Below are 57127 nucleotides of genomic sequence, written 5' to 3' on the forward strand. Positions count from 1 at the left end.
CCTCAGAGTGTGTGATCAGTCCCCAAGAAGCTGAAAGACTGCGTGTGTTTGACCCTGTCACATTCGGAAAAGGGAGGCGCCGCCATGGAAAGCATCACCACCGGAGCAGAGGAAGCCAGGCAGAAGTGGCAACTTCTGTTTGATGAGGGCTGCAAGCAATGTATGGATTCTGGTATGAATGAGCACTACAGTCACTCCATTGGTATTTGGTCGATATATATCCGCGCTGGGTCAGTTCTTCGGTGTATAGAGAGAGCGGAGAAGCAATAGATTTATTGAAGGTGGATGGAGTTTTACAGGGTGTTTTGGGGGGGGGGGGGTGGTTTGTGTATAGTTTGTACAACTTTTAGAATGTCTCCTTCCCAGGTTTCCATTCATGCTTTTCTTTTGGCTTTACGAATTGAGATTTTCTCTGTACTTTTGACTCACCCTCATGGGTTCAATAAATATTTGAGTATATGGAAGTTTCTGTAATATGTAGTAGGCATGGATTTTCTATTTGTTGTGTACATTTCTACGGTAAACCAGTGTATGGGATGCGCCAGAGTTTGTATGGCTAGATTGTGGCCGTTACAATTCAGCCGTCCACTGCACCGGTGCATTGCTTGTAGGATTTTCATTTTTTTAAATTAATTTAATTTTTAACTTTTTATTAATGTCAAAAAATTTGGGCCAATGTCGTTTTATCTTCAAAAGTCATAGCTGACCAATAAATGGTTGGATGGTAGTTTGTCAATGGTGAATTGGAATCCAAGGTCAGTAGGATGTGACAAGAGATGTAAAATGGGTTCAGTATGTTGTTCTTTACCTTCATGGTGAAATGTGAATGCTGCAGGTTGGATTCTTCAAGGCTTCAAAGCTGGGTCCGTGACTTGGAAGGGGGAGAGGTAAAAGTAAAACCAAGTAAACATGAGGAAACAAAACCTGCTAGCCTACACATGGTGGCCCTGGCAGAAATTGACCCAAAAAAACTGACTTTATAGAGAAAATTAGTATGAGTGTGTCATTTGCAAGTTAATTTTACAAGAAAATGCAGAATCTCTTATGTTTTAATCTCATTCGACTCCACCTTTTACTTATTCAGTGACACACCCCGATCTGGAATGTCTACCTGGATTTCAAATCGAGCTATGCTGACCAATACCAGGAGGGTGACAGAGCCATAAGTGTAATGATGTGGAAAATGTGAATAAATTAAAACCTAAAAGTGCCTAAATATAAGAGTTCGCTTGTGAGCGATAATGAACATATTTCACACGTGATGTCAAAACATAAGTAAAGTACAGTAAAGTAAGATGAGAATTATATCCTCGGAGATAACCGCCTACGCACTCGTCGGGTCACGTACTCCGAAGATATGTGTGTAGTAACTTTGGGTCAAACCCAAACAATAAATAAATAAATTAACGTAAACGGCCTAATTGTCCACTTGCTTAACAAATCCAACAAATAAGTTATCAATATTACGGTCAACGAAAATCAGCAATCTCGCCTCAAGGGTCAATTTACTCTTTTAAAATTAATAAAAGCGTAAAATTAAAGACGAGTTGTCACATTCAATGCTAAAACTACCTTAGTCAGACAACTCTATTGAAAGTTTTCCATCATTCATGAACCACTTTTGTTCTTTCCTTTTTAATTTTTTTTTTCTTGAGGTGAAAAATAATTTGAATTTCTAATGGAATTTATTTTCCTGGAAATCCTTTGGACCACTAGAGATGAGAAATGAGCGGTAGAAAATTGGTTTGGCATGAGGCTCATTGGGTAAGTGGTAAGGTAACCCACCCTTGCTGACATAAAAAAATGAGGTTTTGCAGCTTTGCGGTCCTCTTATCCACTTGATTTCTGTTGGTCTTTAACGGAAGGGAAGATGAAAAGGGTAAAAAACATGATGGCATGCTTAAACAGGGTGAACGAGTACAATTGCCAAGCAAACGGTTACAAATATATAACTAAATAGTTCAACTATGAAACAGACGTCCGTTTTGTTTTTTACAAATGAGCAAGTACTGATGTGTCATCGATATTGTTGATCAGTGTCGCAAACAAAACATATCTACACGGTATATGTATTTTGTTGATTATTGGTACTGGTGAATATGGTGGCCAAATGGAGGCTGAAATATCTCTGCGAGTTTTCTCGGCCCCAAGATGATGAATTGTCTTTGCAAAGCCACTAGCTGATTTTTTTTTTTTTTTTTTAAATAGTTCAATTGAACAGACTTATCACAGAGAAAAGAAATTACAGTAAGTATAAGCTTCATGCAAATTCAGTTTTCTTTTTGCGATGGTAAATTCCGACCTGTAATCCTCTTTTATGTCCCTTAATTATTTATTAATTTCTTCACAACAAGTTACTACTTTAACATCTGCAGAAAAATATAAGTTAGATAAATAAAATGGTCAAGATTCTAGTGTAACAAAAACAAAAACATTCAGAACCGACCACTTTGGGTGAGTTTGGTGCATGTTTTTGCCAAACTAAATAAATATTAAGGTCGTAATTAGAAAACAAATACGAGGTTAGAACCTTATTGTCGCGAATCGCTTTGACATCTGCTGAACGATAAAATCCATCTGGCACAGCTAATCTTGTCCGCAGCATTATTCACTAACCCTAATACAATAACCATAAAATTAAGGAATCTTATACCAAACTTTATTTTATAATATTGGTTTAATTATATATATATATATATATATATATATATATATATGGTTATATCCTCAACCAAAAGCAGTAAATTTACAGTTTTATATTGGTGGTTGCTAGCTTTTCTTAGATTTGGTAGGTCAAAATGTCTTAATGCAGATTTTTTAACCATAGTAGGAGAGGTAATAAAAAGATTAGGCGAGCGTAACTGCACACCACGTAGAGCAACTATAGTTGTCTACCCTCCATTTGCAAAGCTAGCCCTTGATTTTATTTTTTTGGTCAAACATGAACTTCATTGATAGAAGAAAATGTTACAAATGTTAAACGAGATAAACATAAAAATAAGCTGCAATTAGGTCGAAATGACAAAAAGGTCCAAGCAAAACATATTATGACGAAATTAGACTAGTCCGTTGATAGAAAGCTAGCCAGACATGAAACAAAACCTTGTAAAACGAATACAAGAAATAACATAACAACATATAAGAAAATATAACATAATTACCAACAAACTATGTATAAGAATTAGGTTGTTGTGACAAACCTGGGTGCAGCCAAATAGCTAACGTAGTGTGCCTCGTTTCTACACCCAAGTTCATTCAAGTCTCCCGCTTGGTAGTTTAAATTAAATTAGAAAATCACTCGAATAAAAAAACAAAAAAAATTAGGTTGTGACGGTGCTAGGGTTGGTTTTCTAATAAATGGGATTAGGCTGGCTCTAAGTTTTTAAATTTTAAAGTTACTTTCAACATTTACAAGAAGCAGATCTGCTGTTTTTATAGCTTTGTGGACTTTATTGGATGTATTTGGCATAAACCATTCTGCTTGCTTTTGCCTATGTAGTTTGCATAGAGGGTTGTTGCCTTTGCCTTTACATAATCTTACGGCCTGTTTGGTTTCGCATATTATAACAAAAATGGATAAATCTTTGGCTTCAAGAGATCCTAGGACCCGTTTGGTTCGCAAATTAAACTAAACGCTATTGTAAAAATGATAATTAGGCCTAATAACTTCTTGCACAACATGTTAACTTGACACGAAACGACATGGTATAAAAATAACAAATTTCGGATCAACCCGTTAATGAGTCAGGTCATTATCAGGTCTTTGCTAAATACGCGTTAACAAATCAGATCGTTATTGAGTCAACCATTAAAAACCTGTTAAGATAACGGGTATGACACGCAAACGACACAAACACACCCGTTTGCAAAGTCTAGACATTAGAGACAATTTTTTGCACAACCCATTCATCCGACACAACATGACTCGTTAACGAATCGTATGATTATCGGGCCAGCATTTAAGAATCCATGAAGATAATGGATTTGACATAACACGATAATGAATATGACACGAACACGACAAACACGACATGTTTGTCAGGTCTAATGATACTACACGAAACTACTACTGAAAAAGACTCATTTGAATTATTTTTTGGTCCCAAATATGACGGGAGAAACAAGCAACTCACTAACAATCGGGAGACGAAGCTATATGAGCAAGATCCATGTTCAAGAAACTGAGAATTATAATAATACATGTGGCTTTCAATTTTTGTTGTCTATTATTGGAAAGCGAGTACACGGGATGAGTTTGACGATAAGGATATTTATATTTATCACCGTGTCACATAACATTGTGCAGAATCTGCAGATCAGTCAAGCCTCTCGTTCTCAGATTCAGACTCTTTTTTCTCTATCGACTTTATAAAGTTACGCACAATTGTCTTCCCTTCGGAAGTTATGATACTTTCAGGATGGAACTGAACCCCCTGCAAATTTCAAATACATTTGGTTAGAAAGAAGGCATAGAAGTCAGATTCAACAATTTAAGATCTAATGAGATTAAAATTAGTTTGTTTGAGGCGAAACAACTGCAATCCAACGCTACATCGTGGCAGATTTTCTGTTTCGTGGATGTATCGCATGGCAATGCATGTCAAGGAAATGAAGAACATCAGCTAACTGAATCGACGCAACTTCATCAACTTTTATGCTACATGATTAACAATTTTATATCATGCAACAACCGAACAAAGAATACTTCTTCCAGCATGGTATTTTTAGCGTGCGATAACTTCTGTGTCTATGCTACTTCAAACATTCCTCGACCCTTTTTCATATACCCCATGACTGATCTACTAATTGGCCAAATCATCTATTGCCCACAAAAAAAAAAAGCAACCATAATCTCCACAGGGCTCTCTCCAACAGTACCTACTACCTATCTACTCCATGCCTCAAGTTCAATAAGTGCCAAAAATTACTTTTAAAGCTACGAATTTTCAAGGCAAAGCATTGTCATTAAATCTCTCCGTAACCTAATAAAGGAATCCTAGGATCAGAAATGAATCACGGAAACTGCCTGTCAAAATCTTATGACTCTTCTTTATATGGTACACAACCTGTCCAGGAAAGTGCATTTTCTGTATCCAAAGCAACTTATGATTTATATTACCTAAACAGCACAACATTCTCCCACTGCATAATAGTTTTGAAAAAAAGAAAAGTCCAAGGAAACCGTTTCTTACTTGAAGATGCCTGTATTTCTTGTGACGAGCAGCCATTATCAGTCCATCCTCTGTCCATGCTGTAATCTCAAGTTCTTCACCAGGAAAGCTGTCCTTATCGATTACAAGACTGTGATATCTGCCAGCAGTGAAAGGGCTGAAAAGACAAATAGAAAGTTTAGTTGTTATTTGAGATCCCATTAACGCACAGGATGGTTGAAAGTTTAAAAAGTAACCTCAGCAAGGTTTTCTCATACTAGTTTATTATTTTCATTACGTTGCAAACAATAGCAGAAACCTCAAACAATAAATGAAACATTTCCTTTGGCAACTAATCCAACCCCTAATATGCTACTGTCAACCACATGCCAGCCCCGAAATGTTACTTTCCAATAATATCTGGCCAAAGTAGTAGGATTTATAGTAAGGTTTACATATACAATCAAGAAATTTCAAATACAACTTAGCATTTGCTACTAAGCTTACACAACATTGCCGTTCTAGAAATGACTGATAATAAAATGCAATTGGTCAACATTAAAGCCTGCTTAGACAAAAGCCACAAGGAACTATAGTTAACAAACAATCAAGAAAGGTACAAATAGCAGTTTACAACAAGGTAGTGCAATCATTCATAACGTTAAAAAGGAAAACAAATGTAAAATGTGAATAATGTTTGGAAACGGTTAAATAATAAATAGGATTTTTAATATTTGCTGACGGCCAGGGTAAAATTTAAACTAGGAAGACAAAAACAGAAATAGGGATCACAAAAGGACAGAGAAATTCGTACTTTGACAATCCCGAAAACAAGCTATCTTCCTCCTTCTCATCATAATATACAGGAGAGCTCTTCCCATGCATGACGCCAAAAGGAGAACGAACAATTTTCCCTGCAAGACCATGTGGATTATGATAAAACACCACAATAAATAAGGGTACAATGAAAAGATACCATCTAATAGTCAATTGCATAAACCAAATACAAAGATTTAAAAAGACTTTATCATATGTAAGAAGACTTACCACCAAATGCCTCCCCGATGCACTGCAAACCCATACATACGCCAAATAAAGGTACAATGGGCCCTAGCTCCAACACAGTTTGCAATGATATTCCAGAATCTTGGGGAGCGCCTACAAAAAGGAAATACTATGTGTCAAGATCTAAAAATTGGCACTTGCTTCCTTTCCCAAACATCTACCTATAGATGAAACATCACCAAAAGGTCCAGAACTAACCTGGCCCCGGAGAGATTAACACTCCTCTGGGATTTTTCCTGTAAGAATGGAAAGAAGAACCAGTTAGTTAAGTCAGATTCCTTGCAGACAATATATGTTTATATCATAATTGCTTCGCCACCCAATACATTGCACTTGCGGATCAGAAAACAATGATTAAATAGGTTAAGTACAGCTACTTACCTTTTCAGTTCATCAACACTTAGTTCATCGTTCCGATAGACTTCAAAGAGACATCCTAACTCTCCCATATACTTCGCATCAAAAGAAAGGTGTTAGTACAATGTCTTCTTGATTTGCAAGAACCATCAATAAATAAAAGGACAGATAGACTAATCGCGCCGAACTGTTTCAGGAACTCCCACCTGACCCTGGAAGAGGGCTTCTAAAAAATCCAGAGTACTTAAAGCACATGAATTCAAATCAAACGCATGTTTCGGGGAGCATTCCATGAATCGTCATACAAAATCTCGTTGCACTCTACTAAAAAAAGAAAATCAAGGTGTCTCATTTTCATATCTTCTCTCTAGTGCAGCAGTCACAAAGCTAAAAGAGTAACAATGCATGGTTTTTGTAACAGTTATATTGAAGTTTTGGCTCTAGAAGCTCAAACCTCCTCTGTTCGAAAAGGGCAGTCTCCATGAATACAGAAGAGAAAACAAAAATTCTGTGCAAACTAACTAGCAAAGTGGAAGAAAAAAAGGGGGAAATTTAAATTCATCGTTGTTCATGAAAAGAAGAAACTTCGAAGAGAAAATTAATCAAATTGGTAACCTGGCAGAGATTGTAGGTAAAGCTATCATAATTGTCAATGACAATGATGGTATTGTTGGTCCTCTTTTCGGCAACAGGGGGCTTCGAATTCGTTTCAGCGACGGCCATTGAAGCTTTCGCGGCGAACCCATTTCCCAATTTCACACCAAATCGCAGTCCTGCACCCAAAAATCACATCTTTGTGTCAATTTCAGATAGCTGACACGAGAGTGAGAGAGAAAGCGGGTGTGTGTTTGAGAGAGGTACGTGAAAGGGAGGTGGAGGGCACGGCAATGGAGGCAGGACGAGGGTTTTGCAGGGTTTTTGAAGAGAAAGCGGGTTTTGACTGTATGATCGAGGACTGAGAGGTCACTGTGGCCGCCATTGATAGAGAGAGGGAGAGAGAGAGAGGGATGCCTCGCCGGTAATTTTTTTAGCCTTTTTATATTTAGAAAAAACTACTAGGGATCTGCCTGTCTGATGTCCAAAATATTTTTACCATACTATTAGCGTATGATAAGGAAAATGGGATTTTCTTGATTAATGATAATTATGATATTGCTTTCTTTGATTTTATTTTTCCTTTACTTTATAAATTTGTCATTGTTTTTTTTTTTTTTTTTTTAACGATATTATTTACGTTAAAGAAAAGGGATAAGTTTAGCCTCATAATGGGCTAGTAATATATGGTTGAAATTTGTCTTTGACGATAATCGAACATAAACCTTTCGTGAAAAGGAATATCACTAGACCGTAGTACTAAGTGACATAAATTTTTCATTGTTATTTTTTTTATCAAACGATATTATCTACCTTAAGGAAGATGAGTAGGCTATAATGAGCTAGCAATAATATGGTTCAAATTCGTCTTTGACGAAAATCGAACCTAAACCTCTCACTTACAAGTGGAAAGGAATTTCATTAGACCGTAATATTAATTGACAATTTTCCGTTATTATTATGTTTCTGATTTTTTATTTTTGCCTTCTATGATGATACCCATAATGTTGCGTTTTTTAATTTCTTAGTTTTCTATAACAAGATTCGAGTCCAATATTCATATGACCATACTACAATTTTGTATTTAGTTATTTTTCTTTCGACAATGATTATAATTGCAATTTTATTCGATTCAACTTCTGTTGATACAAAGATGAGTTGTCAAAACTTAAAGGAGTTAGAATGGAGTGTTGATCAAATAAAACATGAATAATCTTTTAAAAAGATGAGCAAGTTAGCCATTGCGAACAACTGAACTTACCATCTCCCTTTAACCCTTTAAGCAAGATGGAGCAAAAATAAGAAAAGACCTTGTACCCCATAAGACAACCCACACCAATATACATATTAAAATAGCATAATTAACTGATAAGCGTGACAAATTTAAAAGATCTCGTACATATATAATGTAAAATAGAGTGATATTAATCATATTTTTTTTATCTCTCACACACTCTTGTTAATTTTTATCTATTAATTTTCTTTAATTCATTTTATCATATGATTGTAAATTGAAAGAGTGTAACAAATAAAATTGATGTGTGCAAGTATCACCTTACGAAATATATTCCCATGTATGACATCTTTGTTGCGTATATCATGCATGTAGTGTACAATAAAATGAAAACGACATTGTTGATCATGATGCAAACGAAAGACAACACTCGCCGATCGTACCAACAACCAAAAAGTTAAAAGCTATGTATTACAAGATTGTGGATGATAACAACTTGACAACGATCGATAAGTCACATGTATTGTCGATTTTGCTACTTTCAAAATTGTAACACTAGTAATTTGGCATGGTCGTTAAAAAAAGTATATAGAAAGATAACAACCCCATGAGACGTAGAACCAACGTAACAACTTGACAAGGAAAAGACTGCACCACCTAATGATTTTGTAATTGTTAACAAAGAAGCACTATTATGGTCACCTCTAACAAATGTTGAGTTTACTTCTCATAGTTCTTTGTCATGTATAACAACAATCAAACGAAAAAAGAAAAAACAACATTAATTTTGAGCAATAGCCGTCGCTTAAAGATCTAAATTTGCTTCGTAAGTTATAGCCATCACAAAAACTCACCTCGACAAAGCAAGAGAGAAACTGTAATCATAAAAACTCTTCTTGCCACAATGAAAAAGCGACCACAACCAAAGGAAAAAAACACATAAGAAAATAAAGAAGGAGACTACCGCTGGCCTCAAGGCCAAAGGCAAAGAGAGGCTTGTAGTTCAAAGTAGTTTGTATAAAAAAAATTAAAAATTAAACGAGGGATTTGATAAGCAACGCAGAATACCAGAATTGCAGGTACCAAAAATAGGAACTTCAAAAATTAGTTTAAGAACAAATAGTTGCTGCAAAAGTGACGAAACTGAAATCTGTGGGGACTGAATTGACCTAAAAAAAGAGAGAAAATTTGGACTCTGTGGGTTTGTAAGCAGGTGATTAATCAAGCCACAAGATTAATTAACCATAATCCCCACTCCTCAGTTTCATAAAACCCTAATACAATGACCAAACTACCCTTACATTCAAGAATATGCTCTCCCCTCTTCTCTTGGTCCCTTCCACACTGACGAGAGGGAGGGAGGGTATTTCTCAGCCACCATTTAGGACCAAATGCGTGCTCAATAAGCCAGTCGTCGCCTTCCCCCTCAGGCCCTCACTTCACACGCCCACAGACTAACATTTTTCGCCAAACCCTAGATCTTCTTCTTCTTCTTCTTCTTTTTCCAAGTTCCAACCCCACTTCCCCAATCTGTACGCCACTGAGAGACTCACTCGTCAGCCCCCAAATGAATATACACGCATAGACGACCACACCCCCTTTGATTCTGCTTTCAATTCCCACAAAACCCATTTCCCAGATCTGACTAGTGCATCACCAAGCGCCGTTTTTTCACCTCAATTCGCTTGAACCCAGCTGTTTCGTTGGATCGGTGCGTTATTTGAACTATTTAAGGGGAACCCATCTCAGGTTTTGCATTGTTATTGAGAAATTTTCAGGGTTTAGTATTCTAAATGTGGTAAAATTTAAGAAAGTTGTGGTCCTTAAGCTGATTCCTGCTAGATTAAGGGTTTAATTTGGTGGGATCTGCTTGAATTTTGTGGGATTTGGGATAGAGCCATAGGTTTGATTTATTGGATCTGGAAGGTACTGAGGCATGCTTTGAGAGTGATAGTATCATAGTAGTGAGTTTGGTGAAGTGGGTTCTGATGACAATGCCGTCAGGGAATGTGGTTTTATCGGACAAAATGCAGTTTCCTAGTGGTGGTGGTGCTGCGGCCGTTGGAGGCGGCGAGATCCCCCAGCTCCCCCGTCAGTGGTTCCCGGATGAGCGTGATGGGTTCATCTCGTGGTTGCGCGGAGAATTCGCGGCAGCTAATGCGATTATAGACTCCCTTTGCCACCATTTACGTGCAGTTGGTGAGCCAGGCGAGTACGACGTCGTTATCAGCTGTATTCAGCAGAGGAGGTGCAATTGGACTCCTGTGCTTCATATGCAGCAGTACTTTTCGGTTGCGGAGGTGATATATGCACTGCAACATGTTGCCTGGAGGAGGCAGCAGAGGCAATATGATCCTGTAAAAGTGGGGGCCAAGGAGTATAAGAGATCCGGTTCGGGGTTTAACAAGGGCCAACATAGGGCTGAGCAGTTCAAGGAAGGACATAAATTTAGTACAGAGGTTCATAGTTATGATGGGAATTCTTCGGGGCTTGTTGCTTCGGAGAAAGTTGAGCGGGGAAGCGATGTAGCTGAGGAACTCAAGCCCGGTGGAGAGGTTGGGAAGTTGGATGGTAACGGTTTAGCAGCTGCTGGAGAGAAAACAGGTAACTCTTGGGATTAAGATTGGTGATTTCATGCTCATTTGAACAAATATAATAAATACTGGTTTGATGGTAATCAAATCCAAACTTCAAAGCTGAATGAAAAGGTCCAATCTTTTGAAGAAAATCAAGCATGTCTTGAATATGTTAGGGATTTTTCTAAGTTGGTGTTCACAAAAGGTTAAGAAATTATCTTGTAGTAATTTTGAAATTCATAGGTTGTGACATGAAAAGGAATGTGTTTCACCAGGTGACCTGAAAACTAGGAAATCACTAAAGCGTAAATGTGCTGTATGAAAAGTTGTAAAAAAGTAGTAGCCCGGCTCTGAACTATATGCATTGCATACGCATGCAAAATTCATTTTAATATGCCTGTGTACTATCTGCACTGTACAGATTCGGATAATCTTCAGTTGTTCAAACTAAGAAAGATGCTTGGAAGTAATACCTATTGTAATACTTAGTTATGATTGATGTTACAAATGCTCTTACAGAACCTCAAGAAGATAGTAGATTAAGGAGTTCAGAGAATTCACAACTGACCATATATGGCAATTCAGAACCTGAAGTTGCGGTAGGAGATGGATGCACCTCAAGCTCCAAAGGTAACACAATTTTGTAGTTTATCTTTCTTTCATTCCTTTGGGGGTTTGAGTCTTTGCGTGTGTGTGGGGTGGGGGGGGGGGGGGGGGGGTGTTACATACATCAACTCTGTCTATCATAACATGGATTCAAAATGTGGTTTTATTTGATTCTATTTCTTCTACTATTGTGTTTAAACTTGGGATTCTTTGATCTTTTCCAGAGAATGAATCACTTTCTATCCAAATTCAGAATGCGAAGCAGAACCTTTCTGTTGTTCCTAAAACTTTTGTTGGCAACGAGTTATTAGATGGAAAGACGGTAGTTACCTCATTTGATACTGTTTTTTTAACTTGAAGTATGTTATGGATTTTCTAACGTTTATTTTTCAGGTTAACGTGGTCGATGGACTGAAATTGTATGAAGGATTGCTTGGTGACACAGAAGTCTCCAAACTTGTTGCTTTGGCTAATGATTTAAGGGTTGCAGGGAAAAGAGGACAATTTCAAGGCGAGTTTAGTAATCCCTTGTGTTTAGAAATAAGCAGAAGATATGAAAAACTTGTGGTTGATTCCAGTACTAAACATAAATCCGCCATGTGGTTGTCATAAAATTTGATATTTAAACACTGTTTGAGCTGATCAAATCATCACCACCATCCTTACCCATGTGCTAAGCGTATTTAATCTGCCACATATATTCTTGCCCTTTTATTACGCTGTTAATATAAATTCAAAATATTTAATCTATTTGTCCCATGTTAGTTTTGGTCAACATCTTTGTCATGTACCTTCCAATTAAACTAGTCTGAGGTTATAGGTGTATCTAGTGGTTTTTGTATTATATTTTCAAACTACCTAAAACCTACTCCACCTGTTACTTCTTAGGGCTGCTTGAATAATTTGTTTTTGAAAACTTTGCTTTAAGAAGTGATCATTAAAAAAAAAAAAATTGTGTCACTGTTTAGCTCAAAGCAAAGGGTTCAATAAGCTATCGAATAAATAATTGCCTGAACTTAAATTGTTTTTTAAATCTTTGTTGAGTATTTCTCTTTCCCTTGTAAACATTTTTTGTTCCCTTTTCTTTTTACGAGGGAGGGTTTGGGTGGCTTAGTTTTACCATTTTGATTGTTGTTTTGTTATCCAAGTTTTATCTGGTGGATATGGGGATTAATGTCTATATTTTTCATGGAAGTAGCTCACATAGTTTAATACTTGTTCCTTTATTATGATCATTGTTCTTATATTTTCCTTAGATCCTTGCTATCCTAACCTGCAAGATTATTGGTTGTTTTACCCCTGAAACCTGTTGAGGAAAGTTTTCACAATGCTAGTACAAGTAAGTGTTAGCGATGCCATTATCACTTGTGTTTGGTATTACTGTTTGTACGCTATGGTCTATGTTATCTGTGTGGACACCATGCCAGGGAAATACTTTTGTGTTAATTACTAATCAAATTTTGGTAAGTTTGTGTTTCATTAACCCTTAGTAGAGTATTATTTTAAGTAAACTAGAAAGAACACCCAAACAACTTTAAGTTTTAAAGAAAAACACTTCAAGAGCACAATTGGAGAAAACGCCCTCATCTATCCACTTGTCATGTTCTAACTGATTGTAGTTGTGAAATTCCTTTGGTGTTACGAAGTAAGTTGGGTTTTTCTGTGAAGCGTTGATTTCGAAGTGTTTTGCGGTAAAGTGTGATGTCTGTCAGACAATAATATATAATCTCTTTGTTTATGCAAAGCAGGTCAGACATATGTGGTCTCAAAGAGGCCCATGAGGGGACATGGAAGAGAAATGATTCAATTGGGCCTACCTGTTATTGATGCTCCATCTGAAGATGAAATTTCTTCAGGAACCTCCAAAGGCATGTTGCAATTCACAATGGTCTTTTGATAGAAATTTTGAAATTTTGCTTTATTAATTTTTTTTGCCAATATAAGGAAATGGCTACTCACATTTTATTCAAATGCCATTTGTTGATTTCCTATATCTGTAGATCGGAGAATAGAAGCTATCCCTTCCTTGCTGCAGGATGTTATTGATCGCATAGCTGGGATGAAAGTTACGACTGTGAAGCCAGACTCTTGTATCATTGATTTCTATAATGAGGTTGATATTGGTTTGCTGTTTTTGTTTTTCTTGTTCTAGGTTTCTATAATTGTACAATTTTCTAAGAATCATAATTTTATGAAATTTTGTGGCGATTATTTGTAGGGAGATCATTCACACCCTCACACGTGGCCACCTTGGTTTGGAAGGCCTATTTGCGTCCTGTTCCTGACAGAATGTGACATGACTTTTGGGAGAGTACTAGTATCAGACCATCCTGGGGATTATAGAGGCTCACTCAAGCTCTCTCTTACACCTGGGTAGCCTTTCTGACTGCTCTCATTTGATAATATTTATCTTCTTCAGTGTGACTTTTATTTGGTTTGCTGCCGCTTCTCTGTCATGTACTCTATTGTCGTATTTCTAAATAAAGTATGGTAGGCCGAGTAGTATTGTTTTAAACGTATTGGAATCAAGTTAAGGTTACTTAGTAGTGAAATATTGAATTTTGAGGGCCTAGTAACACTTGTAGCTTTTCCAGAAGTTGGCTGTTTCACATCCATTAGAGATCATTACATTATTTATACTAATAGAACACAATTTTTCTTGTTGCTTTTGCATGCCGGAAGAATATGAGTTGCATAATTCAGGATCATGACATAGTATTCTCACATTCATATGAAATTGTCTTATCCTTTCTCTTTACCTGCATTTGAAATCATGTCATCGTTTCACTTAAAGCCTGCTACTTTCGTTTGAGATTCCTGACATAAGGTCTTTGGTCATAACACTGCAGATCCCTCCTTTTGCTGCAAGGGAAATCCACAGACTTTGCTAAACATGCAATACCTTCGATACGGAAGCAACGCATACTTGTTACCTTCACAAAGTCTCAACCAAAGAAAAATATGATGAGCGATGGTCAACGTTTTCTTGCACCTACTCCAGCTCAGTCATCCTACTGGGGTCAACCATCAGGTAGGTCTCCAAGCCACATTCGGCATCCTGCTGGTCCCAAGCACTATGCAGCAGTTCCAACAACTGGTGTGTTGCCGGCCCCACCAATTCGGTCCCAACTTCCACCTCCAAATGGCATGCAGCCATTGTTTGTGCCACCTCCGGTAGGACCACCAGCAATACCTTTTGCCGGAGCAGTTTCCATCCCACCTGTTTCAGCTGGATGGGCAGCAGCTCCCAGGCATCCTCCACCTCGCATCCCTCCTCCTGGCACTGGAGTTTTCCTCCCTCCCCCAGGTTCGGGTAACTCATCAGCTCCTCAACAGCTGCCTAATACTGCAACTCAAATGAGCCCTTCTGTTGAGATTCCTCCCCAGACAGAGAGAGAGAACGGGTCTGCAAAATCCAACCATAGCACAACTCCTTCAAAAGGAAAATCGGATGGGAAAGCTCAGAGCCATGAGTGCAATGGAAGTCTGGATGGAACTGGCAGTGGAAGAGCAGCCGTTAAGGAAGAAGAAGATCAGCACTCCGACAGCATGACAACAAGCGATCAGGCTGGAGCAGTTTAGGAGGGGGTGGGGGAGAGAGAGAGGTTCTTAAGGAGAAACAGAGTAGAGGCTGCAAACTGCAATGAGAGTTGGAAGCAAATGTAAAGAGCGGCGAGAGTGAAGATCTAAAATCATAGTAGCAAGAGGAACAGGCGGAAGAAGTTATCGATTCTCTTTGGGAGGATGGATTGAGATCCCTTGTCCTCTTTTTGTTTTTTGGTTAATCTTATTCCATCAACTCTTACATTAGTATGTGCAAAGCAAAGCACATTATGAATCCATCTTTTGCTCTTCTTCCTTCGTATCTTTCCTCAAATTTTGATGCTTCTCTCTCCATCTGATGTCATTGCTCCACATATCCGGTCATGTCATGCAATGCAGCAGTTTGAAATAATTCACATCACAATTTCCTTGCTTGTGCCTTTGTCATCAAGTTGATAGTATTTGGGTACCTTTACGGTGGTGTTTTATTGTCAATTTAGTGTCAGCCAACACATTTCAACCCTTAGCTGGAAGGCTAATCGGGTCGGGGCGTGTCAGTTTGGCATCAGAGCCAGTTTGTTTACAGAAATTACTGCTACAAACATTGTAGCCACATGAACTTCTGACTCCGGTTGCAACTGGCTTCCTCTTTTAACCCATGCGTTTCGGGAACCCCGAAACCCTACGTTTAATTATTCAGTTAATTTTCGTAGAAGATGACGCACCTGTAATACATCTAATCGGTTTCAAGAGTATATTAGTCTTTTCAGGTAATTTTTTTTCTTAATTATTATTTTTAATCGTAGGGAAAATCTAAACTGGTTCAGTAGGATTCGAGTGGTAAATTGTAACAAGGGTAAAAGTAAGGTGGCAGTTAAAAACTATTTCCCAGTCACCTATTCGCCTGAGTCAATTTGTTGCGTCGTCTGTTTTACACCCAGCACCGGAGAGCCGAAAATGAGTGAGCCAGAAGCAGCAGAAGAAGGCAGTTGCCGCCGCCTCATCCTCCACGAATTCCTTTCCCTCCAAGAATGCAAGGAGCTGGCTCACCCATTTCGGCTGGCTACAGACCCAATGTTTTCTCGACCACTGTCGCGCACCTCGTCGCCACCAAAATTAATCGGAACATATTTGTCAGGATGTTGTGATATACACAGCTGACAGCCACAACATCCTTTTTTCCTTGGTGGGTCTGATTTGCTGTCTGATATCATTTGGCAGACAACTGATGGCGAAAGACACGCTGGCATTATGGTTCAGTCGTGATGCTACTTATGACGAGGATAATTAACTTGTATCTTTCTCTCTCAGAGTCTGCTGCATGATAATGTTCATAAATTACGTCTACCTTTGCCAGCATCTAGTAATATGTACTGGTTTTCACCTGACCAAACTTCTTCTGATCACCAGTTGGGTTTTGGTATATGCCAGGCAAGACTGCATTTTCTTGGATATGATCTACTTGTCCGTCAATACAAGAGCCACTGTTACAACATTGCCGAGTTAACGATGGAGCCACTGCGATTAGCAAGGGGAGATGAGTTGTTTGACCACGAGTTTCATCAACATACTGCATGCACTTCGGGTATTCATACCAATGCTGACTGTCATTTTCTGTTGGTATAAGGCGTAGCTAAGTTGGCCAAGACAGTGTACCTCCCTCTTTGCCCCAACATTTGAATTCTCCACACCGTAGTTTAGACCAGATTAAACTAGATTACTAGAGAATTTATATTGCAATTACTGAAATTTTTGTGTAACAGATGTTCACGACGCCGTATACACGAGCAAGTTTTATTTTCCAATAACTAAACTAGCAGAGTTACTATTTTAAGAGTAGGTGAATGTTCTGTGAGTGGCTGAGTCGATCTCTTTGGAAATGCTCCATTTGTGTAAGACATTGCCAGAAACATCATAGTATGCAACATCAGCACTGGCCTTGGTCATGTGAAACGACATGAAACCTTGTCCGTCGTAATACAACTTCAACTCCTCTGGACTCCACGACTTTATATCACCTCTCCATGCCTTGGACCCACCTCCACTTGTAAAGAACTGAATTTGACTGCATAATTAACAACCAGTTAAACCAAATTGATTTGTGTTTACGTATGTAATACCAAGTTAATATCAAGTTTTTGTGTGTACAAATTTACCTATCAGAATCACTGATGTGCTCTAAGCAATGGTCATGTCCATTCACGTAAAAATCGATATTATTTGACTGGAGAAAAGTGGGAGTGAAAATAAAAAATTAGAAACAAACAAGCGATATTAAAAAGAAGAAGTCAAACGTAAGACCTTGAGAGATAAGGGTCAATGCATTGTTTAGGAACATCTAGGTTACCTTAAGGATTGGGAGAAGATGGGTTACAAGTTCTTCGGTGACACCATGATGTCCTGCACTTAAAATAGTATGGTGACCGACCACAATTTTCCATTTTGCTGTGGAAATTTTCAGTGCCGAATCCTCATCCTTCAAGAGATTTGAAAGGTATTCCGCCCGAGGAGTCACACCTCTCCAATCATAAGTATGCTCCTTTGGATTTGTAAAGTAATCATCCACAAATGGGGTTGTGTCCACAAAGTAAAATTCTACGATTTCTGGAGTATCGACAAAATAGCAAAACATATTAGTTGCACATAATAAAATCGGTAAAAGGCTTATTAGTGACTAATTAATGAGTGCGAATAAATACTACCTGCATCTAAAATGAATGATCTTAAGCAAAGCCATCTACTGTCAATTGCTCTGAGAACAGGACTCAATTGTGCTTCGACATCACCCCGATAGTCATGGTTGCCCAACACTGCATGAAACAAATTAACCACTTAATTGTACCATTAAGGATACTATTACGTGTGGTATAATTAACTGATTAAGTAAGTAATTTACCATTGTACCATTGCTTCTTTAAGCTGGGAGCAGTATAAATATTGGAAAACGATTCGTTAAATGCTGGATCATCGACGCCTGTCAAACCATCTTCGTAGAAATTATCACCAGTGGAGATGACAAAGTCTATGTCTGATTTCTCTCCAATTAACCCCATCTACAATCCGCAAGTAATTTCAGCATAAAGTCAGTAATAATTAAATAGGGATTAAAGTTAATAAAATCTGCTTAAGTTAAACCACATGCATTGCCGAATGAACATCTCTAATAGTCAAAAACAACCAGTCTTGATCTTTCTTGAGCTGAAAGTCACAGGTACGTACCAAATAAGTAAGGATACTGATCCGCAAGTAATTTCAACGTAAAGTCAGTAATAATTAATTAGGGATTAAAGTTAATAAAATCTGCTTAAGTTAAACCACATGCATTGCCGAATGAACATCTCTAATAGTCAAAACAACCAGTCTTGATCTTTCTTGAGCTGAAAGTCACAGGTACGCACCAAATAAGTAAGGATACTGTGAGTGATTGGAATGGTCGCCAAATTGAAAGAAAACTGCTAGACTAAAGAGACAGAAAACGACCCATTTGGAATATGCATGGAGTATCAAATTCTGGCCTTAGCTTGTACTAGAGGATATGCTTGGAAATATACCCTCCCAAACACGGCTTATGTAAAGAGTGATGTTATTCTGACACATAAAACTGAAATATGTGCTCTTGTTCACTGAGACTAATTTATGATTTTGTATATGAGTAAAACCCTAGCAAAGGACTAAACCCCACTCAAACAATAAGAGTAAATTATAGCAATGGTTCCTCAATTTTAATCAAATTGAAGCAATGGTCCATCAACTAAAAATCCATTACCATTGGTCCCTCAACTCATTAAAATGTGTAGTTATGGTCATTTTCGTCAACTTCGTCAGAATTTTGTCAAAATGAGTTATACTGAAATGACCATTGCTACAATTGTGTTAAAGTTGAGAGACCAATGATAATGGATTTTTAATTGAGAGACCATAGCTACACGTTTTGATGAGTTGATGGACCAATATTAATGAATTTTTAGTTGAGAGACCATTGTTCCAATTGAGTTAAAGTTAAAAGGCTATTACTACAGTTTACTCCAAACAATAATACCGATCACCATCCTAGACTTTTAAAATCGATTGAGGAAAGAAGTTCACTTAACTAACTTCAATGTCAATTATTCAACATGAATAATTAACTAAGAGCAAATTGAAGAGGATAATTCAATATTTTTTTTTCTTCAGAAAAGTAGATTGATACCCAACTAGATAAATAATGGGATTATGATTCTCTTCCCTCCTATTTCTATCCCCTTCCATCCTTTCCTCTCACATTCTCTATTTTGTCTTTTTCTTTCTGTAAAAAATTAATATAAGATGTTAACGTAACTTAATCGGAGGAGAGGGAAGAGGAGGGAAAAAGAGAAGGGAGAGAATCCTATTCCTAAATAATGCTTGTAAAAATTATCTGTTGTGATTGATACTGATATGGGATATGCTTGGAATTGTACCTTCAAATTCAAAGAACTTGGCCGCACATTAATTTGTGGTACCTTTTCATTTATTTATATCCACAATTTATATATTAAAAGTAATGCAATGTAGATTAAATACGCAAATTAAAAGATATGTTACTAATAAGAAATGAACACGTGAATTAAAATTTAAGTAATAATCTAAATATCAATTTGTATGTCATTTAATTTATAAAACTTAATCTCTTTAGCATTATCCATATTTTAGTTGCCCGCCTAAAAATTAAGTGTCTGTAAGGCCCAAATACCGTTTATATTCTTCCTTTATTTGCGTAAATTTTCAGTTTCATGAAATTTCAGTATTGCTTAATTTTGTCAAAAGATGGTGAAATTTTTTGAAAGAAGCGTAGTAATATAATTAGGCATGTAAATGAGGTAAGTGTATCAGCTTAAATCAATGAAATTAACGACATCATATGCATGCAAAAGCATGCAAACATTTAAATGTAAACTACAGAGAGATGATAACAATGAAAAATTCAAATGAAATGATACATATGTAGAACGTACCTGGAGAGCAACTTGAGATTGGTTGTATTGTCCCCGTCTTCCCCAATCTCCGACAACCAGGAAGCTGAGAGAGCCATCTGGTTTTGGTGCCTGCTTAAAACGTTGAAGCTCAGCTGCGCAAGCAACCAAACAAAGTGACAGGAGGCATCCCCTGAAGTGAAGGGAGGAAATCATGGCTTTATGATTATTAGAAGTATTAGACAAAGAAGCCACGAGAGTTTGAGTTTTCCGTCGAAAATTGTGAGAGAATTGAGTCAAGTGGCTTTGAGGAAGAGCTATATATATATACTACCTGAAGTTCCCAATAGTACCAGCTTTTCTAAAAGAACCCTCATTTATTCCTTTTTATTTAATTTTTATAGAAAAATCACATCAGATCTTGTAGAATTTATCTTATAATTTCTTTTTGAGTGATACTCGTGAAACCAAATATTTATACTAATGTACTAATAATGTGTAAAACCAACATACAATGAGATCAACTAATTAATTGACGTAATATGTGTGCATCACTTGTCACATTAGATGATATGTCAATGTAGTATGAAATGCAATATTCATAACATTTTTCTTTGTTTTTTATAATCTCAAAGCTCGTAATTTGGTAGAGAGATAGCTGTTAAAAAAATGCCTATACAAAAGAAATATGTGCATTTATCATTTCCATAAAATGATAAATGCAATACTCATAACTCTCTTTTCAAACCCCCTTGTCTCAATCTCTCTCCACGTCATTCTAACTCACCTAATCTTCCACAAAGAAAAAAGTTTATCAAAAACCCTATAAATGAACGGCTTATACTTAACGTACGTATACACTTTGGTACATCACCATTAACATCAAATCTTCCTTTTATTAATTTTCAACCATTCGCTTCAATTACTCATATTTTCATTTATGTTCGAATTGTTTTTATTTTTTATTGTTAGAAAATTCAACGGTAAGAAGAGAATTTTATTGACATCGAAAAAAAAATAGTATATCTAGTCCAAAAAGACATAGATTTAACCTCTCATAATACAAAACAAAAAAAAGATAAAAAAATATATGAAAAAGAAAAGGAACATAAATTACAAATTAAAGGAGAGTGAACTTTTCCCCAAATTTGAATTGCATTCCCATATCCCATAATTCAAACATCTGCTAGGTTTTCATGGACTAGGCCGGAATTTACTTCGTCCTGCAAAATGATGGGCTACTTTCCGAAAAGGAACAAGCGATCAGTTTTCTTCCTAGCTATTAATAGTTTAATTATGTTTAAGCAGATCAGCTGGGAAGATTAAGCAAAATAATTTCCATTAATCACATAGGCACTTATAAAATATTGCCTCTTGTTACTTGCATTACAATATATAAAATATTGCCTCTTGTTACTTGCATTACAATATACACACACACACACACACACACACACACACATACTAGACTAAGAACCTTAAACAGATTGCATATACTTCTGCATGTCCACCTCTCTACATGAAAGAGTAGTGCTGCTTTGATGTCCCCCATTTGTGCAAGACATTGCCAAAAACATCATAGAATGCAATATCCAATTCGGTTTGAGTGATTTGCACTGACATGAAACCCTGCCCATCGTAGTACAACTTCATTTCGCTTGGACTGTACGGGCTAACTACACCCCTCCATGCCTTTGAACCACCACCACTTGTTAGAAATTGTAGTGGGCTGCACAGAAATGCTTCAAATTAGATCCCATGCATAAAAGTAGTTATATACTAATAGAACAATAATTTTATTTAGACACATAAAATCGATTCATTTGTTAAATTCATGCGTATTAAAGAGTTACAAAATGCTAGTACCTGTTGGGACTGCTTATGTGTTCTAAGCAATGGTCGTGGCCATTGACGTAAAGATCGACATTGTTTTCCTGAAAATTTATAGACATTTGAGCAAAAAGAGAACAAAAAAGAAAAACAAGGGAAAAAGGCGAGCGTTTTGTTTTTCCTTCCTAGTTTTAGCATGAGTCTCTACCAGAAGAATTGGGAGAAGCTGTGTTACAAGCTCCTTAGTTTCACCATGATATCCAGCGGTTCTAATCGCGTGGTGACCAACCACAATCTTCCACTTTGCATTAGAATCTTTTAATGCTGAATCCACATCCTTTCACAAAGCAAAAATTAAACTTCTTAATTACAGATATGATCTCTAATTTATAGAGACAACCGCAGGCATAGAGCTAATTTTTTGGGTTTCTAAACATTGTTTGGAGATATTTTAAAGTTAATTTATTTAGTCGTAAGTCTTAATTATGTTTGATGAGAAAACAAATTACCTTGAGAATATTTGATAGGTAATAATTTCGGGGTAATATGCCACTCCAGTCATAGACAGAGCCCTTCGGATTAGTGAAGTATTTATCAACAAAGGGAGTTGTATCCACAAAGAAGATTTCCACAATTTCTGCCAAAATAGACAAATAACATTGAGATAAATAACCAAAAAAAAAAATCCTTATTAAAAAACTAAATCTCCTGTTTAGATTATAATTAATTATTGATAATAATTATGTAGTATGGCCTTAGCCTTACCGGCATCAACTATGAAGGATCTCAAGCAAAGCCATTTGCTATCCGATTTCCTAAGGACAGGACTCAACTGTGCCTCAACATCACATCTATAATCATGGTTACCCAGAACTGCAATACAATAATTAAAAAAAAACATGAATTAATTTTTTTAATTTAAAGAAAATTCCTTATTGTTTTATAAGTGAATATATAATTAGGGTTTAGGAATACATACCACTGTACCACTGCTTTTGCAAGCTTGGTGCTGTGTAGATTTTGCTAAATGAGTCTTCAAATTGTGGATCATCGATGCCCGTCAATCCATTTTCGTAAAAATTATCGCCGGTGGATATTACAAAGTCAATATCCAACTTCTCTCCAATTATTCCCATCTAGAAATTAAGTGTATAAAAGTAGGTTAGTAAAGTTAAATCATTCCTGACAGACACTTTTTTTGTATAAGGAAAACTAATGAAAATGGCTTGAAAACTTTGAGTTTTAATGATAAGAACAAAATAAAGGGTTAAGTGAATACTACCATGATTGACTTTTTAGTGTAAAAATATGATTTTTCGTTAAAGTGAACAGTACCGTGAGTTTTTCGTTAAAACTCCCTTTTATATATCCATCTTCTAAATCGAATAAAGAAAAAAAAAATTAACAGACAAAAATAAACAAAAATATATAGAAAAGTAAAAAAAAAATAAAAGAAACTCATGAACGCATTATTTATTGGCAATAAGTAGGACTATATATATATAAGGAATTGTTATTGGTACTCCAAAATTCTTATTTTGCATTCCAAACTTTCTATATTTAGAAAGAAAAATAAACTTGTGAGAAGTGTAGAATGAGATTTTTTGAATAACAGTTCCCTATATATACTAGCATATGGGCACACACACAAAGTGTGTGAAATTTTTTTTTTTTTTTGTTTTTGAAATAGAAGGAGATAGGAAGAGAGTGATAGAGAATGTGGGAGTGAGATTTTTTTTTTTTTTTAATTAGAGATATGTTAAAATTACATGTATGTGAGACTTTGAAAAAAAAAAGCAAAATTTGGTTGTGTGAAATTACATTTCTGCCCCGTATTTCTTATTCATGTTCTGCTTTAATTAGATGGTTAAACTAATAATTTCATATAATTTTGGTTGAGAATGAGTGCTTTATTAACTAATTAGTAGAGATGTATATAATTAAATGATTATAAAGCATTATTTTATCGGCAAAAAGGGGGCCATTCTCCTTTTGTGCATGCAGTGCAAGCAAAACATTGGGATGAGAATAATACAGGACCAAAAGAGTTATGGCCAATATATCCGCAATTTAGCTGTCCATGCTAGCAAAAGTGGAATGGGGTTGTATGCTACAATAATATAAATACATTTAAGTAGCACCCAATATATTGTTGTGTTCAATCCAATCCAATATCTTTCATACTTTGAAGTAGACAAATCATGGTGTTCGGTCTCAGAATATTGGATATCCTTCTCATTGCCACTGAAGTAGTGATAATATTCTCCTCCAGATCAAACCAATATATATTTATAGCTTTAAATATAATTCGTATAAGTTAGAAAAATAATCCATGTAAGTGAAATATAGCCATAGTTTTCGTTTACAAATTACAAAAACTGCCATTGAAAGAAAATGAAGTTCGGTAGACAACATCCCAAGGATTCAGCTGCCGTTTTAATATTTTTGTTTGAATCATTGCTTTCTCACGTTTTGATCTCTCTTCAGTTGTGTTTTTAGCATGCTACTGCCCTACCTTTGTACAACTATCAACACAAGACTATATGTTTGATAGAGTAATGCTAAGGAGATCAACTATTTAAACCAAATTGTCAACAATCACATCATATGATTTATAAAATCTGATCTACATACCTAGCATTACCCTATCAAATATATAGTCTCAAGTTCATAGTTCAAATAGGTATGAAAATTTCGCTCAGAGTTTTTCTAAACCCTAATCTGACTCATCACTTTAAAAAGAAAAAGTTTGATTGGAAAGCTAGTCAAATGGTTAAATTTGAAAATATACAATTTTGAATTGTAACACGTTCTAAGAATTGGGCTAAAATCAACTTTTCTATATAATTAATTAATTGAACATCAATTCAAAATCTGGATATAATTCAAGAGTCTAAATAATTTAATTTACTAAGACAAGGTATTTCATTTCTCATTTAAAAGTGTACAACGTTACATATTATGCTAGAAAGGAGTAGATAGCTTGCCACCAGTTGTAAGAAGAAAGAATTAGAGCATCCATCTCAAAACCAATTAATTGTTATCTGTAAAGATGCCCAAAATCACTTAGACACCAAAAGGATTCTATGGGACGATATATATATATATATATATATATATATATATATATGGAATCGTTATTAGCACTCCAAAAATCTCATTTTACACTTCAAACTTTCTATAATTAGAAAGAAAAAATACACTTACGAGGAGTATAAAATGAGATTTTTGGAGTGCTAATAACAATTCCTTATATATATATATATATATTGTAAGAGTATGAGTTTAAGAACATTACTATGTTATTATGATACATCTCACTAGAATTAGAGCACACCTAACTTATCTAACTCACCTTTATTCACTTCATTCATGACAAATGGTGAAGAGGCTTTAACATTACGTAATAATTTGGAAAAGCTTAAATTTTCCGATATCGGATATATATTGAGATTGAGAAATTTTGTTGGAAACAAGCAACTATTTAAGCTACGAGTCTACGACACTCATTGAACTTCTGACACCTGTATATACTTTCCTTACACTAGGTATTGTTTACATGATGGATACTAGAAACAGGTCAAAGATTAAGATTAAGAAAACACAATAATCAAACTGTATGTACATCGACGTAGAAATCAAGTATTATAAGGAAGTAATGTACCTGATTAGCAACTTGAGATTGGTTGTAGGCTCCTCTTCTTCCCCAATCCCCCAGAACCAAAAAGCTGATAGACCCATCGGCTTTCGATGCGTGCGGGAATCGTTGTAGCTCCGCTGCAGAAGATGTAAAAGATGACAAGGTGCATAGAATTATTAGACCAGAGAACAGAATACTTGACCTCATCATGGTCATGTTTTCCATATCTAGCATCTAGGTGGGAGCAGAAGTAAGAGTAGAGGAATGGTGAGCAAAGCAAAGCAAGGCAAGCTATCTATTTATATGGTTGACGAGTTGGGTTAACGTTGCATACTAATTAATTAACATATAAATAGATATATTACACAGAAAGTTATCGATGACGATGTGTGTGGTTTAAGCAGTACTGCACAATAGGGTGGCTTAAAATGAATAATAGATAAAAAGGGAATATAGAACCAAAAAGAGTAATGGACAGCATGAGGTCCGCGAGGCCACACATGACTTGTACGATTTATTATACACAAACGGACAAGAAACCTCCACTTATGTACATCGCACTAAGGGATCCACTAGTAAAGGCGTGACACTCACCCACATCATGTAATTATGGTTTATTTTTAGCTCTACGCTTCCTGAAATTTGATTTTAATTCTATTTTCCTTTCTAAAATTTAAAAGTTGTTACATTACTTTTTGAAGCTTAAAATTTGTTTTACATTATCTTCTTTATGTTATTTCTATTAAAAAAGCAAACAAATATGTCGATGTAGATTAAAATGTACATTTCTAGAATAAGTTTTTTTTATAGCTACGTTTCATGAAACTCGATTTCGATCACACTTCCCCCTTAAAACTCAAAAGTCATCATTTTACTTCCTAAAACACAATAGTCGCTCCACTTTGGCTTGTTTTTGTGTATTCCGTTAAGTAACTCTCCGAACCCTCTCTCTCTCTTTAATCATTGTCGTTACATTCATCCCTTCTTTATCCATCTCCATCTACCTTATCATTAGTTCCATTAATTTCTTGATTTCTTATATTCTTAATCGGAAAAATAACATAAATAATCCCTGGGTATTTTTTTAGAACAATTCCTGGACATAGAGTAGAGGTGTCAAACGGGCCATGATGAGGTATTTGGATTTCGTTTAGGAAGAGGGAGATGAGGAGAGACGGAAGATCATGAAGAGATGGGGGTGTGGCATCATCATAGTTGGAAGTAACATAAACAAGGCAATGTGGAGCGAATTTTGGGTTTCAAGAAGTAAAGTGGTGACTTTTGAGTTTCAAGGGGGTAAAGTATGATCAAAATCGAGTTTCAAGTAGCTTAGCTACAAATAAGCCTAAACTTAACGGTTATTTAACGAAATACACACAATTAAACTAAAGTGGAGCGAATATTGAGTTTTGGAGAGTAAGGTGGCGACTTTTGAGTTTCAAGAAGTAAAGTGACGACTTTTGAATTTCAAGGGGCAAAGAGTATCAAAACAGAGTTCTAAGGAGTGTAACTAAAAATAAGCTTATAATTATTTGCCACTATTATGGGCAACTGGCTAATGCAGTTTCAAACATACTGTAAATTAAGCAGGCTACTAATTTGGTCATAATATATCAATTATAATCCATAGTTCAGTTATCTATGATGAATACAATCTAGACTAAACCAAGTTCTAAATTCAAATTAGTCTACTTGAAGCTAATTGTTAAATTTTTAAGTTATATTCTCTTTTGGGAGTTCCAACGCCATCTTTTGGAGGGATTCCTCAACGCATTCCTGCACGATATGTGGGAGAATGGGTGACTATAGCTTCAGTTGGATTTTTAAGTTTTATTAAGTCAGATTCCTTTTTGAAGGGTCATCGGCTTCGTCAAAAAAAAAAAAAAAAGGGGGGGCCAAAAACACCTACAATTAAAGTGAAATATAACTTAAGTACTCCAATAAGTGTTTCGTAAACAAATAAAAGAAAGGATAAAAAAGAATTAACAAAGCTTTGGATAATCGACCCCGGAATGTAACTGCCCCAAGTTCAACCAACGCGTCCTCCTCATACGGTTTGTATTTCCTTTTATATGACTACTTAGCTTTCTTGTAGATCAAGGAATCTCTTTCTTTTGTAGCTCTAGGCTATCTTATGGTGTTTAAATTAAGGGTCAGTTACTAGTATGGAATTATATATATTAGAAATGACCCAGAAAGTTTCAAGGAAACGTGATATACTCATATACATGCAGAGAAGTTTATAAGATGCACAAGGCGTATGCATGCAAAATGAATGACGCAGACGTCCACACTATATATATGGAACATGAATTTTTGTTTTCTGAACTGCATCCACAACCACAAATCTGCCTTTTATCTGTCAAAATTAACAAAATGTATATTCTAGTGTATGCACTGCAACGGCTGAAAGCAAAAACAAACAGGAGAACGAAAAATCTTTTATCCCTAACACCGAATGATGTACAATGTCAATCACAACAATATGTAATTCTATTGTTTGAATAAAAATAATAATAATGTTGGCACGAGAAGAAGTAGGTTCACGCCGTAAAATTTAGGTCTCATAATTGATTAAAAAGGCTAGTCTGTTTACGTATTTTGTGAATAATTTGAGATTGAAAACAGCTATATGCCGATATGGGTCTCAACTTGTGGAAAAATCCCCACCAAACGATATCTCTTCACTTTTCTTATCTTTGCAACCTAATTTATATCAACCAAAAGGCATTTAATATATAAAGTGGCACATCACAGCCTAGCTAGTTCTTACCGTCTCAGAGGGGACCTACATGTCATGTTCCCATATCTAATTATTTTTGTACAAGTTTTGTGGATGTATGGGGAAATTTTGGATGATTAGATGAAAATGAAGGCCACGTTATTGATATATGATGAATGAATCAACTTATTATTAGGTCATTTGTGATCATACGGTTTCTGAATACGTGTTACAGGTTTAATTAATCTTGATTAAACATAGAGGAATCAAAACCAATAGAAATTGCTCGATCGATGAAGCTGCAGTATTTGCATGTGCAGAGGATCCTCATCATAAATCATTCCACTGCAAGCATGTGCATGCCTATCCAAATTAATCCGAGAACAGCCACATGCATGTTCCATATCCAAAGGTCCCCGACAGATCCTGTGACCATATCCACTTACCAAATGAACGATCGATCCAATGATCATTCTATCTTTTATTTTTTTTATATTATGAAGAATTAATGTGCACAAGCATCGAATCCACATTATGACTATGAATATTATGAGGATATATGTGCTGTTTTCTGGTTATCTAATTGAATCAAGGACAACTTGGAAATCATGTGGAATATCAGAAGAAGAAAAATTGGAATTCCCTTACAAATAATGCAGAGAATCAATCGTGTACACATGCGGTCAAAAAATTAATAATGACATGTACATGTATAGAGTATCGCCAACTTCTAAATTAATTGTTTTACAAACTGAGCTAGTTATCTCGTAATTTCCTTCATAGATTGGTAGGAATCTGTAATGAGGAAGGAAATGGTTGATAATCGTCTAGGTTTAAATTTGGGAACGTTACATATGATGACTTTGCCCATACAAGCGATGGACATGAGAAGAGACAATTGTAATTTGTTTGAGACAATATTTTTTCATAAGTTCCCAATTTCTTCTCTCCGGCCTTATACAGCGCTTCCGCATCCTTCCGTACCATCCCTTCCGGACCTTCGTACCGCAGTACCTTAAGGCCCCGTGTGTTAGGCCTCCTTACTGGGGACTGGCTTAGCTGGGACAGCTATCCCATGTTTGGCGTAAGACGGGACTAACATAAATGACACTAAGTCCGACTTACTAAAAAAATAACTTAATAAATGGTCAAACAATATTTTTTAGAATTAATTAGGTGTTAGATATCGAAATAACTACAAAATAATAATTTAATAATAAATAAAATGAACATTTTTATCGTTCGGCGCTGCACCAAAGGCTTCATAATTTTTATCTAGTTTAGTCTAAGCCAAGCTAATCTAACTTAGTCTCTGAAACTAGTCTAATCCGATATAGTCCGATGCAATAAACACATCCTAATATATACTACCAGCAACTGTATCGTGACTATCAAAAATTTCTTTTCGATGGCAGCGCGCTGCAATGCGTTCCTCTGTGCTAGAATGCTAGAATGTTGATTACTGCTGCCGCGTCGCACCCAAATCCTTTAAACAAAATTAAATGAAACAACATTAATTAAAAAACTGATCATGTTTCTGGCTATGTTGAAATGACACTTGATCGAAAGCCAACTATGGTTAGCCCAGTGGTGAGGTTGGGCGTAGAATGATGGGTATGACGTAGGAGTAGATTAGATCCACAGTTCGAAACCCTCCCATTTAACGAAAAAGAAAATGAAGCTCGATCGATCCATCACATAAACCGGTTCAATAATAAGGATTGATTAGTTATCATCAATTTAGCAATCAAAACAAGTACTATGCACAAATTAATTTCAAGAATACTTACGTGCGCATAAATATGCATGCATGCATAGAAAAGAAAAGGGGGAAAAACAGAAGGGTTGAAAAAAAATAAGGGAATTGTGATCACACCTTTGAAGGCACGGTATGGAGAGCATCATCACGGGCCGCAGGTGGCATCGGTGGTATAATCACAGATGCCGTTCTTCCTTTTCTTTTCTCTCTTTATTCTGTTTCTGATCGTAACACACACACATACACATACATACATATAATGTAAGATAGATCAAATTTATAAACCATATGATGTGGTTGTTTATAATTGAATTTTTAATTAAATGTACATTAACGTGCTTATTTATTATTGGAACCATGTCATTTGATTTACAAATTTAGTTTAAAAGTTTGATTTCTCTAACATTAATTACATACATACACATATATATTAAGGGTTAAGCTTTTATTATTATTATTTTTTTTACTAAGGGTTAAGCTAATCGAATGCAAAAGAAGAGAGATCAGTTGAGTATTAAAGATACGTACACAGCTCACCATCACCACCTCCTCCTTAGTTCATAGTTTTTCAGCTTAATTTATTCACAACTCCTTTTTTGTAGGTTATTAAGTTGAATCTCAAAAAGAAACTCGTATGTTTTGAGCCAAAAAAGAAAAAAGAAAAAAAGGGAAACTTGTCCATCTGTAATTCATACAACTACCCTAAACCTTTCTCTTCAAGTCCACTTACTGAATGCACTCATTGACTTTTTCCTTTTATACATACCATAGATCATATATTCAATTTTTTTGTCTCCCTCTCCCTTCGATTTGGACTTGATATGGGAAGTTTTGAAGTGATTTTAGATCACCAATGAGTTTCTGACAATATATAACTTTTAGATTTTAAGTTATTTTTCAAGAAGTATTTCATTTTTATTAAAAAGTGCTTACAATAGATGCACTTCTGCTAAAATTGCTTGTGAGGAGAAGTATATTTTTAACATTATTCCCTTAAAAAAATCAAACGGGCCTGATATGTATACATTTTAGTGTGAATTAGCCCACGCATTGACCCCACTGTGGCCTTATATCAAAGAACCGAGAAAATAAACGGGCCTGATATGTATACATTTTAGGGTTATCGTTTCTTTTTCTTCTGAAAAAGAAAATGAGAAAAGATGGATAGACATTCATAAAGAAAAGAGAATAAGGTCAAATCTACAGTAATTAATATTTAATAATTTGGAGTTCTAGTTGGGTTTGTGTCAACAGTACAAGTGTCACATATGTCATGATATCTCATATATTCCACAAAGAATCACAAATCACTGTAGTCCCTGTTATGATCCACGAACAATTTAATTTTCTGGGCACAAATATTTATATTCCTTCCTTTAGGTTGACGTACCGTGTGAGAAGGAAAGTAATACAAACATGAAGCAATCAGCGTTGAGTATCGTTGAAATAAACAACGTATCTTTATACAGTAAAAAGATTAGAATACAGCTAAAATAAAAAGAAAACGTGTATGCATGAAAAACTTGATATCCAATTTCGTGGACGTCTTTTTTTGTTAGCTATGAATAAATTTACCACAATTAATTATTGGTTAAAATCAAGTAAACATAGTCAATCAAGTAACGTCGAAAACTAAAGAGATAAAAATCAAGTCGGCCTCAAATCTAAATAAGTACTTAGCATCGACCAATAATGTTTAGTTTGCGGCAATTTTTTTTAACTTTTTTTTTATTTGCAAGGTTTCCTCCCCCCGGGGCAAGTTGCAGGCTCATGTTTGTTAAATTAATTGCATCTTAGTCTTGATTAATCTTGATATAATATATATATATATGCCGTACATCTATTCTCTACCCAATAATTATTAATATATTATTCATCCCATTAACTATCTCAATTATGTGATCCATTCAAATGCGCAAAGTATTGGATAGACGGCAAATTCAGAGCCAACTAACTGTTTGATATGTGCATATTCGAATCCTTTATAAGGTTCATAAGATAACATGTTTTAGGCCACTTTATATTTCGAAAAATCCCTTAGGTCTATTAGGGCCTAGGTTAGCCAATTAACGTTTTATTTCTCAGACAATCTAATGCATTACCGTATATAAAATATAATAGCTGCATCGTTTACTACTGTTCGATGGAATCATTTTTTTATCAAAATAAAAATACATCATTTTTTCATGTTAAATTATTCTACATATGTATAATAGTTAAACTTGCCTACTAATTTACCTATACAAATAACGGTACTATAATGTAATATTTTCATATTTTTGAGTAATTTACCTGTTATATTCTCATACTTTTGGTAATTTATCTATAACATATGACACACTCCGACCTGGAATGTCCACCTGGACTCTGAATCGAGCTGTGCTGGCGGACATCAGAAATGTGACAAAGCCATAAAGTGCAGTTATTACGAATGGTGTGTTTGGCCAACACCAGGAAGGTGACGAAGCCATAAATGTTTAGAATATAATAAAATCGTAAAATTAGGGACAGATTCTCACAACATAATAGTCGGTACATTAATGTACAAAAAACCCCAAGTGTAATTGGTTTTTGTGTATCTACAAATTGGCCTGACGTGGAATGAAAATATTTACCTACTCCTTATTATGTATGTAAGTGGGGATATTGTTTTTCCAATATTCAAATAGGTAAACTAAAATACAAATTAATTTACCTATATTTTGATTTCTCTAACTTAGATACCTTTTCCATACAACGTTATTACAATATATTTAATGGAAAAAATATGAATGAAAAACAAAGTAATATAAAATATTACATATTTACCTATATTTATCAAAGAAAATAATAAATAAAAAAGTTTATAATAGATAAATAGAGGTTGAAGACCAAGAGTAACGGATAAAAAAAAAGGAGAAATTAGGTTTTCATCCTTCCTTTTGCTACTCCATTGATTAAAATCCTATTCCGTTTCAATTTTTGATCAAGGTCCTTGGGTATTAATAACATCATTAATTATTTCAATTAAAATATTTTTTATTTCTAAATATATTCATTTAATGTTAAAAATGTTACAATTAGTATATTTATATTTATGACTAAATTTTTTATCATATATTTTTAGTTTAGTTTTTACCCATTTGTAATTTGAAACCCTTTTTTAATTTGTACCAATTTTCTTTTCAGTTTAATTTGTAACCATATATTAATTTTTTTTTGTGCCCATATTTTTTAAAGTTTTATTTGTATTTGTACCCATATATATTTTTTAATTTATTTGTACCCATTTTATATTTTGCCAAATGTACCCATGCTAATTATATGTATCCATTCATGTAATTTTTTCAAATTTTTAATCTTAAAACGTACTCATTCTTAAATATACCAATTTGTTATATGTAAAATGTACCCTTTTTTATATAAAATCTATTCAATCTTTTTCTAATCCATTTTTAAACTTATATGGGTACATTCTTTTTTCTTTGATTTTAAAATGTATCCATGTCAAGTTTAATCGAAGAAATTTACTAATGTTATTAAGCCTAATATCTTTTTTTTTTTTTTTTGTGATTTTTAAAAATGTACCCATGTTTTGATACAATAATTTTTTGGTTAATTTTGATGACTATACCCATGTTTATACACACACACACACACACACAACAGTATATTTATATTTTAATATTTTAATCCCACAAATTATGGTTTTTTATTTAAAATATCATTTACATAAACAACTAAAATTTTTAATTTTTAATTTAAAAAATATAGTAACGTACATAGAAATAAATTTTCACATTAATTTCAGGGGCTTAGATCAAAAATTGAAAACCAACAAGGTTTCAATCAAAGAATATTCATAGTTAGGGACCGCATCCAAAGTCTCCCTAAAAAAAATGTAGTCTTCCTTTTTATGCGTTGATGAATAGCATGAATACCTTCTTCTTTTTTTCCCAAAATCATTAATTCGCCTTTTAAATTTTGCATAGTTTGAAAAATAATTCATGATATTAATACACATAATATCCATATAATGAATTATAGATACCAAATAAGTAATTAGGGGTATTTTAGACATCTAAAAATGAAAAATATGGAAAGTCAAACCGTGACATCCCACATCGCCCAAGGGAGTGATCCTTATATGTATATTCTCATCTCTACCTAGCACGAGGCCTTTTGGGAGCTCACTGGCTTCGGGTTCTATGGGAACTCCGAAGTTAAGCGAGTAGCGCACAAGAGCATTCCCAGGATGGGTGACCCATCAAGAAATTCTCGTGTGAGTTCCCAGAAACAAAACCGTGAGGGTGTGCTGGGGGCCTAAATTGGACAATATTATGCTACGGTGGAGTTGGGACCGAGATGTGACACAAACAAAATTAATGAATTTGCTTATATGTAACCTAGTAAATAGGTTTTATTCAGACAAAAAAAATATGTGGGATTTTGTGTAAAGAAACGCGTCATTGCAATGATATGTAATTGTTACGTGCATGTAATTTGCTGATTTCAAGCTGATGAGATGAAGCTAAGCCTGCATCACTTAATGTTAACTAGGATCGGGCCGATCGGACGTGACTAGCTTGTTGTGCCCCAATTTGCCCAAATATCGCACCAAATATATATGTCCTAAATAACAACTATGAGCACATATGCTAATAATTAATATGTATCATTAGGAGATCATATTAATTAATACAAAATCGCGGAGGTACAAGAACACAAACACAAACATTCAGAAAAAACACAGCGTAAAATATTGTGTTTTTTTCAATATGACAAAAAGATGACATTTTTATTGGAAACATTGGGCTCACCATCCATCCAAATAAGAAAATTGGATTGGTGGTTTGCTTCTTGTGGCTGTCATTAGTGCCTATCAAATCCCAAAAATACGTATGGTGTGTAAATTATAAACTCATTAATATTGGTTGATTACGATAGTATACAAATTTTTTATTTGATTGGAGTTGTTAAAATTGCTGTTTTTGCCGGATAATTTAAAATTGGAATCTTGTGAACAAGTTGCAGTGTGATTGGAAAGTGTAGTATACACTTCGAAAAAAAAATACTTGAAAATTTGGAAGGCTTTCAATGTTAGGTTAAGATACTGGTCGATGGTCACGTACCATTAATTTTAAATCCATTTAATTTCTTTATACACCAACTTGTGAATTTCTGCCGGCGGCTCTGGAAAAACTCGAACTACAATTCTACAAACGACTTGCATATTGCATGCTCTGAGGCCATCCCTGATATGATATTCCAGCCAGCCGAATACATCAGACCATACCTTTAGTTAAATCAGCTTTTTGGAAACATGTTTGTGCTATCAATGAAGAGTCAACAGTACTGAGTGCCCCTTTTTTTGGATGTGTCTTCTCAGTGTCTATATGTGAAATATATACATACATATATATATATATATTTTTTTTTTTTCTAGTTGGATACAATAAAAAGTATGTATCTGACTTCTTGCAAATTAAATTATATATAGGGAGACTTTGGATGTGGTCTTTAGTTATGAATATTCTTTGATTGAAACCTTGTTGGTTTTTAATTTTTGATCGAGGTTCCTGAAATCAATGTGATAATTTATTTCTATATACGATACGTTACTATATTTTTTAAATTAAAAATTAGAAATTTTAGTTGTTTATATAAATGAGATTTTAAATAAAAAACCATAATTTGTGGGATTAAAAATATTAAAATATAAATATACTATTGTGTGTTTATATACACACACACACACACACACACACACATGAGTACATTCATCAAAATTAACCAAAAAAATTATTGTATCAAAACATGGGTACATTCTTCAAAATCACAAAAAAAAAAAAAGATATTAGGCTTAATAACATTAGTAAATTTCTTCGATTAAACTTGACATGGATACTTTTTAAAATCAAAGAAAACATAATGTGCCCATATAAGTTTAAAAATGGATTAAAAAAAATTGAATAGATTATATATATATATATATATATATATATATAAAGGTACATTCTACGTATAACAAAATAAAAAGTTTTACATGAATAGGTACATATAATTAGCATGGGTACATTTAGCAAAAATAAAAAGTACAAATAAAATATATATATATATATGGGTACAAATACAAATAAACTTTAAAAAATATGGGCACAAAAAGTAATTAATATATGGGTACAAATTAAAACTGATAAGAAAATTGGTACAAATTAAAAAAGAATTACAAATTAAAAATGGGTACAAACTAAAACTAAAACTAAAACTAAAAATATATGATAAAAAATTTAGTCATAAATATAAATATACTAATTATAATATTTTAACATTAAATGAATATATTTAGAAATAAAAAAATATTTTAATATTGAAATAATTAATGATGTTATTAATACCCAAGACCTTGATCAAAAATTGAAAAGGAATAGGATTTTAATCAATGGAATAGCAAAAAAAAAAGGATGGGAACCTAATTTCTCCTTATATATATCTTCAAAAATTATAATTCAATCCAATTAGTTTTTACCCGCAGCAAACAAAACAAAAGCTGGCTTGCTCCCCAAGGCTACTAGATAGCAGCCAAACTGTTAACAAAACAAAGGACTAGAAAAGAAGAAAAACTAATTACAAACTCTGATTCCAATTTTATTGACTACAATCAAGAATAAGACCACAATATGGTCAAGACGACTACATAACAAAAGCACTACATCGTATAACGATTTAACTTTAATATTAAGTTACAAGGTGTGTTTATAAAGACTTCATTCTGAAACTAATAAGAAAGCAATCTAACCCTAATAGAAAATAGAAAAAGAGACATACTCCTTATATCTCTAGAAAAATGAAAACAAATTAAAACAATATTTGACAAAAAAAAAAAAAACCAATATCACCCTAATATCAAACCAATATCACACAAAATGGCATCTAGTTTATTAAAAATTATATTAAATAAAAAGAAAATAACTAGACCGCTATACCTTTGGTGCGTTGCGGGTTTGTGATTGGGAATTGAACAGACGGGCTGAAGGAGAGAGAGCCGGAGCAGATCGAGGCTGAAGGAGGGGGCTGCGAGGGACTGCAATTGGCCGTTTTAACCAGATGATCGGGATGAGAAACCAATCTAGAGCCTAGAGAGTGATGACTGCAAGGTAATTTCAGAGTTGGAGTAGGAGGTGGCATCCACGACGTAAGGACATTTTGATCACCAGTAAGCGGTTGACACGTTAGAAAAAAAAATTAGGTTTTTTTTTTTTTAACTGATGCTCATCTGTTTTCCATAATGGTTGATGACGGAGCACGCCCACTTGCATGCACCCCTTGCTTAAACAATTCTGTGAAAGCATATCATATCCTTCAAGTTATGCCTTAAGGCAACAGAAAAAATTCATGCCTGTAGAGACCCGTGCTTTCTCTTTACTCTCTCTCTCTCTCTCTCTCTCTCTCTCTCTCTATATATATATATATATATATATACAAGCAATGCAGCCACTTCTTTTTAACGGTTGCTGCATTTTCTATCCTTGAAACCATCCACGTCGCTTTAGTTAAGAGCAACTCCTCCAAACCACCCCAACTTGCAGTGGTCTCGCGGCATGCATGATTATCTCTCTGCATTTCTTTAATTTTTATTTGTTTTGGCATCCTCTATCCGACCTTTCTCCTTCCCTCTCTAGCATCAAATACTTCAACTCTTCGCCTCTTTCTCTCTGTCCATGGCTAGTAAGCAAGGAGAAGTGAGCACCTTCTTCTCTACCTTTTAGGCATCCCGTTGATATTTTTCCTCCTCCATATATATATGTATGTATATGTACACACACACACACACACACACACACACACACACACATATATATGCATATATACATGCATAAAAATGCTTATAACAATATTAATATATTATGTTTCCCTTAATCAGGTGATGTGGCCTAGATTAGTGGCAAACAAGATTCTGAGAAAGCATTTGGGAAGCAACAATTTTGTAGCAGATTTTCCAAGCAACGAGGTCTCGGAGGAATTAATACTGGAAACACCAAGTGTTGATCAACCGTCTTCAAACCTTACCTCTACCGTCTTCAATCATCACAAGGACACTAAAACACACAAGTACAAGTATGTATTTATATACCAACTCGATCCCGATATTGTTTTCCCTGGTCCACCATGATCAGTACTCCAATTAGTACGTATCTTTTTTTAATAAAATCTATTTTTATGCATCTCATACGTATGGTTTTGTTTTCTCTTCATCTAGGGTTTTTGTTAGTACATGGAATGTTGGTGGGGTGGAACCACAAGAAGATATGAATATGGAGGATTGGATTGACACATCCTCTGACATCTATGTTCTTGGGTACGTACATAATTCCATACTAAATTAGAAAAAAAAAATTAAAAAAAAAAGTTGTAATTACTCACGATGCATACGTTAATTTTCATGTTGTTCAGGTTTCAAGAAATCGTTCCTCTGAAAGCCTCCAATGTTCTAGGATCTGAGAATAGTAAGATCTGCATGATATGGAATTCCTTGATCAGAGAAGCTTTAAACAAGAAAAGACACAACAATATTAATAATCCACCGGACTTCCACTGTATTGTAAGTAAGCAAATGGTGGGGATACTAATATCAGTTTGGATTCGAAGTAATCTTCGTCCATTTATTCGGAATCCAAGTGTCTCCTGTGTTGGCTGTGGGATCATGGGATGCCTAGGAAATAAGGTACGTGGACTTAACATTATTACATACTTTATGCTTTGAAAAAATTTACAATACACAGAGACAACTGCTGAATTGAATTTAAAGACTCTTAAGTGGCAGAATATTGATAATTTGTAATATTGTAGCCTCATGATCGATATTCCAGAGCCTGAGATTATACATGATCTAAATAATAATAATGATCAAAGGAACATTACTTTTTTTATCTTAATTAAAATTATGGTATGCATGCAGGGTTCGGTTTCTGTTAGATTTCGATTACATGAAACAAGCTTTTGCTTCGTGTGCACTCATCTAGCTTCAGGGGGTAGAGAAGGAGATAAGAAACTGAGGAATTCTAACATATCCGATATATTTTCCAGAACAAGTTTTCCCAGAGGCCCTTTGCTTGATTTGCCACAAAGGATCTTAGATCATGAGTATGTTAACTAAACTTTGAAACCGCCCAAACCAATTCGTTATTGCATTAGTTTATCATACATAATATATAATTAATCTCATTAATCAATCAATCTATTTTTCACTATATATGTACGTAGCATGAAAATAACACAATTCTACAACTACAATTAATATATATTTAATTAAGGCTTAAGCACCATTATTGTTTATTTTTCTTCTTTTAATTGTCGTGACAAATAACTAATTAATAGAGCCGACAAACCTGTAGTGTTGTTGATCTTTATTACTACTTGTCTTGTTCTATATAATATTTTTTACAATTAAGTAGCTGTTAACCAAATTTTATATGGCCATGTTGGACTAATTATGTTAACCACATGAAAAGCTTGACTTCTCTATACCAGTAAACAGTAAATGGTCTATTGGTCATATGATCATGTCATTCAAACTATGGGGTTTTTAAAACATTGACTTCATATATGTATATATGAGAGTTAAAGGGAATTCTTTTAAAAGTGAGATTCTTCAAGAATTTTCTGTCACCTCACATTTTAACGTTAATTACCGTGTCGACATTGTAAAACATTGTGCCAAAAAAATATGACGTGGCAGAAAGTCCATGAAGAAACCCACTTTTGAGAGTCTCCTAATTAGCATTTGTCATATATATATATATATATAGTCAAAAGTTAATATCATATAAAGGCTAGCTAATTAATTACAGATATACATAATATGTTTTGAAGTACTATTGTAAATTAAATACCTCAACAGCGGCGACTAATTGCTTGGTTCAAAAATATTGCAGTCGAGTAGTTTTCCTCGGAGACTTGAATTATAGAATTTCCCTTCCGGAAGCAACAACGCGTTCGTTAGTGGATATAAGAGCATGGAATATCTTACTAAAACATGATCAGGTAGACCACTTAATCGTTAGTACTGTACCCTTTATATAAATATTTATTTTAAAAACTTGAATTTAATTTCTTTCACTCAAAATTTGACATCAAATTTCATTGGGATTAGCTGATGGTGCAGCTCAAAGAGGGACAAGTACTCGAAGGTTGGAATGAAGGAGCTGTTGAATTTGCTCCCACTTACAAATATTGTCCAAATTCTGATGTATATTATGGATGTCCTCCGGGAAAGAAAGGTGAAAAGAGGCGTGCTCCTGCCTGGTAAGTTTCGCTTAACTATTACATGTAATATGCAACATGTATACCGACACGTGATGTTATCATAACAAGTGATATAAAATTAATTGTCTTTAATTATTGGTTTTTTTAGGTGTGATCGGATAATTTGGCACGGAGAAGGGTTGAAGCAACATGTATACAGTAGAGGTGAATCAAAATTGTCTGATCACAGACCTGTGAATGCAATATTTACAGCCGAAGTTGGGGTTTTAAGAACATTGAGAGGATATCATAGTTTTTTTCTATCAGACAAGTTAGACAGAGTATCAAGCAAGTTTCAAGTATCCTCCACCCATAATTTTGTATGGAAAGGGAGATCAACAAGCTTGAAACTTTGAGCATAAAAATGTTAGTTTACTTAAGAAGCTTGTAATAATTATAATAAATATATAGTTGTGCTTACATAACTCGGCTGATGAATGTACAGTAAAAGTTGGTGTGAAGAAGCACGCTTTCTAATTGGATCGAATATTATAAAATTGAAGGTTTTTGTTTTGGTCCAATCATTATATATAATAGAAATTTAATTACATATATACATATACATACATGTATGTGTGTGTGTGTGTTATGCTCCCAACCGGGGACCAGGGTCTTGTGTGCTAACCATCATGCACCCATATACATCTCGTGGCAGATATTTTAATCGAACTTACTAATGATTAGTGCAGCTTAAGAATTGAGCAATTTTTTTCGTTGTATTTGAAATATAGTCATGTAACGTTGTTCTAAAATCGAGACGTATAAAGTTATTGTCCACTCTCATTATAACACGTGAATAATACATTGCATGAATTGTGTTTCAGATATCTATAAAAATGTCTCTTACAAATTAAATGCTGATAAATGCTAAGGAGACTCTTAAAAGTGGGACTATCCATGAACTTTATGCTACCAAAGGCGGAGCCATGAAGGGATTAAGATTGATGGTCCCAAGCCCATCATGACATTTTTCTCACGCATAAATGTTTAGTGTTATGTTTATAATTTTCAAGGTTTTTCCGTAGGTTCGGAGCCCTAATCAGATGTTTTTATTTTAATTTTTTTATCGGGTTTAATTTGAGGTTGGTAGCTCCTATGGAGTTCAGACAACCTATTGTTGAGCCTTGATGTGAACTTTGGTCTGGAGATTAGTGGAGGGAGAGAGGAAGAAAGTTAGAGAGGCTTCACGTTTAGGTTTAAGGAAGAGGATATATGATGAGAATGATATCATACCAGACCCAAATGAGGATAGTTGGTTGCTCACCATACATCAAAGTAATTTTTGTAAGATTAAGAAAGTGTTTTGGATTGAGACTTTTGAGTCCCTCTTAAGCTAAAATCCTGACTCCTTCACTATTCGCGACCTCATATTTTTTGTGACACATCTCGGCCCGGGCCCCCACCACATCCCGGACTCAACTCCACCATAGCACAATATTGTCCGCTTTGGGCCCGACCACGCCTTCATGATTTTGTTTCTAGGAACTCACGAGAGAATTTCCCAGTGGGTCACCCATCATGGAATTGCTCTCGCGCGCTAGTCGCTTAACTTTTGAGTTCCGATGAACTCCGAAGCCAGTGAGCTCCCAAAAGGTCTCGTGCCAGGTAGAGATGGGAATATACATATAAGGCTTACAGGATCCACTCCCCTGGGCGATGTGGGATGTTACATTTTACACAATATTTTATAATGTTAGCACGAAAATTGTCATTAAATTGTAAGGTGGCAGAGAGTCTCACTTTGAGAGAATCACTTAACGTTTCTCTAAAATGAATGCACTGAAAGATGATCATTTGTCGGGAAATTCAATTTTATTATTGAAAAAGATAAAATGAAAGGAGTGATGGAAATGGAACACATGATGATATATATGATTGGGAAGTTTGGAAATATGCCTAGCTTGTAGTGAAAACAGCATATCTTTGAGCATGGCTAAGTGGAAGATCCATCATCCATATCTGATCTTCATTTTTAATAAATAAGAATATATACCAGATACCAAAGATATGATCGATAAGAAAAACTACAACTTGTTCAAAGAAAATACTATTACAGGTTGCTTGTCCTTGTGGCCTACACCCACTCCTCACGTGAGAATCAATTTGGAACACAAATAATGCAGTTCATTTGAAGGAGATAAATTTGAAACAAGGAAGAATTAGTATTCGGTTCCTAGTTACCAATGTTCATTGACTGAAATTTTATTAGTTTTCAGATTTTGATCCAAGTCCCTAGCATTAATATAATAATGAATTTACATATTAGTTATATAATTTTTTTAAATAAAAATTAATAATTGATTTAGAATTTTAATATGGGGAAACTTGATATAGGTCTAATTTTTTGAGTCAATAGTAGGAATAGTCCAATTTATTAAAATAAGTCCAATTCCTTAAATCTTATTGTTTTATTATCAATAATTATCTCTTAAATGATAAGATTTATTATAAAAATCAAATTTCTTCCTAATTATCTCTTTGATTATTTATTTATTTTGTTCCTTCTTGTTCTTTATCCTGTTTTAAACCCCATTTATAGATTTTAGTTTTTATTTTTATAATCAACCTATATCATAGGTTAATTATATCTATCTACCTATATGACATATTCTTTTTTATAATCAAGTACGATTCATGTGTCTTGCTTGTAGATATATTATGTTTTTTCTACCTTTTTGTTAAGTTTCATATCTTACTTATAGGTATGATATACATTCATATATTTGTTACTTGAGTTAGGGTAGAATGATTTGTAGATAGATTTATGTCAATATATATATATATTTTTTGTTATAAGATATTAATTATATTTTTTGGGGTTGAAAATTCATAATATTAGAAGATTTTAATTGATTTTTAATATTTTAGAACATATAAAATGAGCATTAAAAAAATAAATACATATAATTAGGTAATTGGACTCACTCCTGAAAACCATCTATGTTTTTCGACTTGGATTTAAAAGCCCCTTTTAATATTCACACCTTTATTAAACTATTAACTAATTTTCAATTCAAAACATTTCCAAAATAAATAAAAAAATTAGAATAAGTTTGTATCCATTAGCTTTTTTAAAAAATGTTTTCAATTTTTTAATCTTATATGTACCCATTCATATAATTTTTTCAAATTTTTAATCTTAAAATGTACATTTTTTTATATATAAAATGTAACATCCCACATCGCCCCAGAAGAGTGGATCATATAAGCCGTATATGTATATTCTCATCTCTACCTAGCACGAGACATTTTAGGAGCTCACTGGCTTCGGGTTCCATCGGAACTCCGAAGTTAAGCAAGTTCGCACGGGAGCAATCCTATAATGGATGACCCACTAGGAAGTTCCCGTGTGAGATCCCAGAAACAAAACCGTGAGGGCGTGGTCGGGGCCCAAAGCGGACAATATCATGCTATGGTGGAGTCGAGCCTGGGATGTGGTGGGGGCCTGAGCCGGGATGTGACATAAAATCTATTCAGTTTTTTTTCTAATCCACTTTTAAACTTATATGGGTACATTCTTTTTTCTTTGATTTGATAATGTATCCCTATCAAGTTTAATCAAAGAAATTTACTAATGTTATTAAGCCTAATATCATTTTTTTTGTTGTTGTGATTTTGAAGAATGTACCCATGTTTTGGTACAATAATTGTTTGGTTAATTTTGATGAATGTACCCATGTTTATACACACACAATAGTATATTTATATTTTAATATTTTTAATCCCACAAATTATGGTTTTTTATTTAAAATCTCATTAATATAAACAACTATAAATTTCAATTTTTAATTTAAAAAATATAGTAACATACATAGAAATAAATTATCACATTAATTTCAAGGACTTCGATAAAAAATTGAAAACCAACAAGATTTCAGTCAAAGAATATTTATAGTTAGGGACTGCATCCAAAGTCTCAATTGAAACAAATAATGCAGTTCATTTGAAGGAGATAAATTTGAAAAAAAAAGCCATACATGGACTAGCAAGTTGTATTTAATTGTCATGGATCATGGTTCCCCAATCACGACCATAATTCATTCGTTTTTCTTTTAGATTAAAAAAAAAGTTTAGTAGGAGATTAGCTACTCTCACCATCAGCGTTAGGACATACTCACAATATCAAATTAAAGAAAACAAATTAAAACAATGATATAACAATGGTTTTCTTTAGTACCTGAAAGGGTCAAAGTATATCTACCACACCAGATGGAGTTTTTAGATCCAAATACGGGTGATTTTTGAATAGATCAGAGCAGAAACAACGTTTTTAATTTTCATTCTAAAATTTCAGAAGCGAATTCGGAATTTTCAGAATATTAAAAACTGTTTTGCAAAATATTAACGATAAACCCTTACTTTCAGAATCGGAATTATTCCAACCTGCACCCCTATACACAAACTAAGAAGCACACTCATATTTGTCAACCATTCGCTGCAGCATTCTCCTCATCACCTCCCATTCCGCCGTAAGATCACAATTATTAGCAAAACTAATTGGGATAACTTGACCCAAAAAAAAAAAAAAAAAAAGGGATAACATGGAGGGCCGAAGCCCAGCAAGAGAGCAAGAAAACGTGGGCCTTGAGACCCAACTGAAACGGGGCGGAATTAGTGTACGAGGCCCAAATAATTATGTCCAAAACGCCGTCGTTAGCTTCCAGAAGTAAGCAAAACTGTCCAGTTTCAAAAACGCGCGCCCTAAAACTGGATACTCCAAAGGCGGCGTAGAGAGATGCAGAGGGAGTTCGCTGCGGCGGCGCTGCCTCTGCGAGCGCGCCTCCTTCACTTGCTCATCGAATCTGCCCAAGTACGCCGGTTTCGAATACTTTATCGCTGTGAATTTAATCGATTTTATTCTCAATTTCCTTAAATTCTCACACCCGAATGTAAAATTTAGCAACTCCAACTCGCTCCGATAGTGAAATACACCGCACTGTCCCTCTTCGCTCATCGATTCTACCCTCGATGTTTATCCCGGTAAGTAATACGATATAATTTTTTTTTAAATTTCTGTTTTTTCTTCAAGTAAAATTAGGGCTTCACTTGACTTGGATGTACATTTGAAGGTTGGAGGAACGGGCAAATGATGTGGCAAACTGGCTTTTGTATCCCTTGAGAGAAAGCAATTTGCAGCTGTTTGCGCTTGTTTCGCTGTGGATTTCAACGAAAGTAGGTTTTCGATCTTTTTTCTCTGCAAATTTTCTTGGACTTTTCATCCTAATCTATGTCCATTTGATGCTTTATCGCTAGATACACACTTCTCTGCATTTGTCTGTGAAGATATTCAAGTCTTTGGGGGACAGCATCATCAAGGAGCAACACTACACCGTTCGAGATTACTTGGAAGCGGTAAGCCATAAATATGTAGTGCTATATTCCACATAAAAATTTGATCTTTTTTTTCTTATCGGGTGCGTTACATTTTGGTTTATCATGTCACAGGAGGTGGTTTTAATGCAGGCAAACTCTAAAGCTCTGGAATTTCTCTTCTGTTCTTTCTTTTGTTTGCTTCGTATTGTGCTAGTCGGCTGAGAGTTGTCTATGTTCTTTATCAAAGGAAGTGAATTTTGAGATTGGCATCAACAATATTGCTTTTGCACACTTCGAAGAGCTTCTGCTCCAATTTAAGTGAGTTTTCGTTACTTTCATTGTACTATTAGTGTTAGCTTCTTCCTTTCATGACTTGCTTTCGAGGATTACTAGCCTCCTTTCGATACATCTTTCGTGGGGTTTTGAGTTCAGGGGGGTGGCAAAAGTTGGGGAACTTGTGAACTTTGAAGCAGGCATGGACATCATGGATCTTCTTTACGAAAAGGAGGAGACATCGATGCTCTACACCAATCCTCGCTCTCTCGCTGCATCAGTCTTGGCATGTTTACAAAACAGAATCTTAGTACTAGTAAATGTTGCTAACTTTGGTTTGTTGTTCTCTAATTTTGTTTCTATGTTGTTTTGCAGGTTGCTTCATATATCATCACGGTACCTAAACAGATGTTGGAATTTCCTGTTCTTCCTTGGGGTAAGATTTCTAGTTTCCTTACGCTCTTTTCTTTCGTGGTGTGCTTTGTGGAGGTTTTGTTTATTCACCATTTCGCGTTGTTACACCGCTATTGCAGCATCTCAGTTAATTGAAAGAAAGCACTGGTACTAATTCAGTTTATTCCTTTTAATTGCAGTTAAGTTTGTAACAGGATACGATGAAGAGTTTATTCTTGATACAGTCACAGGCATTCTTAAGCACGTTTTCGACGCTTCTCGCTAGATAGGACTTCTGAACAGAGCAACTAATATGGTGTGGTACGTTAAGTACGATTTCATTGAAAGCTTTCTTCGTTTCTTTGTGCAAACAAGATGCAAAACCACTTTGGATGCAATTCTTGTGCTGGTAAATCTTTGAATTTACATCTGGTTGACAAACTTGAAGATTTTTGTGTTGGAATCCAATACCAAATTACCAATAGGAGTATTTTAAGGGATGCGAACACTTCTAGTAAGTAGTCTCAAACAATTTCCCACTGATTTATATAATTTGGGTATTCCGTTACGACGATATTTGTGCTAATAAAATAAAAAAATGTGAGCATTTTTGTTCAAATATTTTTTTTTATTGACAAAAAAGTCACGGGATCCTCTTCGGATCCTTTTAGTGACGGAGATGGTTCTGGAGATTCGTGAATCATGCATCGTGCGGTCAGTTTTTATCAAGTATTGTTTTGTGTTTAATTTTAAATAAAAATATTTATAATAATCTCTGATCGCACGATGTATAATGAACGAACACGATTTACAAATCTTCGAAATCTTTCTAAAGAGAATCCAACGAGAATCTGGATTCGAATGCCAACAGACAAAAAAACTCAAATATGATACGACGCAAAGTTTTGGACTTATTGGATGATATGACAGAAAGTAGTGGATTTGTTGAGCGGCCAATCCAATCCAGAAAGGCGAGTCTCTCGACTGTGGACTTGCGGGAGAAGCAAAGAGTGTGGAGTGAGAGAAAAGCGACCGGGCTGTCAGAGTTTCTTTTTGGGGATTCCGAGAACAAAATAAGAGGATAAAAAAAAAAGCCCGAAAAAGGAGAGGGAGAGAGAGAGAGTCCGGGATGGATGTGGTGACATTCGGCATTATAATCGGCATAATCGTCCTCTTTTTTGTTGCTGTTGTTGTCATGACCATCGAAGGCACTTGCAAGCGCCGTCCTTCTTAAGCCCTCCCTCCCGACAAAACAGACTTCAACTCCTCCACCAACACCGACCTTAAATTCGATAATTACAATAAAACCCCACCTTAACACACAACTGGGGTTTCTCAGAAAATGGCGCTTTGTAAGAAAGGTTTCGTCTTGGTTGCTGTTGCTTTGGTTGTTGGGCGCTGTTCGGATCTGAGTTTTGTTTCTGGGTTCTCTGCATCTGCCGCTCACGAGCGTCACACTCACCACCACGGCTGCAGCCATGCGCACGACCACGGCCACGGTCACAGCAGCGGCCACAGCCACAGCCACAGCCACGGCCACCAAGAGGACAGATTGTTGGCGACATCGAAGCTTCCCGAGGAATTGGCGGAGGAGGAGGACATGAAGTTGTACGGATTTGAATTTCATCAGCACGATCACGGTCACGATCACGAGCATTTTGGTGCTCCGCAGCTCTCGGTTCTTGGTATTTCTTCGAAATTGTGTATAATGTATGAGGCACTTTATTGGTTTAATTTTCGTTATACTGCTTGATTGCTTCGAATGTGGATTGAACGAATTGAAATTTTTGAAGAGGCCAATTGGAGAGTACAAAAGCTGGGAAATTTTCGTTTTGGTGTTGATAGAATTGGCGAAAAGCACAATGCTTATTTGGTTTGTAATCTGATTTGACCGTCGAAAGTGCGAAATCTGTGTTGCTGAATTAGCCATAACACAAGATTCAGTCTTTTTAAAAATCCTTTGTTTTATTTTGCTCCAAATCCGATTGTGTGTTTCTTCTTCGCTGCACCTAAAGTTTGTGTCATACAAAATAAGCTGATCTCGAATGTGTGAGTCTGTAACCGCATTCTTATTTATCTTTTATAGGTCTCTGGATTCATTCCTTGGGGTGCTCGCTTTTGGTGAGCATGGCCTCCCTCATTTGCCTGATTATCTTGCCAGTGGTATTTGGTAAGTGATTCAATTGTTACTTACATTGTCTTTTTATTGACGCTGCCGATGACTTTTGCTTCAAGAAGCCTATGCCGATGATCAGGACTGAATTTACTGCTTTATTGCAGTGCAGGGGAAGCCATCCAAGGCAGTTGTTGATTCGTTGGCTTTATTTGGGGTCAGATTCTGCAGGCCTGTTTATCTAGTTTTAAAATCTAATCCAATTGTATATGGTTTGCATCTCTTTAGTACCAATTTGATATGTATACTCTTAAGTTTTCTTGTATCCGTGTTAAGATCGTCATCAATTCAAATACCCAATTTAGGCTTTAGGAATTATGCCTCTATAAGTTTACAGAACTTTGACCATTGGAGTAGATTGTTGGAGCATGTGGATGGGAATGGGAATTTGACAATCTAATTTGTACTTCATTTGCAGGCTGGAGCAATGTTGGGGGATGCTTTTCTTCATCAATTACCACATGCTTTTGGTATGACAATAATCTGGAACTAGTTTATGAAGCCTGCGTTGATTTGCATCTTTTAGTTCATCCTTACACTGTACAAATCTATACCATATAATCTTCTTACACCTGATATAATCTGATGTTTCAAGTATTTAATTATTTCTTAAGTTCTTATATCTTAATTTGCGAAGAGCATATAACGATCCATCTTTAAAAAAGTAGTTTTAAATTATGACAATGTGTAAGTGAACTCTTCAATTTCCTTAATTAAAAATGTATAATTTCTTAATAAATGATAATGTGTAAGATGCTTGTCTTTTACATTTATCAGCAGTTCACCCAGAATCTTATATTAATTGCAGGAGGAGGGCACTCCGACTCGCATGACCACCATGAAGGCCATTCCCATTCCCATTTGCATAAGCATTCACATTCGCATTCTTTGGAAGATCTTTCAGTAGGATTATCTGTCCTGGGTTAGTTCTAATCTGTGTTCTGCATGCTGTCTTAACCATGCTTTGTGTCTGCATGAATTTGTGTTTGTGTGGTTGTCCGAGAGCAGGTGCATGTGGTGTATGTTTCTACGTGCACATCACTTCTTCCATACAACTCCATAGGCTGTAACCCCTTCTTTCGTTTCCTAGTGTTTTTGGTTTCCTTGAGCTTGTTATTGTACCCGATTATTGTAAGGTTCTTCCTGATTGGTTTTAGTTGAATTTTAATAGTACTGTATTGGTTGTTGCAGTGGGAATTGTATTATTTCTTCTGGTAGAAAAGACAGTGAGGTATGTTGAGGAAAACTCTGGAGGAACTAATGCATGGAGTCATGGTCATCATCATCATCATCATAAGAACAGCAAAAAATTGAAGGATGATAATGATTCTCATGATGACTTGCTGTCAGAATCTTCTAATGGAAGCGATGGAAGGAAACTGAAGAAGTCATCTGACGGAGAAGTTACAGCTGATGATTTAAATGATTCTTTGATCGAAAATACTCAACAGGACTCTCATATTCGTAAGGCAAGCAGTTTTGTTGGCTTGTTGGTTTTTCAGAGAGTTTGTGTTCATCTTTGTTTAATGTCGGCACAGGCTTGACATCTGCTGGCTTATATGGTTATATGCATCTTGCATGAATCTTACTATTATCTGATTTTTGTGGCCAATCTAATTTTGTTAATCAACTTTTAATACTGGACTGCAATTTAAGTATGGCCATATTTCCATCATGCAGAGAAACACTAGGACTGGTGGGAGCGATGATAAACAACATATACATGCTACAGATGATTCCACTTCTGAGGCCAAGTCCACAAAAGGGAAAACTACTCAATCACCCTCAAATCTTGTGTTCGGCTATCTCAATCTCTTCTCGGATGGTGTTGTATGTGACTTATTGCTTACTTTCAAGCTTGTATATCTTTAACCAAAATGTGGTTCATGATAGATATTATTTACAGAAATATTTGTATTGCCACTGCAGCACAATTTTACGGATGGGATGGCTTTAGGAAGTGCATTCCTGCTTCATGGATCTGTTGGTGGGTGGTCTAGAACTCTGTTCTTGCTCGCACATGAGATTCCTCAAGAGGTTTGAGTTCTCTCTGTTGTTCGTTAATATTTAATGAGGTAGTCTAGATAGGCGGGCTGGCTAAACAGTCACATCCAATCTGAGTCTTGTTGTCTTAGTTCTTGGAGGTATATAACTTTATAGCTTGTTTTACCTTTGTTTCAGGTCGGTGATTTTGGTATTCTTGTAAGGTCTGGTTTCAGCGTATCTAAAGCTCTGTTCTTCAACTTTCTCTCAGCACTTGTGGCACTACTTGGAACCGCAGTGGTAAAGTATTGTCTTTGTTGTAGGGTTATTCCATTTTAGTTAGTATCTTCGATAATTGAAATGAGAGTAATCCGTTGCTATTGATGCAGGCTCTTATTTTGGGACAGAATGCAGGACAGTCATCTTTGATTGAGGTGACAATAATGTAGCCTGGGAATGTTCTGGTTAAATATTCGGTTCATATTTGGCTTTCATGATCCAAGTAGTTATCTTTATACTTTGTTGAATCTGTTTTCAGGGTTTTACAGCTGGTGGATTTATATACATTGCTGTTGCTGGAGTGCTTGCTGAAACGAACAACAATGGCGGCTCATCATTGAAAAGCACGGCTTTACAGTTAACTGGATTGATACTTGGCATGGGAGTTGCCCTATGTATATCACTTTTTGAATGAAACTTTGTTTAGAAACCGGAGCACGACCATCCAAATGTACTGCACAGGCATCAGGGTTTTACAGCTGATAATTGTGCGGTGAATGTGGAAAAGGGACGAGAAGACAGAGAAGATGAAGGTGGTTAACCTTGCCGCGGTATTATTCTGGAAACTCTCAAGGGTGATACCATAGCGGACAACTCTCCAAGGAAGACGTGAACTTTCTCTTTTTTACTCCCCTGTTTAGGAGATTACAGTTTCTTCATGTCTTTTTCCTTTCAGATACTATATATAGGACGTGATTTTTGCAATGAAAGAGAAGTTATCATATGCTATGCCCCTTCCTTTAAAATAGGAAACTGATTTCTGCAATTCCTTTTCTCCTCCTGCACACCTTCTGTTTTGTTTGGTCCTCGGATTGAATAAAACCAAAGAAAATCAATGGAGAAAGTTAAAAGAGTCTCTCAGAGAGGTGAGCAAGTGTGCGGAAATCACTTTTCCTAAAATAAATGAGAAAAACTAGACGATTCTATGAACGTGCCAATGAAATCATAAAAAGTCCAAGCTTGGGCTAACTATAAGCTACAACATATGTGATATCAAGAGGATCTTCTCATCACTGAATAAAAACGAAAACTGGGTTTAATTTCGTTCAAGAGTCGAACTTGTCGAACTGCTGGAGCATTTGAAAGACGGTGATGCTCTGCGTTGGGAGAGAAGGAAGAGGTGGCATCCTTCTCAGAGGTGATATCATATGGTCGCCGCGGGTGAGTGTGTGGTGGTGCCTCTTACGCACTGCTCGAACAGGAGGTGGCGTTGCCACTGCCGCTACCGTCTGATTCATTAATCCTTGATTGCTATAAGCTGCTCCAGGCGCAGATGATGCTTCTGTCCTCTTACGCATGCTATTGCTCTCTGAAAGCCTTTTTTCCTTCCTCCCTCCTCCCTGTAAATGCATTTTACGTGAGACAAAATCAATCTGCATATATAACACTGCCAGAGGTTAAATATACGCCTCAAGTTTTTACTACTAATTGTATTGAAATTCCATTCAGTCCATGTATTCGAGCAACAAAATAACATCAAGATCTACACACACACACACACACACACAAACATACATACATATATATATATATATATATATATATATATATGAAAAGGCAATGACTGGAGGAAGAAACGTTTTAGCTTGGAACGTCTCTCACTTACAAGTGAGGAGAAATGTTACCAGATCGTAATGCTAGTGACTGAGATGAGAAAGTGTTCATTACGAAATTTTACAGACAAAAGCAGAAAAGGCATATATAAGGTGAAAATGTCATGTAAGAAGGAATGAAATATCTATCAGATTACTTGCTCACATTAATGACAGAAGAGTCGGGCATCGGGCATTTGACAGGGCGATCCTCATCAGGTGGCTCAAGAGGATGTTCCACCGGCCAAAACTCGAAGTCGACTTCAACCTGCATATGATGGTCATGATTATGAACATCCATGCACCTGCTGCTTCTGTGTTGATTCTCCCTCGTTTCATATAAAAGTGGAGCTTCGCCTTCCTTTCCGTCCTAATTAAACATTCATGTTAATGAGTACTACTCAAGGAAAAGATAGAAAAGGGAAGTGATTTCTGCACACCAAACAAGTCTGGGCAGGAGGAGAAAATGAGTGCGGATCGAAACCATTACCCATGGAAAAGTGTATGTGTGGCTAGAGAAAGAGAGGACTTACAAAATCATCCTCACATGAAAATCCCATAGAGATGTAGTTCATAGTAGTGTTGTTGCATGCCAGAAGCTGAGAAAATTTTAGAGAGAGAGAGAGAGAGAGAGAGAGAGAGGAAAATATAGGAAAGAGAAAGCTGAGGGGCATGAAAAGGAGGAGAAAAAGAGAGAGAGGTGGCGGTATGGGATGATTTTGCACAGTGGAATGAAGATTCCCACCATTTTCGTCTTTTTGGATTTACTGAGCTACTTTAGTTGAACCCTTTTTTCTTTTCTTTATTGGGTTTGGGACCTGCCCTTAATTGCAGCTATCTTTCTCTTTTTTTCTTCCTTTCACTTTGTTGCTTTTAGGGACATTTTCTACTGTAGTAACTCTATGCAGCTTGCTTGATTAAAAATATAACCTTACTTTCTGCTTTTCATTGGTTTGCAGAACTTAAGCAGCTAGCCAGCAAATGCATGAGAGAGAGAGTGAGAGAGAGAGAGAGAGAGAGAGAGGAGAGAGATGTGGCTATAGAGTAGTAGGAGGAATGAAAAGCTAAGAATGCAGGCTCATACTCACAAACACATTCACACTGACCCAAATTTTAAGACACTTTATTTTGTAGGTGCTTAATTTGTTCATTCAACGCAAATTGCAATACATAATACTTTATGCAGTACCCTACACAAAAGCAATCAGCATTATGCTCCGTAGTTTTCTAAAGTTACCAAAAAATTACTATTTGTTCTCCACAAGACACAGCGTATCTACAACCTGATCATTAGAAGATTTTGTTGTCTCATCTAGTAGTCTTAATCATATATCATATATAGTTTGTCAAAATATGCTTAAAAGTTGTTATTATTGCTTTGACGACTTGTTTCAACATGCGTGCCAAACTAAAATTGTAAATCATATTGCTTACAGTTCTTGAAAGAAATTTAATTTTTCAATTTTTTTAGATCTTACAATTTGTCGATTTCAACAAGTATTATTGAATTTTTATGATGAAGCGGCTCATAAAAAACATGTAGACAAACAAAACTGATTATATTAGAAACCTCATCTCTCTAACTACAATCATTGTCTTAACCTATATGAGAGATGTGGTCAATTTGGTATGTATAAGCAACATTATCGTTTATAAGTGAGTTTGTTTAGCATGGACGCAATATAGACCAACATCTGTGACCGTTAAATCTTTAATTATTGAATAATTGACTCCCGTTATTGAGCAGCCATTGTAAAAATTTTCGATGTTTGAGTATATGAACACAACTCTCTTAATGGATCCTTTCTGGCATATTGGTGTATATAGGATATCTCCTAAAAATAGAAACGCGTTAATTAACTTGTTGCAAGCATAACAAACCTTTGGAACAAGTCCAACAAAAGCAAATACATCTAGATGTATGTATCTTTCTTATTCTGGTGAAAAAAATAACAGCCAGCCAATGCTGCTCTTCTGTTCGTTGAGATTCCATCACTCGTTTTATTTGGAAAATCACTCAAAAAATATTTTATTCCCAATTTATTCACCTCCCAAATATAGCCACAGGCTGTCTGTCCAATTGGAAAAACAAACAAAAACAATGTAATTAGAGAGCTAAAATAAGGGAAAGGAGGGTTTGCATGAGAAAGTGCTGGTGACAATTTAGAATTAGAGAGAGAGAGAGAGGAGGGAAATGAAACTGTGGAAAAAGGCTGCCGGGCTAATCAAAGACCGGAACAGCATCTGGGTGGCCACCATCTCACGGCGGACGTCGTTCCGCAACCCCGATTTGGAGGCCATCATCATCAAAGCCACCAGCCACGACGAGGCCACCGTCGATTACAAGAATTTCCACAGGGTGTACCAATGGGTCCGCACCTCTCCGCTCTACCTCAAGCCCCTCCTTTACGCGCTCTCCACGCGCATGGAGAAAACTCACTCTTGGGTCGTCGCTCTCAAAGGCCTAATGCTCATGCACGGCATTTTCTGCTGCAAAATCCTCTCCGTCCAAAAGATCGGCCGGCTGCCGTTCGACCTTTCCAACTTCTGCGACAAACATTCTAAGCCCAGCAAGACGTGGGCGTACGACGCGTTTGTCCGCGCTTATTTTACGTACTTGGATCAGAGATCCGCATTTTTGAGCACGTTGGTGAAGAAGAACAACAGCAAGTCCGACCAGGAGGAGCCGCCGCTGCTGGAGGAGCTCGGGCGACTGCAAAAGTGGCAGTCGTTGCTCGACATGCTTCTCGAGATCAAGCCGGAAGCGATTAGTCCGCATCGCACTAATAATCACACATACAATAACAACAAGGTTTATCTTATTTCCGAAGCAATGATATGTTTGCTGACGGAGATCTTTGACGTGTACAGCAGAGTCTGCAAAGCGATTGCCGGCGCGCTGTTAAGGATTTACACGGCCCCAGGCAAGCAGGAGGCGCAGATAGCGCTCGGGGTGGTTCAGAAGGCGGGGGTTCAAGGGGAGGAGCTCTCATTGTACCTCGAATACTGCATGGATATGGGGATCCTCAGCGCGGCGGATTGTCCTAAGGTCGAACAGATCCCGGAAGAGGATATCAGAGACCTCGAACGGATAATCAACCAAGCGTCGAAAAGGAAGGAAAGCTTCGTGGAATGCGACCGGATGGCGGCGGCGCAGATGGAGGAGGACAAAGCGATCGTGGCCATGCAGAAACCGACGAAGAAATCCAAGACGATAATTACGGACAAATGGGAGGTGTTTGAAGAGGATTTGATCAGCTGGGTGAGCGCAGATACATCCGGATTTTCCGATGTGAGCGGATACAGCTACAATACTACGAGCAGTAGTGCTATCGGTGTCGGGGGACAAGGACAATATAGAAACCCTTTTGCGCCGTCGTCAAAAAATATAATACCGTATCATCATCCTGTACCTACTGCATATAACCACCAAGTTCTTCCAGATTTGATTAGTTTCTGACGATAATTATTGTTTTTGATGTTTTTGTTGGAATAAAAAAATGTTGGACAGCGTTTGATTAATTCCCTTGCTCCCCAGCGCAGCTTAATTCATCATCATATTCTCCCAATTTTTGTGGATCTTATATTCTTCCCCCTTGGGCCTTACTGATATTCATTTTAGATTAATTTTTTGAGCCTGATTTCTTCGTCACTCCTTTTTTGTTTTACTTGTTAATCATCATATTAATTTGATCAATTACTATTACGTATGTGCAAGTATGCCAACTGTGAATTGTTAGCTGGAATATATCCTATATTACACTAATTTCTTCCTGAGTTGTTTTTATTATATTCAGACATTTGCCGGAATTTATGAAAATACAAATTTCAATTTTTGCTTGTGTTTCTTTCTTTTATTTTGTTGCGCTTCTATTATTGATAAAAAAAAATTAAAAAAAAAATGTGTGAAGGACCGGGCGAGATATTTTTGAGTGCAATGGCTTTACCCTTTCAAAAAACAATTTGCAACAGGGGAAAAAAAAAAAAAAAAAAAAAAAAGAAGCTGAAGGAATTGGCAATATTTGATCTCGATTTGGTTTTGTTGACCAAATTTGGGTCATTGAAATTCACTTTCTGAACTTTAGAAAACTTGGTGCTGTATGAAATTGAAAAAAAAATAGAAATAAATGTATGATATTGAAATGTTATAAAAAATTTGCATGAGGTTGTAATTGACCCCCTTTATTAGTTTATATATATATATATATATATATATATTTATATTTATATTTATATTTTAACTTTAGTTTTGTTCCCCAAGAGGTATAAAAATGCTCTCCTCGTCCCAAGCTTCGTGTTGATACCTCTTGTGCGTAAAATAGTTGAGAAAGGACTCGGTTGTGTTATTTTAGAATTTTCTGACAAAAATCCAATTCTTGTGCAAACTCGGGGAAATTAAGTTTAGTGCACTAATTATTATTAGTTTAGTGATTAGTGTAATAATTTCCCATATAGGAGATGATCACCCGGAGGAGTACTGCGAGCAAACTAGTTTAATTTTGGGACCTAATAAATTGTAGGATCACACCCAAATGTCTTGCAACATTTTCCTTAACTTCCACGCAAAATATTTCGTAAAACTAAAAGTTTTAATTCTTTTCACAACAAATGTGATTTTAACCCACATTTTCCAATCAGTTTCGAAATTTATGGAAGATTCATTATAATCAGAAATTTGAGTCATTCTCGTCACACCCTAAGATTAATTTTATGACATTCCGAATATTTTCAACACAAAAATTTATATTATGAGTGTCCTCTATTAGTTCATATTATTTCTTCTATTTTTCAATGTTAAAAATCAATAAAAAACAATTTCGAGACCTAATA

At 35.5% G+C, this 57127-nt stretch overlaps 10 protein-coding genes across 14 annotated transcripts in view; 6 read left to right on the forward strand and 4 right to left on the reverse strand.

The window, feature by feature from the left end:
* The window catches only part of LOC137736956 (putative xyloglucan endotransglucosylase/hydrolase protein 28), a 2856-nt gene extending 2382 nt beyond the window's left edge, over positions 1-474 (forward strand). Inside the window, exon 4 of the mRNA XM_068476283.2 lies at positions 1-474. This exon is cut by the window's left edge and continues 365 nt beyond it. Coding sequence (XP_068332384.2) covers positions 1-143 — 143 coding nt within the window. The 3' untranslated portion in view covers positions 144-474.
* A 3590-nt stretch (positions 475-4064) lies between these two features.
* Positions 4065-7621, reverse strand: LOC137737959 (anthranilate synthase beta subunit 2, chloroplastic). Its single transcript, XM_068477549.2, has 8 exons — positions 7434-7621; positions 7188-7345; positions 6597-6667; positions 6414-6451; positions 6198-6308; positions 5965-6064; positions 5193-5328; positions 4065-4433 (listed from the first exon to the last, which is right to left on the reverse strand). The coding sequence occupies exons 1-8, from the start codon at positions 7549-7551 to the stop codon at positions 4317-4319; spliced, it is 849 nt and encodes a 282-aa protein (XP_068333650.2). The 5' UTR covers positions 7552-7621; the 3' UTR covers positions 4065-4316.
* Positions 7622-9314: 1693 nt separating this feature from the next.
* On the forward strand, positions 9315-15440 carry LOC137737753 (RNA demethylase ALKBH10B). The gene is made up of 8 exons (XM_068477306.2): positions 9315-11004; positions 11496-11606; positions 11807-11904; positions 11976-12093; positions 13331-13450; positions 13583-13695; positions 13801-13955; positions 14432-15440. The coding sequence occupies exons 1-8, from the start codon at positions 10389-10391 to the stop codon at positions 15162-15164; spliced, it is 2064 nt and encodes a 687-aa protein (XP_068333407.2). The 5' UTR covers positions 9315-10388; the 3' UTR covers positions 15165-15440.
* A 1402-nt stretch (positions 15441-16842) lies between these two features.
* On the reverse strand, positions 16843-20363 carry LOC137737578 (purple acid phosphatase 3). The gene is made up of 6 exons (XM_068477108.2): positions 20099-20363; positions 18022-18178; positions 17828-17935; positions 17473-17729; positions 17282-17349; positions 16843-17190 (listed from the first exon to the last, which is right to left on the reverse strand). The coding sequence occupies exons 1-6, from the start codon at positions 20270-20272 to the stop codon at positions 16956-16958; spliced, it is 999 nt and encodes a 332-aa protein (XP_068333209.1). The 5' UTR covers positions 20273-20363; the 3' UTR covers positions 16843-16955.
* Positions 20364-21373: 1010 nt separating this feature from the next.
* On the reverse strand, positions 21374-25805 carry LOC137738103 (purple acid phosphatase 3). Its single transcript, XM_068477711.2, has 7 exons — positions 25551-25805; positions 22866-23022; positions 22652-22759; positions 22396-22523; positions 22095-22223; positions 21923-21990; positions 21374-21785 (listed from the first exon to the last, which is right to left on the reverse strand). Exons 1-7 carry the CDS (start codon positions 25758-25760, stop codon positions 21572-21574), a joined length of 1014 nt encoding a protein of 337 aa, XP_068333812.2. The 5' UTR covers positions 25761-25805; the 3' UTR covers positions 21374-21571.
* Positions 25806-37367: 11562 nt separating this feature from the next.
* On the forward strand, positions 37368-40886 carry LOC137736574 (type IV inositol polyphosphate 5-phosphatase 9-like). Of its 2 annotated transcripts, none has more exons than XM_068475822.2 (8): positions 37368-37728; positions 37911-38104; positions 38247-38345; positions 38441-38711; positions 38946-39130; positions 39922-40030; positions 40140-40291; positions 40401-40886. In XM_068475822.2, the coding sequence occupies exons 1-8, from the start codon at positions 37708-37710 to the stop codon at positions 40645-40647; spliced, it is 1278 nt and encodes a 425-aa protein (XP_068331923.2). In that variant the 5' UTR covers positions 37368-37707; the 3' UTR covers positions 40648-40886. The 2 variants fall into 2 exon arrangements, with proteins under 2 accessions (XP_068331923.2, XP_088539360.1); XM_088683234.1 differs by having other exon boundaries at positions 37594-37728; positions 40152-40291; positions 40401-40837.
* Positions 40887-44959: 4073 nt separating this feature from the next.
* On the forward strand, positions 44960-46841 carry LOC137736354 (cyclin-J18). Of its 3 annotated transcripts, none has more exons than XM_088682739.1 (9): positions 44960-45101; positions 45192-45271; positions 45361-45463; positions 45545-45643; positions 45737-45754; positions 45852-45922; positions 46037-46163; positions 46253-46313; positions 46471-46841. In XM_088682739.1, the coding sequence occupies exons 1-9, from the start codon at positions 45027-45029 to the stop codon at positions 46554-46556; spliced, it is 720 nt and encodes a 239-aa protein (XP_088538865.1). In that variant the 5' UTR covers positions 44960-45026; the 3' UTR covers positions 46557-46841. The 3 variants fall into 3 exon arrangements, with proteins under 3 accessions (XP_088538865.1, XP_088538868.1, XP_088538867.1); XM_088682742.1 differs by having other exon boundaries at positions 46253-46273; positions 46522-46717; XM_088682741.1 differs by having other exon boundaries at positions 44970-45101; positions 45575-45643.
* Positions 46842-47200: 359 nt separating this feature from the next.
* On the forward strand, positions 47201-51427 carry LOC137737364 (IAA-alanine resistance protein 1). Its single transcript, XM_068476815.2, has 11 exons — positions 47201-47955; positions 48357-48440; positions 48551-48600; positions 48862-48913; positions 49252-49365; positions 49635-49912; positions 50124-50273; positions 50373-50480; positions 50625-50726; positions 50816-50860; positions 50965-51427. Exons 1-11 carry the CDS (start codon positions 47613-47615, stop codon positions 51118-51120), a joined length of 1482 nt encoding a protein of 493 aa, XP_068332916.2. The 5' UTR covers positions 47201-47612; the 3' UTR covers positions 51121-51427.
* Positions 51428-51570: 143 nt separating this feature from the next.
* LOC137737365 (uncharacterized) lies at positions 51571-53000 on the reverse strand. 2 transcript variants are annotated; one of them, XM_068476816.2, is made up of 3 exons: positions 52831-53000; positions 52464-52667; positions 51571-52078 (listed from the first exon to the last, which is right to left on the reverse strand). In XM_068476816.2, exons 1-3 carry the CDS (start codon positions 52969-52971, stop codon positions 51752-51754), a joined length of 672 nt encoding a protein of 223 aa, XP_068332917.2. In that variant the 5' UTR covers positions 52972-53000; the 3' UTR covers positions 51571-51751. The 2 variants fall into 2 exon arrangements, with proteins under 2 accessions (XP_068332917.2, XP_068332918.2); XM_068476817.2 differs by having other exon boundaries at positions 51571-52045; positions 52831-52991.
* Positions 53001-54170: 1170 nt separating this feature from the next.
* On the forward strand, positions 54171-55819 carry LOC137738437 (putative clathrin assembly protein At1g25240). Its single transcript, XM_068478072.2, has one exon. The coding sequence runs from the start codon at positions 54492-54494 to the stop codon at positions 55755-55757; it is 1266 nt and encodes a 421-aa protein (XP_068334173.2). The 5' UTR covers positions 54171-54491; the 3' UTR covers positions 55758-55819.
* Positions 55820-57127: the final 1308 nt, after the last annotated feature.

The sequence above is a fragment of the Pyrus communis genome, chromosome 13 (assembly GCF_041283825.1).
Source record: "Pyrus communis isolate YQ-2024b chromosome 13, ASM4128382v1, whole genome shotgun sequence".
NCBI lineage: Eukaryota > Viridiplantae > Streptophyta > Magnoliopsida > Rosales > Rosaceae > Pyrus > Pyrus communis.

Coding starts and splice junctions, on each gene's coding strand:
- LOC137736574 (XM_068475822.2), top strand. CDS start 37,708: ATGGCTAGTAAGCAAGGAGAA. Junction 38,346..38,440: donor TCTGACATCTATGTTCTTGG/GTACGTACATAA, acceptor CATGTTGTTCAG/GTTTCAAGAAATCGTTCCTC. Junction 38,712..38,945: donor TGGGATGCCTAGGAAATAAG/GTACGTGGACTT, acceptor GTATGCATGCAG/GGTTCGGTTTCTGTTAGATT.
- LOC137737959 (XM_068477549.2), bottom strand. CDS start 7,551: ATGGCGGCCACAGTGACCTCTCAGTCCTCGATCATACAGTCAAAACCC. Junction 6,452..6,596: donor AGTGTTGATGAACTGAAAAG/GTAAGTAGCTGT, acceptor CCATTCTTACAG/GAAAAATCCCAGAGGAGTGT. Junction 5,329..5,964: donor TTGTTTTCGGGATTGTCAAA/GTACGAATTTCT, acceptor TTGTCTTTTCAG/CCCTTTCACTGCTGGCAGAT.
- LOC137737753 (XM_068477306.2), top strand. CDS start 10,389: ATGACAATGCCGTCAGGGAATGTGGTTTTATCGGACAAAATGCAGTTT. Junction 11,005..11,495: donor AGCTGCTGGAGAGAAAACAG/GTAACTCTTGGG, acceptor ATGCTCTTACAG/AACCTCAAGAAGATAGTAGA. Junction 13,451..13,582: donor TTCTTCAGGAACCTCCAAAG/GCATGTTGCAAT, acceptor CTATATCTGTAG/ATCGGAGAATAGAAGCTATC.
- LOC137737365 (XM_068476816.2), bottom strand. CDS start 52,971: ATGCCCCTCAGCTTTCTCTTTCCTATATTTTCCTCTCTCTCTCTCTCT. Junction 52,668..52,830: donor TTTCATGTGAGGATGATTTT/GTAAGTCCTCTC, acceptor ATGTTTAATTAG/GACGGAAAGGAAGGCGAAGC. Junction 52,079..52,463: donor CCGACTCTTCTGTCATTAAT/GTGAGCAAGTAA, acceptor TTATATATGCAG/ATTGATTTTGTCTCACGTAA.
- LOC137738103 (XM_068477711.2), bottom strand. CDS start 25,760: ATGCTAGATATGGAAAACATGACCATGATGAGGTCAAGTATTCTGTTC. Junction 22,524..22,651: donor ATCCTTCATAGTTGATGCCG/GTAAGGCTAAGG, acceptor CTATTTTGGCAG/AAATTGTGGAAATCTTCTTT. Junction 22,224..22,395: donor ACCTATCAAATATTCTCAAG/GTAATTTGTTTT, acceptor GCTTTGTGAAAG/GATGTGGATTCAGCATTAAA.
- LOC137737364 (XM_068476815.2), top strand. CDS start 47,613: ATGGCGCTTTGTAAGAAAGGTTTCGTCTTGGTTGCTGTTGCTTTGGTT. Junction 48,441..48,550: donor TATCTTGCCAGTGGTATTTG/GTAAGTGATTCA, acceptor GCTTTATTGCAG/TGCAGGGGAAGCCATCCAAG. Junction 48,914..49,251: donor TCAATTACCACATGCTTTTG/GTATGACAATAA, acceptor TATTAATTGCAG/GAGGAGGGCACTCCGACTCG.
- LOC137737578 (XM_068477108.2), bottom strand. CDS start 20,272: ATGATTTCCTCCCTTCACTTCAGGGGATGCCTCCTGTCACTTTGTTTG. Junction 18,179..20,098: donor AATCTCAAGTTGCTCTCCAG/GTACGTTCTACA, acceptor TGCGGATTGTAG/ATGGGGTTAATTGGAGAGAA. Junction 17,730..17,827: donor ATCATTCATTTTAGATGCAG/GTAGTATTTATT, acceptor TCGATACTCCAG/AAATCGTAGAATTTTACTTT.
- LOC137736354 (XM_088682739.1), top strand. CDS start 45,027: ATGCAGAGGGAGTTCGCTGCGGCGGCGCTGCCTCTGCGAGCGCGCCTC. Junction 45,923..46,036: donor GAGCTTCTGCTCCAATTTAA/GTGAGTTTTCGT, acceptor TTTTGAGTTCAG/GGGGGTGGCAAAAGTTGGGG. Junction 46,164..46,252: donor CTCTCGCTGCATCAGTCTTG/GCATGTTTACAA, acceptor GTTGTTTTGCAG/GTTGCTTCATATATCATCAC.
- LOC137738437 (XM_068478072.2), top strand. CDS start 54,492: ATGAAACTGTGGAAAAAGGCTGCCGGGCTAATCAAAGACCGGAACAGC.